This window comes from Schistocerca americana, chromosome 4, assembly GCF_021461395.2.
Source record: "Schistocerca americana isolate TAMUIC-IGC-003095 chromosome 4, iqSchAmer2.1, whole genome shotgun sequence".
Lineage (NCBI taxonomy): Eukaryota > Metazoa > Arthropoda > Insecta > Orthoptera > Acrididae > Schistocerca > Schistocerca americana.
This window is the reverse complement of record NC_060122.1, coordinates 600,788,315-600,860,403: the sequence shown is the minus strand read 5'-3', so window position 1 is coordinate 600,860,403 and position 72,089 is coordinate 600,788,315. Positions and strand designations below refer to the sequence as shown.

Sequence of the window (72,089 nt, the reverse complement as noted above, 5' to 3'; positions counted from 1 at the left end):
AAGACCGTCATGCAGGAAGAGACTACATCGTACACAGAAGCACCAAGTCCGCCGCTGTAATGGAATAGAAGGCAGCAGCCTCGCCGCCAGAAGACAGAAGTTAGAAGGTATTTGATTTTTATGTACCCGGGTGAGTCGTGAGGACGGGAAGGAGACAGCCTCACATCAGCAGTCACCTGTGAGCTGGTGATGAAGATCTGACAGCCGAAGACTGGCAAGCTGGAGTCCGTTGTTCGAGTCCGGGACACTGGCCTTCCCCCGCCACACCGTTCTGCTGGCCGACGCACAACACCGACGCACGCGACCGCATAGAGAAGAGAAACACTGGGACGCCACATCGAAGGTATCACCATCCGATTCACGACTTCGTTCTCAATAATTAAGCGGGCCCTCTCGCGATGCGCGTCTCCATTCAACTGGGCGACACAGCGACACGAGATATACACCGCCAGGCGTAATCAGACGCCGCCGCTCACGCAGCAGAGGCTTCGCAAGCGACACAGCTGCCACTCTCCCAGCCCGAACAATCCAGTAAGGAAACCATTGTACAAAACTTTCAATAAAAGTTATCTTATGTAAAAATGCTGTTTCATTCTACCCGATACCCGAGCCAAGGAAGAACCCACCCTGCCCACATGTTGTTAAAAGAGAAAAAGTAGTTTATTTAGTGTGTTTCACTCTGGCATAATGCTTTAAAATCAAATTCCCTTTGCAGTAATGCTCATCCTGACAATTGACCACCATCAAAAGAGAAAACCCAGTTACATATCTTAAAAACATCTTTGTTTTAATGCTTGCCACCTTAATTCGCTTATCGTACCTTTGACTCTCTCTTCCCTGTTTCTCCAAATATTCTCGCCAAGTTGAGACTAAAATCAAGGGTACAGGCGGTATTACACGATACTGGTGTGATGTCTCATGAGGGTTGTGGTGGTTGGGGAATAATTTATTGTCGGTTGTATTTAGTTGCATAACTGTAAATACGACCAACTATGGAAGGGAAAGAGTTTCCACAGACTTCTGAAGCAACTTAAAATTAGCTTGACTTACGCCCCAATGTAAATAACGACAGTTACCAGTCGATAAGCCTGCATCCGTGGGCAGCGACACGTGTATGATAGTAGTTCCAGGGAAAGCCAGCAGTAACGCAGGGCGCAGGCGTGACAAAGAACGGCTGGCGTGCAAGTGACAGCTTCCCTGCGGCTACCGCAGAATGCTTTTAGGGCGACGCAGTGGCCACATGCACATCTGTACGACGGGGCTCCAGAAGGCCGATCAGGCTCCTGTTTCAGCTGCTCTCAATTGCCCCTCATCCCACCAGAGCTAGGTGCAATGGCCGTCCATCAGGTCACTACGAAATCATTTGTAAAGCAGCTCTCTCTCTCTCTCTCTCTTTCTCTCACGTAGTCATATGTATTACGCAAGCTAGTAATCAGTTTAAGGTGCACTGTGGGAGGTACTTCGTATCAGTATTAGCAATCCTTTCCACCGTCCGACGACCAGCGGCTATAGGGCCGCATAAGGCCAGCAAAAGTATTCTGATCACTATTAAAATTGCAACACAGTAATGATGGCAAGCAAAAGTGTTACATGAGCATAAAATTTACGTGTTTGGATATGCAAATGATTAATATAATTGCAATATTTGTTGAAGACATAAAATCAAATACTTGAAAATCGCAAAAAAAGCCGAAACCTGGGTTGTATTTAAATAAACAATGAAACAGTAAAATGAAGGTGTTTTCCTTTAACAAATATTGTATGATTGTTGCCCGGCAACATTAAAAACTGTTCATTAACGTATCAGTTCAACCACTTAGAGTAGGTAGCTATAACAGCACCTAAACTACGAAAACAAAACTGCAGATTTCTTATTCAAAAACTGTGATTGAATGTTGGCTGTTTTTGAGAAATTCGTATTAGACCTCAGGAATCCCCGTGCGACTAGTCCCAGAGAGGACGCACATATCGTTCACTCGGACTTTCAGGTTCTTGTAGCCACATCACGAATCTTGGATCGTGTAAGTGGCTTTTTCCCAGTGAGACAAGCCTCCACATGGGCAGTGTTATGACTCCCGCAAGACCGTGGACTAATAACACGGCGACCATTGTTGTCACTTGTGGTGCGTCAAAATATTTTTCACCATTGTGTCATGGTTTCTCTGTTCGCCCTGCCTTACTACGAATTATAATTTTGGTTAGGTTTCTTTACTGTGTATGTTTATTGTGGTTTTTACTTATGTCATACAGATGTTCGTATGCAAACAATTATTATAGATGTACAGTGAGTAATCTGGGTGGCCGTTGCGACGTGTAGGCATTCTCCTTCCTATGCAGATACGGTGGCCTCAAAGAATATCGAATGAGAAACAGCTGGCCATCCTAGCAGCGACCAAGGGCTTCGATCAAACCTGCACTTATAAGGTCGGAAAGCAAAACTCTTTTTTTCGTTTAATGGTCGACTAATGAGTTCTACATTGGCGTAATAGAATGGCTATTCGTGCACGTCCACCGTTGTGTCTGTATTTTTGCCTGGGGGTTGCATCCTATATTTACCTGGTTAGAAGAATACCGATAGTACACCGAAAATCGAAAGTGAATGGAAAAATGCAGTGAGTCAAACTTTAGATCTGAACATAACAAATTCGTGAGATCGTTTTTAATGGCAAATGACCAAGTATACTGTGTTCAAAAACGTGTGGATACTTTTGTGAGTCCATGTGTAGATGTTGTCGAGTCTGGTTTAATTTTATTGAAGATCTGACATTTCAATGTTTGACGCTGATGACTGTGAGTGGCTAACACAATACTGAAGTTGCAGTTAACTTTCCTGGTATCACAGCATAAGCCGATTCATCACTACGATATTTTAGAAGGATCACGCTTAAGTACTTGAGTGCGTCCCGTTTTTATTTGAATTACTGTTGTTGTGAATAGGTGCACTGAGTACGAGCTGAGGTCTCAGTAGCATTAGTGATATTTTATGCAATATCCATTCCCTATTTGGTGGAATTTTGAGTGGTGCTCTTAGTGAATTCCAACCTATTTTCTACATGTCCTGTGACGGAAAGCATTCCTGAGAGAATTTATGATTATTGGCAATTAATGGAACAGACCAGCGTTTCCTGGACCTTCATCCGACTTTATCAGGAGTGTCCTTTCTTCAGTAGTAACAAAGGGATTTGAAATAGGATAGTTCTCAGCACCCGATGAAAGAAAATAAGTGTCACTGTTATAATTAACTTAAGCGTAAAAGAGGCGTTGGCACCAGTATTATGTTCTGAACAGGCGAGGTATGTGAGTAGGTTTGGGGATACTACGGTTTTTGACATTCTTATACAGCTACAGTTTCTGTAACCTACAATTAAATAAAGTAAGATATCAATAAATGGCTGAAAAGAAAGAAAGAAGGAAAGAAGTTGTAAGTGGAAGCCGAAAGAAAATTTGAGTTCCTATTTATTTACTTATTTTTGCATCAAAAGAGAATTGCCTATTTTACGGCGAACAGACACCTAATAAATGTCATCACAAAAAGTGTCCGTAATCCTCAGGTAGTACTTGAGGGAGTATTTCAAGAGGGATAGGATCAACTATTCAGTTATTAAAGAGTCAACTTCCATTAGCGAATTAATGTTGAATGAAGTGATCTCAAAAGTTCTGATATTGCTTCGAGAGGGAAAGAATATTGATAATTCACATTTTGCTAACTATCTTGAATTTTAAAAGAGAAACTATCAATACGTTTGTGTCACCTCAGTACGTAGTGACACATTAGTGAATTTTCGTAATATCTCTGAATCAACTGTTGCGACATAATCGCATCTGGGGTTGTCAGTAATTTGTCGAATAATAAAAGACATTCACGCGATGAATCAATGCGATTTAAGTATCAGAAACGCAGGACGATAACCTTCAAGCGCATATTAAAGTTACTATTTACTTATTATGAAACATCCCCTCAGAAAAATTAATGGACTACTGTGCTGGTAAACCCCTTACGTTATTTGATTTTCAAACAGCTGAGCAAAACTCAACGTACTCAGACATTTCTCTCATTACTTATTCTGGTCAACCCTAAACTGGCAAACAATATTTTTACCGCAACGCAATCTGACTTTCAAAAATCCCTAAAAAAGAATGGCCCTGACTAACAATAACCTATACCTTTCATGAATCACCTACCTCACAAAAATCTTCGTTACTCGAACTGCTGGAATACAGCGAGCGCCAATACTGCCAGCTAAATAAAAGATTCTAACTGCTGAAGGCAGTAGCTACTGATAGGCACACTTAGCAAATGAAATATTTTGATAGAGAACAAACAATGTATTTACCTTAATAGTGTTCAAAAGTCAGAATATATCAGTTCATAACATCCAGTCTTACAAATTTACTCTCTCTGATGGAGACACGTCCAGATCATCCGCTCTCAAAACTCCGCCATCTCACTCCCCACATCCATCACTGCTGGCGGCTCACCTCCAACTGCACAACGCTACGCGCTCTTCACATCCAACTGCCCAACACTACAATAGCGAATTTTACAACAACGCCAACCAGTCACAGACTGCATACAGCACAGCCAGTGATTTTCATATAGAGCGCTACGTGGCGTTACCAATATAAAAACCTAAACAGCCTACTTACAATTACCTTAACGTAATTACCTGAATATACTCCATTTATTTTGCAGTGAGTTAATAGTACCACACAGATATTCCGATTGAGTCTCACGCCTTTGCACCTAATTAGATTAAGATGAGTTTAAATTCAAGAAATAACGGCTGGCGGAGACAAAAACCTAAATAAATTACAATTTATTTTAGATTATTTTAGGATACGACTTAGTGGTAACTTACAATTAGTAAATAATTTCTTGAATTCAAACGAGACATTGGCTTAAAAAATCGAGCTCTTACATGTCTGATAGTGGTTCCTATACTGATTTAGTCAATTATCAGGTGAGTTATTTTCTCTTTGATTAATCCTTTTAAGATGCAGAATGGAAAATACACGTAGGGAAGTAATTAAAGGCAATAGCTATTGAAGTACTGAAAAGCATATGTAATATGTAATTATCTGGTTTTGTTTACATGTTCCTAATACAGTTAAAATCTTTATATAGCCACTCAGTTGGGTTACATAACCGTGTATGGCTCTGAACAATTCGTAGGAGGTCTTTTTTTTTTTTAAACAAAAAAAAAGTCTTGAACACCAATCTTTGAAGTTTTATGAGCCATTCTTTACGAAGCCAATATAGCAGCGCAAAAAATTGCTCATTATATAGGTAAAACCGAACAAAAATAAAATAGATAATGGGAAAAGAACAGCAATCGATCGCGAAATCCATCGTTTTATTACAGCCGATCTAGATTTCAACTATTGCATAGTCATCTGCAGTGCTAAAGATTATAAAACATTACAGTACTATTTTCAGCTATTTATGTTAAGATGATTTATGCGCAACTGGCTAGCTTCACACCTTTCCAATGCGCCACTGGAAAGCTTCATACCTTTCGACACTGAAATGCTACTGTTTATACTGTAAGTCCAGAGATGGTGCTAGTGTATTTTTACGAGTCGGACGATGTAGTTTATGCCCTGAAAGTGCATAGCTTGGTTTATTGCGCTATCTTAATTTCTTTTATATTCTAATTATATTGTTGCATTACTTTCACACTGTACTTTTGGTATTATACGTAACAGTAAATGAACCCTCTTCCATTACTTTGTAATGCAAAAATACGTGGTATTCTATCCTGCACTTAGTACCACTGAATGGGCTATACTTGACTCCTCATACGTGCTTTGCTTCCCATGTTTAACCCTTATTTGTCGTTTTATTGCTCAGCACATTAAAAAAAACTACATAGGTTTACTGTCAAGTAACTATTCATCGGTACCTCGACAGAGGCACCACAAGACTCTGTTCGTCACTTTTTCTTCCTGTTCGACCAGGTAAGCAACGGCTTCAGTTCATATAAGGCTCCTGCAACGTCTACACCAATTTCATTTAGTACATGACAATTTGGACTAATGTCGCCTGTTGTTGTATGGTATGTGACTGGGTGGTACTTATGTTTCCATTTATGATATGGTGTGGACTATCTTATATTTTTCTCTTGTTCTACGCTTTTGTAAATTTTGCTCTGAAGATGACTATGAAATAATTGAAACTTAAATGTGCTGTAATTGAACGAAGGGTTTCGCTATCGATTGCTATTCCTTCTCCATTTTCTATGTTCGACGATAGCTGCGCACAACGGGATCACATAGATTCCAAACTGACTGAAAAATAAAACAGTCTGTGGCAGAGTCAAGAAGGGTTTTATATACAGATTATACCTGGCAGATTGTTGTAAACAATGTTGAACAGAGTTATTTGCATGGCTGGTGAACTTTAAAACCCGGCCGGAGTGGCCGAGCGGTTCTAGGCGCTACAGTCTGGAACTGCGCGACCACTACGGTCGCAGGTTCGAATCCTGCCTCGGGCATGGATGTGTGTGATGTCCTTAGCTTAGTTAGGTTTAAGTAGTTCGAAGTTCTAGAGGACTGAAGACCTCAGAAGTTAAGTCCCCTAGTGCTCAGAGCCATTTGAACCATTTTTTCTTCATATGGGCGCAGCACTTTGCACCATATAAAGGGTGCCATCTGATACACGTTCACCTCTGATTGTCACAGCTGGTAGTATGGAGAGCAGGCGCTAGAGTCCTGACGTGCTAAGGCCGATGGCAGTGCCCTGCCATCGAGGTTTACGTAAAAGTATTATTCAACAAGATAAAGGAAGAACCCTTGTTGCCCGACACATGTTCACGTACGTCGACACAGACAGTGATTCGTTGTATCCCTGGTGAGAGCGTTACCCAGCTCTCTGACGTCTAGCATGAACTGCAGCAGCATGGAATGACGTAGCAGATCAGTCGTCCAAGTTCACTTCGACTCGATGCTAACACTGGATAGAGCCATTGTTGCCGTCAGAAACGGCAGCACTATGTATCGAATTTCGCACCCTGTTTGCTCCCAAATCACACACATATGTAATCATGTATTCTTTCTACCACACTGTAATATACAATAAATAAAATTTTGTTATTACTATCCATCCCGGCCCAGATACTTTAATGGTCAGCGGTCGAGTAGTCTGCAGAACCATCATCCTTTCAGTAATAGCTCATGGAAGAGAGCTACCAGATATTTTATACCCAGATGACAAAAGTCATGGAATATCTCCTAATAACATGTCGGACCTCCTTTTGCCCAGCGTAGTGGATCAACTTGAAGTCGCAAGGACCCAAAAGTCTAGAAGTACTCTGCAAAAATATTGAGCCATGCTGCCTCTACAGTCGTCCATAATAGCACAAGTGTTGCCGTTGCAGGATTTTATGCACGAACTGACCTCATAATTATGTCCCATAAATTTTCGATGGGCCAGCTGGGTAACCAAAATGATTTGCTCGAATTGTCCCGAATGTCCTTAAACAAATCGCGAGCAATTATGACCCATGACATGGCAAAGTGTCCTTCATAAAAATTCCATCGTTGTTTGGAAACATGAAGTCCATGAATGGCCGCAAATTGCCTCCAAGTAGCCGAATCTAGCCATTTTCAGTCAATTATCGGTTCCGTTCGACCATAGGACCCAGCCCATTCCATTTAAACACAGCCCACACCATTATGGAGTCACCATCAGCTTGCAGCGCCCTTCGGACTCCAACGTTTGGATGTGTAGCCGCGAACATCGATGCTTGGGAGGACAATCGACGCAGTATCCAACAATTGCTGAAGAAGTTGCGGTATAACCATCTACGACCTGCTGGATAACATCACTGGAATAACAACACCAAACAGGTGCCTACACTTGGTTGGAAATATCGATGACTGCTAGAAAAACACATCTGCAGTATGATGAACTCCGCCACTTCTAACAGTACCGATTCTTATTAAATAAGGAGTACATTTTTAATGTTACTCCTGTGAAAAGATTTGACAATGACCGTCACTGTGCTTAATAAATAAGGTATCGGAGTGAATTTCGTTCGTCGAAAAGATTTCTATTGAAAGAAATCAATAAGAGAACAAATGAGATCCGAAAGAAGGTTCTACTAATTTTTACGTACAGTGTAATTTCGTAAAGAAAACTAATGATAGCCTACTTAGGCAGATTTGTACTATGCACTCCTCATAAAAAAATTAACTATCGGTATTTACTTTACTTGATACTGAAATATTAGTTTTGCTTATGTGACCCCAGACAGTAGTAAAAGTTAGTAAGTGATAATTTATTGTAAGTTAGTGGTTTGACGTGAATTGCTCAGGAGTAGAATTGCATCGCTTTGTCAACAACTGGCTCACAATAGCACTTAATCTGTACAATGAATCAGCAAAGAATTGATACTTATGATTTACTTACGATGGAGCACTACTAACTTGGACATGAAGTTCTTTTATCATTTTAATTATTATTGGAAAATACTATCACCGAATTGGTTTTGAATGTTTGTACTGATTGTTATTTGTATTCTCAAGGAGCATTCAGTTCTTTATGATATTTCGTTCAAATGTAACACGTGATACCTGGATCTAGTTTAGTTTCAATAGTTTTAGTTATTTAATTATTATACGATGGTTGGAACTTTAACAGTGGCAACTATTAATTTACAGCTCGTACAAAATAGATACGTGTTTAAAAATTTTACTGACCTTCAAAGTAGTCACCAGCATTGTGTATAACCCGTTTCCAGCGATGTGGAAGTCGTAGGATACTCTTATTTGTGCCAGTTGTGTTGACAGTTCGGACGGCGCGGTCTATTGCCCCACGAATTTGTAGCAGTTCTGAAGCGAATGCCGTGAAGTGTTTCCTTTAGTTTAGAAATCGAGTTGAACTCACGAGGGCTTAAGTCAGGGGAGTGCAATAGGTGGTATAGCACTTAGCAGCCCCATCAGTCAAACAAATCAGTAACAGCTTGCACTGTACGTGCTTGAGCATTGTCCTGCAAAATGATGGTCAGGTCCTCCAGAAAGTGTCATCACCTCTGTCTCTAAACTGATCGTAGGTTGTGTTCCAAAAATGAACAGCATAGAGACATTCCTTCCACATCCGAGGCTAAATTATACAGTTTTGCTGTTTTCTTGTCTAGTTCATTTCACAAGATGTGAACACCTTGTCTGCTAGACACTAGGTATCTCTGGTCGCAAAGGAGCCTTTCAGTTCGACAGCTAGATTCCCATCAATCCAGTTTTGATTCGGAGAGAGTTTCCTCCAAGTTTTTCATGATTACAAACGTACTTTCCCTAAGCATAATCCAGCATAACAAGAAAAGTTTTAACATTTCCATTCTGTTACGAAACACTGTTTTTAAAATTACATCCAAGGATTAATTGCACTGACATAATTTGAAATAAACAATGAATAAAACATTTATATGGATTTTACAACAAAGAGTTCGATGATACAGATGTAACATAAGTAGAAATACACAAAGAAGTTAGATGAGACAAATATACGTAATATCGATAATAGTGTTACACACTGTATTGGCTGCACAATGCTGGTGGGGGACGGAACTTCTTGTGCGAGTACAGTCGCCACGTCGTGAATGGGAGACCCGCATGTCTTCTTAACATTATCTCAGCCCATCTCCCCAGGCGTGGTAGAGAAATTTGTGTTATTTAAACAATATGTAATCGTCTCCGAAGTGAACGGCCTAATAACTAGCACAAACAGTTATTCGTTCAGGGGACGGAGATCCCACTACAGCGAAACCTGTCGTGATTCGCCAACGGTTTTACAGCCAAACGTTGCTAACAGCTTAAGCTCTACTTGGGTAGAGTTAGGTAGAGGCCTGTGACTCGGATATAAAACGATTTGTGTTTGAACGACACTGTCGTAGACGGGGCGTTGTCACAGCTCTTACTGCTCTAATGATACAAAAACGACACACGAGCGACAATGGAGGAGGATTCGATGTAAATCATGACATTCAGCATTTGCAACAGGCTGATTTTATTGTGACAGAGGGAAACCAGGAGGAGCCGGAAGTCGAGCATGGTTATGTATGAAGACAGTTCACCTGTCGTCACAAATTATCTGACTCATACAAACACCTAAAAGAATTTCATGCACTCCCACTACATTACATTACTGGTAAATGAACCTGCGTAACACGCGTACGAGTGTACTATAATCCTGCAGTATCAGACGCCCTAATGCAACCTTATAGTGATGTAAATAACGCACTTATGGTGCTGGGACTAGATTGGTACGTATTTTTCAGAGTTTATTAATCGGTATAGTCTAGTATTTACGTACGCTTTTCTCAAATGATCATTTTCTCAAATGATTGCAAGAACTTGCAGAGAACGGTGGGAACAACGCGCTTGAACCTATGCAAGAACGTATATTGACAACAGCCACTCACGGAACTGCTTCTGACTAGATGTCTCCAACAGTTTTCTTTGGAAAACCAAGACACGTTTCCAATAGAAATACAAGCTTTATTGTCTGGCCCTTATGCGGACGACTTCTTAAGTGGATCAGCAACGAAAGCTGAATCTCAGAACATTCAGGCGCAAATGAATCAGCTACTTGCTTCCTGCAGGTGTCAATTGATGAAATCGTGTACCAGTAGGTGTAAGATTATGGAACAAATTTCCCGTGCAAGACACAGAAGTCTCATTGATTTGGCATCCCATTATCTATGAAAACGTTAGAAATCATATGTCATCCCAGCAGTGAGTCATTTGAGTGTCATGTCCAGACGAAGAGTAGTTAATTCTCAAACGATAGCAAGCGCAATGTGCTGTCTACAATAGCAACTGATTTTGACTAGTGCGACTTCTGGGCCCAGTTGTCATAATATACAAGCTGTTCTTACGGCGGTTGTGGTAACTAAGCCTTGGTTGGAATCAAACCCAACTGATGAATGGAATACTCTTGTCTTCCTTGTTTGGCAGGAAGATCATTTCTTGACCTCAATACGTTAAAATTGGAACTTACGGTTTTTGTGGTAATTTACAGTTGGCTTATGGTGCTTGTGTATATAACAGATGTGCCCTTTCTAATAAGAATATTGCAGACCCATTGGCTGCAGCAAAATCTCAAACCACAGTTTCTTCCGCGACTGAAATTATATGGTGGTGTGCTTCTTGTTAGACTCATTCAGAAGGTGACCAAGGCCGTAGACATCGTAAACAATAGCGATATCACACCATTGACGGACTCCACAACAGTTCTTCGCTTGGTGCAAAGTAATCGTGATCTTTGCAAAACCTTCTTGCCAACAGAATCTGTAATTCATGAAATGAAATAAAAAAAAAGGCTCTGAGCACTATGGGACTTAACATCTGTGGTCATCAGTCGCCTAGAACGTAGAACTACTTAAACCTAACTAACCTAAGGACATCACACACATCCATGCCCGAGGCAGGATTCGAACCTGCGACCGTAGCAGTCGCGCGGTTCCGGACTGAGCGCCTAGAACCGCTAGACCACCGCGGCCGGCGAAATGAAATCAGTTCCCAACCGGAGACACGTCAGATCAGATGGTAGTTCTTCTGATCGCCTTTTGCGTGATATTAAACTAGCATCTTTGAGCTCACTGGTTCAGTGGTGGTCTAGGAATTGATGGCTACCTAGTTACGACCTGGGTTGAAACACTTGTCCTGCACTTACTGTAGTGGATGCACAGGGACGAAGGTGCCTGCAAATATGTATTGTTAGTCATTGAACTTGATGTTGAACTGTTGTGTAAGTATTCTTCACTCAAGTAAACTTACAGTGTTTTGGCCTACACAAGGTGTTTCCGTAACAGCTTGGAAAAGTTTAACAGGACACTGAGGACGCTCCACTGAACAGTTTGAGGTAGGGAACCCGGGGACGAAGAAGCCAGCTTAAAGAGATAATAGGAATAAAATCACACTACTGTGTACTTTTTTATCTATGTTAGTTACAATTAAATGCAAATACCATCACTGACACAATGAACGTACCATTTGTACAGTATCTTACAAAATGTGCTGAAACTTACGGCCATCAACCTCATTGAACTTGATGTTGAACTGTCGTGTAAGTATTCTTCACTCAAGTAAACTTACAGTGTTTTGGCCTACACAATACAAGCATGATATCGGCGAACAGGATTCTGACGCATTATGACAAATATTCCTGGTGTGTTTCGAATAACATCAGGGACAGCTACAATTCTGGCAGCTAATACCATCTCGGTATCCACTGGGGTCTCGTACACAAGTGACTTTAGATGTACCCGTAGGAAATAATCCACGGGATTCAGGTCAGGTGACCTCGAAGGCCATGGAATAGGACTTCCCCTTCCAATCCAGCGACCACGAAATAAAGCATTGAAATGGTTGCGGACATCCGCACTGAAGTGAGGCGATGCACTATCATGTTGTATCCACATCGTCTCACGAACATGCAAGGGTATGCCCTTCAACAACTCAGGGAGAACTCTTCGCGCACAAGCCCCAAGTATAGGCGGCCATTCAGACAGCCAGGTAGAAGATATAGCCCAGTGAGATTGTTGTCTACAGTCCCGGCCCAGATGTTCGCAGTAAAACATACTTGATCGTGTGACTCTACTACAGCATGAGACTTTTCCTCGTCCCACACATGACTACTCCTGCTGTTCAAAATACTGTAACGACCAAATGAGGCCTCGTCAGTAAACTGGTCGATCGATTAATTATTGGAGCAACCACTGACACAATGCAATTCTTGGTGCAAGGTCAGCCACAAGCATTGCATGGACTCGTTGTGAATGATACTGGCGTAATTGTTGTTCGTGGAGTAATAGCCACATGCTAGTGTGAGCAACGTCCATTTCACGTGCAATACGGCAAGTACTTGTAGCGGTGACCGCTGCAACACGTTCCAGAACCTCCTCTCTAAAATGGTGTGTGCGAGTGGTCCTCATGTTGGCAGGTTCCTCATCACTTCTCACCCGTGGACCAGTCTCCGGCATTCCTCGATCGAGAGAAATAATCTCTCGTCGTGACGGATGATTCCCGTCAGGAAATCGTTCCCTGTACAGCCTTTGAGCAGCGAGAGCATTGCAAAGTACTTTCCCATACACAAGGTGCATGTCAGTGAATTCTGCGAAACTGTACCGGTACTGCTCCATCTTATTGTACTGTACGTCTCTGAAAAACCCTTAGTAATTAATAGGGTGGTCGTTGATTAATAATATATTATGTCACGAGACAATGTAAATACAACAGACGGCTGGTTCAAATGGCTCTGAGCACTATACGACTTAACTTTTGAGGTCATCAGTAGCCTAGAACTTAGAAATAATTAAACTTAACTAACCTAAGGGCATCACACACATCCACGCCCGAGGCAGGATTCGAACCTGCGACCGCAGCGGTCGCTCGGTTCCATACTGTAGCGCCTAGAACCGCACGGCCACTCCGGCCGGCGAAGCGATATAACAGAGCCACCTTATGGAGAAGTAAAGTAAACAAAATCTCCACATGAGTTCCTAGTAATCATGATCGTCCTCCTTGTTTTCTTGCGCGAAATAAAGAATCTACATGTAAGTAAACAGCACAGTGCGTGTAAACTTGTAGGCATGTGAGTTGTAAATAAGCTGGGAAGCAGTAATGGTAGACAAAGCTGTAGACAATTTTGCTTCCATACCTCCTTAAGCAGGCTTCTCCAACCCCAGGTTTCCTACCTCAAATTCTTCAGTGGAGCATTTTCTATGTCTTGTTACATTTTTGCACGCTCTTACGGAAACACCCTATATACTGAGATTTGTTAAGCTACGACTCACCCCATAAGAATGCAAGAAAGCTATCAAAAGGGTCTTTGGTACGGCTCAATATAGTGAGTATGTTAATGAGATCGCTTCATTAAAGACCAGTTCCTCTGTTTCACAAAATAATAAATTAAGGCAATTTGCACACGTTTGCAGACGTGGATTGTATTTTACGAAAGGGAAGTAGGTTAATCAATACTGAAGTACTGTATGATGAGCGATATCCTCTTATTAAACCACGAAAGCACATTAGAATAAAATTCTCATCACGTGTGAACAGGAAAATTTGTTGCAAGCTGAGACGCAGCTATTGCTGTGTTATGTAGGAAGTTTTGGATTCCGAACGAATGTAATACAGTTAAGGGAGATACCGGAAAACGTTTAAAAAGCTTTAGGCTGACGTTATAGACTACAATTCATGTGTCAACTTCGAGCATTTAGAGTAAACCAGTCTCGTCCTTTCCGATACTATGGAGAGGACTAAGCTGGCCTGGTTAAAGCATGGTGGAAGACGGTGTAAGATTACTGCCAAGGCTGAAATTGCTTTATTCATTTGCATGACAGCCAAGGCCATCTACGTAGAGTTAGTGACTTACTGGCATTCTCCTTTCTGGCTACCTTAAGCGATTCACTGCGAGAAGAGGAAAACCTACTCGCATGTACGGTGACAATAGCACTGCATTTGATGGCTCTGCTGTCACTTCAGACGGAGTTCCAATGTTATGTTGATGGTTGACCTCACTATCCAACCAGATTTATTTTCCATTATTATGAAATGAAACAGTGAGGCCTCTCGCAGTATACAATTAGAACTTGAGTGTAAGAATGCAGGAGCCGGTTGCCTCCAGGTGAAACTGCCAGCAAAGGATGTTTATTGCTTTTGATCTTGGCCTGCTTGAGGTTATGCTACTGGTGAAATAAAGATGTAACTTTCATCGACGGAGGCTGTTATTTACTATCTGAATCATCGTCGCTATATATCTTAACATCTGAAACTAGTTTATCTTAGCAGTTAACACTCTCTGAAATGATGTAAACACCTGAACGTAAAAATGTCAAGCTGTGATCGATTTGTTACTGTGTTCTGTGTGCCAGGCAAATAATTTTCCAACAAAAATGTAAATGCACTAATGAAATGATCTAAATAAAATATATGTATCTTTCTGTACATGATTGTATTCCGATTCACGAAGTCACTGCCTCACACAGAAAGTGAACTTAATCACACGTCAGATTAATGTAATAACATGTGAATGTAACGCACCTGATCATGGCAGCAAGCTCTGGAACCGCGATCTGCTTATTTAACATTAGTAAAGAGTGACCGAGGCAGTGGAAATTATTTCATAAATTTACAACATAGTCGCAGTCCTCAAAACATTCCATATGACATGTATAAGCTGAAATATTGCTACTGTGCTAGCGGCTCTATTCGTAACACTCTTTGCAGACAGTGTCCACATATACCGTTGAATGTACCTGCAAAGTTATGTAATTGTAGGACACAGAGTGCAGAGATATGACTTCATAACATTTAAGTGTGTGAAAAACTATTTTCTGGTTCAAAAGGCCAGACATCACGTTTTAATTTACGCTTCTTTATTACTAACTATATTCGCAAAGCACTTTTTAGACAGTATCTACATATATCGCCGCGTGTACCTGCAAAATTATATCAGTGTACGTCGCAGAGTTGAGGAGCTATGACGTCATAAACATTGATATGCATGAAAAGCTTTTGTTGAAAGTGGAGCGCAGAGTACCCATATTACATTAATCCAGTATTTTATAATGAGAGCACGTAGCGACTGCCAACAAACGTTAGGCGTAAGTTCTACCTGTTCCTAAGCTTTTTCGTGCTTACATGCTAAAAGGCAATATTTAACACGTTAACTTTTTCATAATCAGACGTTGGAAGCTGTATTATACAGATGACATCGGTTGTTGAAACAATGAAGGGTTTACTGGTTTTTTTCAGCACTTACTTACAAGTCGTTTGCGTGAAGACCGAATTACGATATCCTAATAGGTAATGGGTTCAGAAATTATTTTGGATGAAAAGCTTAATTGAGTAACCAACTTCATATACATATAATAATAGATACATCAATCTATGCTGTAACATATATATATATATATCTATCTATCTATATAAGAGGCTGTTTAGTACATTGTTCAACATAAGCATTTACATTAGCAAAATTATTAAATTAGTGTATACAATCCCATTGCAATATGGTATGGAGTTGGTGTGTAGTGGAAGGATGCTAGTCCACAAATTTATTGCCATATTTATTAAAAACACAAACCATTTTATTAAAATACAGAAAATGATGCAAGACAAGCCGAACAGCAACCTGCGGAATTAATTAATTTCCGCAGCAACAACTGTTATTAGTTATTACATAACTTTCAGGAACAACTAAATGAAGTTAAAAAATTATTTTTTGAGAATAACATGTAGATTAAAAAATTTAAAAGATTTTTGGTTCAGAGTTATAATCAGATTAGAAGAATGTTAAATTAACCTGCGTATTCCACATTATGAGTATTGACAATAGATAACAGGTCATTAATATTAGTTATCCACTATCACATGACAGTTTGCATACCACTGGTTCCAAGCCCGTGGAATAACCTGAGAACATTAAATTCAAAGTATGATACAAGTGGGAGTTGCAGAGCCAAATAATTTCTGTTTCTTCTTGTTAAGTATGCATAGCGATCGCCACTGGAGAGACAGACACTCTACGTAAATGCATTTATGTACCCAGGCCTCTTTAGCTCGACCCATAATATCAATAATAGATACATCAATCTATGCTGTAACATAGGAATCACTAACTAACAATTTGCATTTACAACACAAATAGACACTGTAATTACACTTCAAAAAAGACGAACGTTACGCACGAAGCACCTGATTCCAAAGTAAAAAACAAATTTTAATTATAGGTGCAGCCAAACAAAGCCAGCTCGAACACCACTAGTTTAGTCACACACATTCACGGAAACGTAACTTGAGTGAGATCATTTAAAGTACTCGTGAATGAAGGTGTTTACATGTCACAACGGATAACCAGGATAGCGAGTTACAACAGCCACTGTGTGACATAACATAATCATGCACACCGTAATCGGACGCTCACCTTAATTTCTTGCAAAGCGAAGCGTAAGTTGAGAATCGCTCGACTAAAGGCCGCCATCAAGTAGGTGTTACGACGAGTTTGCTAAGAATCAGGGACCAACGGATGCTATTTACCACATGCCCCTGCACCCGGTTCCTGAAACTGGCAGACAGGAACCCAACCTACATCACAATGGGCACAGGCTTCTTACAAACTCAAACGCCCAGAACAAGTCGGGTTCCTTTCACAGTGCAGAGATAGCATTTTCAAGATCAATCTTCACGTCACCATCCGACACTCACTCCCAGCGAAACCGCGGTTGAAACGTAGCTCTTTTTGCAGAAGGCCAAGGATACTGTCGGCCATGACGTCACAGCGTTATTTCTTTTTCCAGCCGCTGTCAAACAGCGTCTGCTGGCCACGACAAGGCTTAAATGACGGCGCACAGATCTGCCCTCTTCGGGCTACAGACCGCTCGAGAAGCTACTGAGGCCAGAGAGGCTAATAACGAGCGGGAACTAACGATATCAAAACGTGGCCGCACTGTACATTCATGTTATGCGCATATAAATACAACAATTCTCATCTTTATTATTACAGTTGTTTTAAGAAATTACCCAAGAAATTTATTTCCGTGTGGCGCTGCTGCTCGTATTATTTTTCACGGCAGACTAAAACTTGGTGAAGAGTTAAAATACTGTCGGTGGCTTTTACAAAAGTGTCACTCTCCTTTTAAATCAACATCTTCACTTCAGCCTGTCCTTTTAAAACATGATATCGAGATCCATGCATCATATTTATATAATGTGGAAGAGGATGTATTACGAATAATTACGTAACATACTTTCTCAGTAATCGAGCAAACCTTGTTAAGTTCACTGTACTCATTCCTACGTGAACATGAGTCCCTGACTTGACGCAGCATTCCTGTCTACTATACACACCATTATTCATTCTGGATGTAGAGATGACTTTGTACAATGATACATTATTCTGCAATGTTACTGCTTTTTTATTTAATGGGAAAAGTGCGCTCAGATTGTACGTTAATATTCATGTTTGTACAAATATTACAAGATTTTAATCTTAGACATAGTCTATTATAGTTTTCGTTCTCTTCGTACACGGTACATTATGGTATCTGTACATCTTAGTCCACCAAGCACTCACGTTTCCATTCTTCAGTCAGTTGGCGAAATTTGCTGTTGGTACATATTTAAGGACGTGTACTGTCAGGCTTTTTGTTCCTCATTTCTACACTTTCTGGCCCAGCTGTCATCCAGCATGGGTGGTGTGTTTCAGAGTTGTAGTTTTACCTCCTCCTTCCTCTGGTCCTTTATTGTAATCCTTTCCTGATGTGGCCCTACAGAAGCTATCCAGTTATCTGATGTTCTCCACGAAGTATGTCTCGTTCATGAGTTCCTACGTAAGTCAGGATGGCGCTGTTTTTCCTAGTATCCACTTCACAAATATCGCTTTGACTTTTTCTGTTCATTTCATTTGCAGATCTTCAGTTCATTTGTAACGTTATCGAACATCGATAGAAAATACGCCATTTTCAGCCTCCAATGCAGGTACTCTGCAGTGACACGCGTTCATACAGTGAGAAATACTAGGGGTGAGTAGCTCGCAGGTTGCTTAGTGTTGGCGCACAAAAACACGCAGCTGTCTCTCCGACATGTATAGTGGCACAACCAGACAGCAGCACAACCGGAAAATCTTGTCTGCATGCTGACAACTAATTTTACAATCAGAAATTTGCGAAGGTTGTCAGCAATTAGAGCATATGACATTTAAGGAAGTATCTAGTGCATTCTGTTCTCTGTAACAGCCAAGCTGATGAGAATATATTAAAGGAATATGGGTCATCCAAGCTACATGAGTAACAACACGAGATGGCGGAAGTGTCGTAGCGTTACACAAACAATTAAATCAAATTTGGTACTTATAAGGTATGTCCAACTTAAAAGCAGACCTTTTCCTTGGTGGGTTTGTAAGCCTATGTAATCCCAGTGGACGAATGTGTTTGTTGGAAGATATCGTGGCGGTTTTCTCATCTGCACAAGCAAAGTTAACTCCTTCGCAATAATTTCCGCACTTATCGAGAGTTGTTTGCGCAGTTCGTTGTAGTAGGAAATTGAGAAAAAATTGTTCACACGAGGGTATGTATACACTGGAAAGAACTTTTGGTACATTTTTTGTCACAACTACCGTTGGTACTTGCCGGTAACATGATTACAGAGGAAACACGCTTCCTTTGCTAGTTATTCTGTAATAATTATTTTTGCGACGTAGGTTTCGAATTACATTCGAAGCAGCATGCCCAATAATATCTTTCGCAGTGATGCCATATAGTGGGCAAATCAGTGTAAGTAGGCTGATTAGGTTTTTATGTTGGTAACGCCACGTAGCGCTCTGTATGAAAATCGCTGATTGTGCTGTGTGTAGTCTGTGGCTGGTTGGCATTGTTGAAATATCCTCTATTGTAGTGTTGGGCAGTTGAATGTGAACAGCGCATAGCTTTGCGGAGTTGGAGGTGAGCCGCCAGCAGTGGTGGATATGGGGAGTGAGATGGCGGAGTTTTGAGAGCGGATGATCTGGATGTGTGTCCGCCAGAAAGAGTAAATTTGTAAGACTGGGTGTCATGAACTGATATATATATATATATATATATATATATATATATATATATATATATATATATATATATATATATATAATAACTTTTGAACACTAGTAAGGTAAATACATTGTTTGTTCTCTATTAAATCTTTCATTTGCTAACTATGCCTATCAGTAGTTAGTGCCTTCAGTAGTTAGAATCTGCTGGTGGCTCACCTCCAACTGCGCAAGGCTATGCGCTGTTCACATCCAACTGCCCAACACTACAATAGAGAATATTGCAACAATGCCAACCAGCCACAGACTGCACACAGCACAGTCAGTGATTTTCATACAGAGCGCTACGTGGCGTTACCAACATAAAAACCTAAACAAAAATGGTTCCAATGGCTCTGAGCACTATGGGACTTAACATCTGAGGTCATCAGTCCCCTAGAACATAGAACTACTTAAACCTAACTAACCTAAGGACATCACACACATCCATGTCCGAGGCAGAATGCGAACCTGCGACCGTAGCGGCCGCGCGGTTCCAGACTGAAGCGCCTAGAACCGCTCGGCCACATTGGCCGGCAAAAACCTAAACAGCCTACTTACACCAGTCGTTGTAAGCTATCCCAAGATCAAGGGACCTGCATCCCAGTTCTGTGCTGCTTAGTGCCCCCAGTCTTGGGCTACCATGTGGGCGCACTTCTCGCCGATCATGATTGTCGGCACGTTGGTGTTGCAACGCACAATGAGCGGCATGACAGACGCGTCGGCGACACGCAGATTGCGCACGCCGTGGACTCTCAGCCTCGCGTCGACGACTGCGTCAACATCGCCCGAGGGGCCCATCTTGGCGGTGCCCACGGGATGGAAGGCCGGGCTGACCACGTAGGGCGCAGCGCAGCGCCAGTAATCCGGCGTCAGCCGCCTCCGGTGGCTGCACGCCTCCAGTGGGTAGTCCTCGACGGCGAAGCCTGCGCGCCGCATCGCATTCGTGGAGCCCATACGGTAGGCGAACGACACGCCGGACAGCAGGTTTTCGAGGTCGCGCGGGTCTTCCAGGTAGCCAGAGTCGATCAGCGGCGGCTGCATCGGGTCTGCGCTCCTCAGCCTTATGCGCCCCCGACTTCTCGGTGCCACGAGCGCCGTCATCGGTATAATTGCATCATTTCGCGCTATCAGTTTGACCAGAGGGTCCATCGCTTCTTCCTCGTAGTTGAATATTTTGGCCACTCTATCGCCAGTGCCGCTCGGCACCATTTCAAAGAATAACTGTATGTCTGGGTGGTTACTCCTATCGGCTTCAGCAATCCCAGGAGCTTCACGTGACGCTGCATCCGTCCGTATAAATCCTACGTATGAAGTGATTCCGGTAGTTGATAGAGGACCTGTCCTGTTCATTAGGTATTGAAATATGCCCTCTTCAGGCACCATTTTCAGCAGTGGCTTCCTTGTGAAATACATACCGACATATGTTACGTGATCCTGAAGATTGTAACCCACTTTGAGGTCCGCTACCACAGGTATACCAATTCCCTCCAAATGAGCTTTTGGTCCAATGCCGGAATGCATTAACAGTTGAGGTGTATTGACAGCCCCTGCTGAAAGAATTATTTCCTTTGTCGCTCTAACTTCGTGCATCTTCCCCTGCTTTAGGAACTGTACACCGTAAGCTATCTTTTTCGTGGATTCGATCAGCACTTTGGTTACGAGCGCAAACTTAACGACATGTAGGTCCGCTCTCTCCTTAGCTGGCATTAAGTATCCACGGGCTGTACTCCACCTCGACCCATTCTTGATGGATGCGTACGCCTGACCAAACCCAATGTTTGGCTCGGTGCTGAAATCTTCGACGAGCTTGTAGCCTAATTCCTCGGCTGCAGAGTCCAGTGCATCGACAGCAGGGTCCAGACGCTGAGTCCTTGACACCTGGATGGGCCCGTCGCACCCGTGCAGAGCTGCCGTCTGCGGTCTCCTCTGCAGTTCCTCCCCGTCGAAGGTCTCCAGCTTCTTGAAGAAGGGCAGCACCTCCCGGTAGGACCAGCCGCGGTTCCCTAGCGCCGCCCACGAGTCGTAATCCTGCGGGCTGCCCCTGAAGTAGGCCATGCCGTTGATGGAGCTGCTGCCCCCCAGGACCTTGCCGCGGGGGCAGGCACACCTCCCGCCAGGTTGCAGTTGGCAGACACGACTGTTTACTTCAGTCAGATACGACCAGTCCACCTGAAACAAGATCTTTTATCTCAATTTTTAGTTTGAAGAAAAAAAATTGAGGCTCAGGAACATAAGGCCTTAGAGCTAATAGATCGACAACTGCTGCCCACCAGAACCTTGCCGCGGGGGCAGGCGCACCTCCCGCCAGGTTGCAGTTGGCAGACACGACTGTTTACTTCAGTCAGACACGACCAGTCCACCTGAAACAAGATCTTTTATCTCAATTTTTAATTTGAAGAAAAAATATTGAGTTTCAGGAACATAAGGCCTTAGAGCTAACAGATCGACAACTCATCACGTTTTTTGGCTACAGCAAATAAGTCAACAGAAAATGCTTCAAGCACAGCCTCCTTGTCTGGTGCTTGTACTTACAGAAAATGTACTTTCATCAAATTTTTAGGCTTTAGAAAATCTAAAGATGAATAAAAATAAACACAGCTCAAACGTAACATCAAAAATCGAAACTGGCAAATCTTTAACGTTAAGATTTCGTTTTACAAAATTATTACGTCTAGGATGTTGTATTTTACATACATTACCGCCAGAATAAACTCTACAGCATTGAAAGAAAAAAATATGATATATATGGATGCCAATAAATGATTATATATTAGACTCACCGTGATTTGCATAAGCGTACTAACTTTGGACCAGTCCGGTGGAGATGTAGAGTACGTAACCAGAATATTTAACAATCTGGTTAAAATTCAATCGAGATACTTGGTGATCGGTGAAAAAACTGAAGATTCAATGGTAGAAGACGGGGTAACAATACTGGCAGCTACTGACACACAGGAAAATGTAATGGGAGACTATAAACAATGGGAAAGAAGACAAGGAAATCAGTAAAAAAATTTGGAAGATCACTATTCCTTCATTAAATTGAATGTTATGGTAAAGGCATGTTAATGACAGATGGAGATTTTGAAATTTGGTGCTACAGAAGGATGCTGAAAAGTAGATGGGTAGATCATGTTACTAATGAGGGGGTAAGCAAAAATTATGGTAAAATATGTAAATATTGTTAAACCAAAAATATGTAGTTTATACTTTGAAATGATGTCTCAAACATATTTACACAGATCTCATTCACTCTTAAATAGAACTTAGGAACAGGATAATAAAATAAGATTTTCCACTTGAATTATCTGCTGTGACGGGATGAAGAACTATCTATTTCTACTTCTACACGCATACTCTTCAAACCATTGCAAATCGCATGGCGGACAGTATTGTCACTTTACCAGTTATTAGCCTTACTCTCGTTCAAGTATGGCGAAAAGCGACTGTTAAAACGTCTCTTGTCATCGCCATCCCTAAGGGAGAGGTACTTAGCCGTAGATATAGTATCGTCCTAGATTCATTATATAAATCTGGTTCTTCAAACTTTCAAGTATGCCTTCTCGTAGTAGTTTGGATCTACCTTAAACGCCTGCGAGTTCAGTTTCTTCATCATCACTGTGAAACTCTCCCATGGATCAAACAAATCTGTGACCTTCTGTAGTGCACGTTCTGTATCTCTTGTAATGCGTATTTGGTGTGGGTCCCACATTCGTGAACAATATTCCAGGATGGATCTCACTGGTATTTTGTAAACAGTCTACTATGTTGGCTAATTGTATTTCCATACTCTCCTATCACTGACCTGCAGTTCTTCTATCGGCTTTACTTTAACTGCGCCTGTGTGATCGCATCATTTCGTACCCCTGTAATTTGTTACTGTTGCTGTTGTGATGTTGAATCTGAAGACTTAATTGACACAGCTCTCTGTGCTAGTCTATCCTGTGTAAGCCGCTTCATCTTTGCGTAAGTACCACAATTTACATCCTGTTGAATTTTCAAGCCTTTTTCTCGCATTACCATTTTTACCACCCACACTTACTTATATTAGCAAGTTCATAACTCCCTGATGCTTCAGCCACTGATGCTTTCTTTTAGTCAAGTTGTGCCATGAATTTCTTTTCTCTCCAGTTCTATTCAGCACCTGCTCATCTATTATACGATCCAGCCATCTATTCTTCAGCACTTTTCTTTAGTGCCAGATTTCAAAGCTTCTATTCTCTCCTTGTCAGAAACATTTACCATCCACACTTCACTTCCGTGTAAGGTTACACTCCAGGCAAATACCTTTAGAAAAATTTTGCTAACAGTTCGATTTATATTAGATGTTAATAAATTCCTCTAATTCAGAAATGCTTTTCCTGCTATCTCTTGTGTGCATGTATCCTCTCTACTTCGTAAGTTGTTTTCACTGCCCAAATAAAAAATTCATCTACTACTTTTGGTTTCTCGTTCCCTGATTAATACCCTCAGCATTGCTCTGATTAGATTCGATTATAGTCCATTACCATCCGTTTATATTCATCTTAGAATCTCTTTTCCATTCCGTTCAACTGTTCAACCGAATCCTTTGCCCTCTCTTTCAGAATTACAATGCTATCGGCAACGGTTAAATTTTTTTCTTAATGAACTTTAATTTCCGTTCCATATTTCTTGTTTACTGGTTGTTCAATACGCAGATTGAGTAATACTGGAAAAAGGCCACAGTCTCGTCCCAGTCCCTTCTTAACTACGACTTCCCTTTCGCGTCCTTCGACTCTTATGACTGCAGTCTAGTTTCTGAACAAGTTGCAGGTATCATTTCGTTTCCTGTGTTTTGTTCTTGCTACCTTCAGAATTTGCAATAATGCACTCCAGTGAATGTTCACAAAAGGATTCTCTAAATCTGCAACTTTTATATAAGTAGGTTTGTCTTTCTTAAAACTGTGTTCTAGGATCCGCTGTTAAAGTCAGTATTCCTCGCGTGTTTCTATATTTCTCTGGAATTCAAACTGATCTTCCCACAGGCTGGCTTGTACTAGTTATTCCATTCTTCTGTATATAATTCATGTCAATATACTACAACCATGACTTATTAAACCGATCGTGTGTTAGTATTCACACCCATCAGCAACTGCCTTCTTTAGAGTCGGAACTATTATTTTCTAAGATTATTTCGCCTGTCGCATACATAGTGCTACTCATATAGTGCATCCTCAGCAATTCTCTCACCATCCTGTATCAATGCCTTATTTCACACGGTTTGTCCTTACCAGTTGAATAATCGTATAAGTGCAGGTCTCGATGTAGAGAAATGTGGAAAGTGTGGTAATTATGACTTTGAAGAATACATAAAACACTTCCTTGGCTGATAACAAATACACTATATTTGATGCGGACCGGCGTGCGAATATATTTCAGCAGCAGGAAAACAGCTCTCCCTGTGGCTTCACTGTTAGCACTCTATATTGGCACATGCATTCTTGGGCGAAACTTCCAGCCTTAACGAAGGTGGGAGGAGTTGGGCAGCCCCTAGTTGACTGAATTTGTCTTTTTGAGATTAGGGAGGGAAAAACAGCATTGTTTCACTAAGATTTCAAAATTGTTGTCCAACTACCACTTTCGGTCTGTGGTGTCCTCCTTCGCCTACATCTACATCTACACAGATACTCCCCAAGCCACCGTACGGTGCGTGGTGGAGGGTACCCTGTCTCACTACTAGTCATTTCCTTTCCTGTTCCACTCGCAAATAGAGAGAGAGAAAAACGACTGTGTATATGGTTCTGTATGAGCCCAAATTTCTCGTATCTTATCTTCGTGGTCCTTAAGCGCGATGTATGTTGGTGGCAGTTAGAATCGTTTGGCAGTCGGCTTCAACATATCCTAATAGAAGAAAACCAGAGTGGCGTCGTCAAGAAATACAAACAAAATTAACTAGGCATCGTCGAACAGAATTAATAATATTGTGCCAACTAGACAACAGACTTTTCAGAATCCGAATGTAAACTTTGCTGGCAGTGTGCCTTCGCACCATATTGCAAGACTGCCATTCGTCATCACCGTATGGCCCCAACGCCTGGAGTAATGGTACTGGGTAGCACACGGCACACAACACGATCCCCTCTGGTTCTCTTTATTGGGAAGCTGGTTAGGTTCCACACATTTCTGGCGTGTGAAGACTGGCGGCTGTGTCTTATCTTTAAGGTCTCCGTCATGTTTCCATTCAACTACATAACGCCAGACCACATCTTGCCTGTGCTGTACTGACCTACCTCTATGCGGAGAATGTTGGACTGTTTCGTGACCAGGAAGCTCTCAAATCTCTCACTCAGTGAAAACACCTGTTCATGGGTTGCCAAGGGACTGGCATGCTACCAGTCACCAGCCACTAAAATTATTAAAATTGGCATAAAATCGAGGCAATATGCAGTCACATACCTGTATCATTAACCCAAGTTCAGTTTCACTGGATGTCAAGTCTGGTTACGAGCATTTGTGTTATTACGTATGGCAATTCTACATACTAAATTTTGCACTCTGTGTACCACCAAATCACATACAAATTTAACGATGCATTCTCGCTACTCCAATGTCTATATACGTATATCCTAACTTGGCGAACGCTGTTTCGCTCTATTTTACTGTATGACCTGCATAGATTTTTTTTTTATTTCATCGAATTTTTATGTTGTTCACAAACTGTAAAGATTTCTAAGCTTTCCATTCTAATTAAGGCCATGTAAACATGGTATTTTCTGAATACACGTCTGAACAAAAAACGATTCTGGTAGCTGGAGTCCAAAGTTTTCGTTAATCATGCCTTTTGCGTTCTTGTAGAGACATTTCCAAAGCAGCTTTAATCGGTTACCAAGTATTTCTTTACATCTAACAGAGAAGTGAAATACTAGTTTTCATTAATTTAGCTTTAAATTTTTTTTGATGAAACGAAATATTTTCTTAAAAATTTTCATCCCCTATTGCGCTGCCTTAGAGGCTGAATTTCCAAAAACACCGAAAGAAGTATTTTTTTTTATTTCTAACCGAGAAGTCAAATACGAGCTGTCATAGATGTAGCCTTACAAATCCTTTATTAGTTCATTATTTTCAAACAAAGTTTCACCGACTATTTTACCCCGTTAGTGGTTGAATCTCCAAAAATGCTGAAGCACGTATTTTTGTTTCTTACTGAGAAACCAAATACCAATTTTCGTAGATCTAGCTTCAAAATTACCTTAACAGCGGAGGACTTTCAGAAAGCCCTATTTCATCCCCTTAGGAGTGGAATTTTGGACAATCCCTTCCTTAACGGCGCCTACAGTATTAGGTCCACACGCGGTTCAAACTTCAAGTATCTATCCATAGTGGTTTGGGCTGGGCGATGATGAGTCAGGGAATCAAGGTTTCACCCCCTCAGGGATTGAATTTCCAAAAAAGTGAAACACTTTTTTTTCATTTCTAAACTAGATGCCCAACACCAGTTTTCAGATATTTAGAATTAAAAAAGCATTCGAAATGAAGTATATTCTAAAGACGTTTCACCCTCTTTTTCACCGCCTTAGGGGCTCAATTTTCAAAAACAGTGAAACGCACTTTTTTTTATTTCTAACTGAGAAGGCAAATTTAAATTTTCGTTGATTTAGCTTTAAAAATGCTTTCATAATAAAATATTTTCATGCAAAAATCTTATCTCCTATTTAACCCCCTTAGGGCTGGAATTTCAAAAAATCCATTCTTAAACGACGCCTACAGTATAACATCCACACCTTCTCCAATTTTCAATTTCTATCCTTAGGAATTTCGGCACGTCGGTAATTTTTTGTCTCGGAGGGGGACATCCAATGTTACCAACTCGGCCCCCACTCCACCACAAGCATGGGTGGCCGGAGTGGGGGGGACACAAATTTGAAACCTTCATTGAGGATCCCCTTTTTTGTTAAAGATCACGATTCTATGAAAAATCAACATACATTTTGTCTGAATCATTTTCTTGGTTTCACCACACATGGAGCTGTAGTCGGAGGAATAGAAACGGGTTCACAATCGTAGTTTAGGACATGCTACTCAATGGCCTTTGAATATCCAGTGGCATGTGGAACCCAACTCTATGTTGCGAGGGTAGGACAGGAAAGTATTTCATACCTTCTAATGTGGAACCCCACTCGCAACGTCGTATTCCTCCGACATATCGACTACCGAACGCGCCACGTCGGCCGGTGTGGCCGAGCGGTTCTAGGCGATATAGTGCGGAACCGCGCGACCGCTACGGTCGCAGGTTCGAATCCTGCGTCGGGCATGGATGTGTGTGATGTCCTTAGATTAGTTAGGTTTAAGTAGTTCTAAGTCTAGGGGACTGATGACCTCAGAAGTTAAGTCCCATAGTGCTCAGTGCTCAGAGCCATTTGAACCTCTTTTTTTTTTTTTTTTTTTTTTTTTTTTTTTTTTTTTTTTTTTTTTTTTAGCGCGCCACTGTGGCCATTGCTCGAGGCGAAGGCTATTTTACTTTTTCTGTTATAATAAGTCCTGAAACGTAGTACTGCCACAGATTTAGTGATCCGCTTTTCAAACGACCGTACACAGGACAGAAGCACACCTGCAGGACTGCCAGCACAGGCGTTTCTGATGCGGATGACCATGTCTTCACGACCTTTCGGCCCTTGCTGGTACATCTTATCTTTTAAACATCCCCGCAGGAAGAAATCCGGCGACGTCAAGTCCGGCGACGTCAAATCCGGTGACATAGCGGGTCGATCCACCGACCAGTGTAAAGACGGTTTAATACCAACTGCACCTACATTGTGTAAAACGCTCGGCTACCGTCATGCTGAAACCACATACGTTTTCGAACGTCCAGGGAAACATTCTGCAGTAGAACCGGTAGTTCCTATTGCAAGAACGATCTATATTTGCGTCCATTCAACATGCTGTCGATAAAATATGGACGAATGATTTTGTTCAGCATGCTGTCACGCCATACGTTAATCAACTAAAGATGTTGATGGGCAACGTGCCGTAACCAGCAGGGATTGTCTACACTCCAGTAATGCTTGTTGTGCCGGCTAATGCTACCATGGTGTGTGAATGTAGATACAGCGGAAAAAATGGTCCAAATGGCTCTGTGCACTATGGGACTTAACATCTGTGGTGATCAGTCCCCTAGAACTTAGAACTACTTAAACCTAACTAACCTAAGGACATCACACACATCCATGCCCGAGGCAGGATTCGAACCTGCGACCGTAGCAGTCGCGCGGTTCCGGACTGAGCGCCTAGAACCGCGAGACCACCGCGGCCGGCAAATACAGCGGAAAATAGTACCTCTGCAAAGAACGTGGAAGTCGTTTTCATTTGTTGACGTACCCAGTCACAAAACACTAATTTGTTATGGAAATCGTCGCCATGAAGTTCTTGATGCTACCACAAATAAAGGCACTCGCAACCTGGTAAAAGATCGAACGAGAGCGAGTTTTCTCCGAAAACGAGGGACATCAAGGCAACAGCAGCTTCAACATTTCGCCTACATTCTACGTAACTCTGGACCACTTCAATCTTTTCTTTTGTTGTTGCAACATTTATCGTCCACTTGCACGTCTTTTCTCAAATAATAGCTAGGTCTTCAGGCAATAAACACTGAGAAAGTATTGTAATGTTTAGAGCCGCTATCTGCTCCGGATCTGCACGATACGTGAACTCCAGTCACAGTTATGATACGCCGTAGATTGCAAATACATTGCCACAGTGCCACTTCGCATAGTCCCCTGTTCGATATTTCGGAGAAATACAACGTTGCGAATGGAGTTTCCAATTGTAAATTACGATGTACTGGTGTCTCACCATCGTGGTATGGAGGTGGGTTTCCGCATACCACTGGACATTCAAGGGCCATCGAGTAGTACATCGTAAATTACGATTATGTACCCATTTCTGTTCCTCCGATTACAGCGCCATCTGACGAAACGAAGAAAATGCTTCAGACAAAACATGTCGACTTTGCCATAGGATTATAATCTGCAGTAAAAAGTGGGGGTTACCATTGAAGATTTCAAAGTTGGCCTCCATCACCAACGCATGAGGTGGCGTGAAGGATCGAGTGTGGTATTGTGGAATGTCCCCTTCGGTGACAAACAAATTGGAATTATAGCATTTTTTGATCCGATGTGTAGTTTTCGAGATATTTCAAGATATTTCAAAGTTTTCACCCTGAGTACATAAAATCAATTAACAGTGCAGTACGAAGCATTTCAATCAAATTTGGGACAAAATTAGCACTGCAGGTTTTATTATGCCCTAGTTCCAATAGGACCGGAGCTTTGTGCAAAAAAGTGTTTTTCCTGCCTTTGGTATATAGGCTGCTCTGCATGACAGGCATGTTCTGATGGAACAGTATCAGCGTGCTAAGTAACCCTGCAGAGCAGCCTATGTGTCAGGGGCAGGAAATGGTTCTTTAAACTGGCTGGATGGAGATAAGCTACACATATTTTAAAATATCTATTGTGTATGAATATATATCTGACAACATATAAATGGGAAAGGTTGTTGCAGAAACCTCGAAAAATTCATGAGCAATTTGCTTCAAATTTTTATATGATATATCTGATAAATGTTCGGATGGTCAGAGGCTACATTTTCTAAAAATATATATGATAAACATAAATAAATGATCTACACTACTATATAATGGCGAGTAATTGATTAATGTTGTTACTAAGAATACTGGAAAGTTCTTGACTTGTTTTTCACAATACTATAACAAACATTTGGATGAACATAGGCTATAAATTTTTAACCTGTATGTGGTATGTGCTCTGGAAAAGCATATTATGTGTATGGAGTCTTTTAATCCAAACGTGATTGTAACAACAATATTGTGATAAAATGTAAAATATTTAAACAAAATTAATAACGACTTAGTGTGAAATCCATAGACATTGTTGAAATTAAAGCTTAATTTTTGTATGTTATAATCAAGTTATGCAGAAGATGTAATTATCTGTTAGCTATGTATGAAATATGAAAACATATACAGGATGTAATGGAGATAAGTTCAGATGCTTCTATTGATGACTCAGGATGGTGTGCTGAACAACATTACACCAGTATTTACGTAATTTTCAGACTAATAGCTGTAGCTATTACAAACTGTATGTTTGTAGGTTGTGTAATACCTCAAAGTACACGAGGCTCATGGACGCCATTAATGTTCATTTTTTCCCACAGTGGCAGGTCAGATACTGAGGTGTAGACACAAGAATGCAAAATGGGCTGCCTACACTGCCAGGTATCATTCACTGCTGGCCCAGTTACCGCCATGCAGAAAACATGAGGTCGAAAACATCAGGTTTGTTAGACACAGTAAAAACACCCAACGCACACATATTAAGCTACCACATACAAAAATATGTGCATTTATATCTGTTAATGGACTGTGTGTCTAGTCCCAGCAGAGGTTCAAGTGATTCCTCAGGCATGGGTGTGTGTGTTTGTCCTTAGGATAAAATGGTTCAAATGGCTCTGAGCACTATGGAACTCAACATCTGTGGTCATCAGTCCCCTAGAACTTAGAACTACTTAAAACTAACTAACCTAAGGACATAACACAAATCCATGCCCGACGCAGGATTCGAACCTGCGACCGTAGCAGTCGCGCGGTTCTGGACTGAAGCGCCTAGAACCTATCCTTAGGATAATTTAGGTAAGTAGTGTGTAAGCTTAGGGACTGATGACCTTAGCAGTTGAGTCCCATAACATTTCACACACATTTGAACATTTTTGTTACACACGGTGTATGTTTAGTTTGTTCACTTGCAAAAGGCATTCTAACACCAAAGTATTCGTTTACCACTCACTATGTAACCATATTATAATTAGTTAGTTATCGCTTACAAAGAAGTGTGTTACAAATCAATTTCTACTCGCTCTCCATCTCATATGATGACACCCATTACATAGCACAATCTGCATTGTTCTTTACAGACAACCTTGTAACACTCGTCACATTGTTCATTCACTCTCCTGTCCTTTGACCTTGGACAGAAATCAGATCTTTTTTCCTGGTTACCATGCAGCTTGCCTTTCACAACAAGTAAAATTGTATTACTCCTCGATGATGCAATTTCATTGCAAGCAGTGTATCTGCTGATGAAGTCCATACTGAATAGTCTGAGACACACAGCGCTGAGTGTTCAAGAATCTGTACATGTGAGTAGCTCTCTGGGACTCACGTACCTCCGTCCGTGCCAGCGAGGGGAAGAGTCCGGGGATGTCTGAGGTGGGCGGTGGGTCCCCGCCTGCCTCGAGCAGCAGCACCCTCCAGTCGGCGTTCTCCGAGAGGCGAGCTGCCACCGCGGACCCGGCGGACCCGGCGCCGACCACCACGAAATCGTACTCCGGCAGCGGGCTCAGTGTGTCAGGCGGGTAGGCCCCGCGGTCCGACAGCAGGCACTGCGCTTGCGCCAGGGTTGCCAACAGCTGCGCGAACAGTGCGCCGGCGCTGCCGCCCAGGTTGCACGTAGTCGCCTCCGCTGCCCACTGCGGGGCGGCTGCAGGGCCAGTGCACGCACTCATCAGAGGCGATGCTGCACCGAAAGCAAGAGTTCGTAAACTTTACAGACTAATCGCTTCACAGATGTAAACAACTAAAAAAACAACATTTTCACGAAACACGTTTTATTGAATTACGTAAATAGTATACACTGCTGATGTCTTACAAATGTATTGTGCTGGTGCACAGATTCGTTTCGTTTATCAGATGACAGAGAGTTCAGTCATCAGTAATATATTCTCCTTCAACAGTCTGCCGACATTGGGTTAACTTCTCGATTCCGCGACTGTAGAAATGACATGGTTTTGAGAACGAGAAATGGGTTGATCCTTATTCGGTCCGCATTTTCATCCGGATAGGAAGTTCCTTACAGGTAGAAAGCGGAGAAGATGAACATTTGAGCGCATAAGATCGGGGAAAAGAGACGGGTGCGGAATGATTTCCTAACCCATCTCCCGTATAGTGCTTCTTGTCAGTGTATCAGAATACGACCGGGCGTTACCGTGGTGTAGCATCACTTCAAGTAATCTTCCTGTTCGTCGCTCTTGTATTGCATCCGAAAGACATCTCAGTTGTTGGCTATAAATGTCAGCAGTGATGGTTACACCTCGAGGAAGTAATACGTAATATATCACACTGTCGCGGTTCCACCAGATGGGTAACATTACCTTTTCTGGATGCTCGATGGTCTTTTAGGGGGGAATTGCAGCTCTTCTCTTATCTTTACGTTAGCATAAAGACACCAATTGTCGTTACCAGTAACGATACGGGAAACGAGTGGTCGGTGTTATTCACGAACTAATTGATGACGAGGGAGCAGAAATGCACATATTGATACCCGCCGACTTTTGTGATTTGGACATACAGCATGCGGTGCTCATAAATCCGACTTTCGAACCTTCCCCAGTGCATGCAAATGTCGCAGGATGGCGCAATGATCACAGTTCATCACATTTGCCACTTCTCGGATACACTGATATGGACCATAGTGCATTAATGCGCGTAAACGATCTTCATCAAACCCCGAAGGCCTTCCTAAACTTGGAGAGTCACCAATGTCAAAATGATCCTCCTGAAGACGAGAAAACCATTTTCTTGCCGTGCTCTGTCCAATGGTATTGTCCCCATGCACGAGGCAAATGTTTCTGGCTGCCTCCGCTGCTGTCACCTCTCTATTGAACCCAAACAAAAGAATATGTCGTAAATGTTCCAATTTCTCCACTTGGCACTCCATTTTCTAGCGTCCACTGCTCCGTCCACTATCTCCAAATGACAAAATGACGGTATGTATACTCAAATACACTCCTGGAAATGGAAAAAAGAACACATTGACACCGGTGTGTCAGACCCACCATACTTGCTCCGGACACTGCGAGAGGGCTGTACAAGCAATGATCACACGCACGGCACAGCGGACACACCAGGAACCGCGGTGTTGGCCGTCGAATGGCGCTAGCTGCGCAGCATTTGTGCACCGCCGCCGTCAGTGTCAGCCAGTTTGCCGTGGCATACGGAGCTCCATCGCAGTCTTTAACACTGGTAGCATGCCGCGACAGCGTGGACGTGAACCGAATGTGCAGTTGACGGACTTTGAGCGAGGGCGTATAGTGGGCATGCGGGAGGCCGGGTGGATGTACTGCCGAATAGCTCAACACGTGGGGCGTGAGGTCTCCACAGTACATCGATGTTGTCGCCAGTGGTCGGCGGAAGGTGCACGTGCCCGTCGACCTGGGACCGGACCGCAGCGACGCACGGATGCACGCCAAGACCGTAGGATCCTACGCAGTGCCGTAGGGGACCACACCGCCACTTCCCAGCAAATTAGGGACACTGTTGCTCCTGGGGTATCGGCGAGGACCATTCGCAACCGTCTCCATGAAGCTGGGCTACGGTCCCGCACACCGTTAGGCCGTCTTCCGCTCACGCCCCAACGTCGTGCAACCCGCCTCCAGTGGTGTCGCGACAGGCGTGAACGGAGGGACGAATGGAGACGTGTCGTCTTCAGCGATGAGAGTCGCTTCTGCCTTGGTGCCAATGATGGTCGTATGCGTGTTTGGCGCCGTGCAGGTGAGCTCCACAATCAGGACTGCATACGACCGAAGCACACAGAGCCAACACCCGGCATCATGGTGTGGGGAGCGATCTCCTACACTGGCCGTACACCACTGGTGATCGTCGAGGGGACACTGAATAGTGCACGGTACATCCAAACCGTCATCGAACCCATCGTTCTACCATTCCTAGACCGGCAAGGGAACTTGCTGTTCCAACAGGACAATGCACGTCCGCATGTCTCCCGTGCCACCCAACGTACTCTAGAAGGTGTAAGTCAACTACCCTGGCCAGCAAGATCTCCGGATCTGTCCCCCATTGAGCATGTTTGGGACTGGATGAAGCGTCGTCTCACGCGGTCTGCACGTCCAGCACGAACGCTGGTCCAACTGAGGCGCCAGGTGGAAATGGCATGGCAAGCCGTTCCACAGGACTACATCCAGCATCTCTACGATCGTCTCCATGGGAGAATAGCAGCCTGCATTGCTGCGAAAGGTGGATATACACTGTACTAGTGCCGACATTGTGCATGCTCTGTTGCCTGTGTGTATGTGCCTGTGGTTCTGTCAGTGTGATCATGTGATGTATCTGACCCCAGGAATGTGTCAATAAAGTTTCCCCTTCCTGGGACAATGAATTCACGGTGTTCTTATTTCAATTTCCAGGAGTGCAGCAACAGTGAACCACACATACAAAATGACAATCGATAAATACACCCATAGCAAGTGAAATACCAATACGCAAAACAAAAACGCTACGAACTTACGCAGCAACCTAATACATTCGACAAATGAACATCACATATGTAATACGACGCTGGAAAAACATTTTTATCAGTTTTCAGTTGCAAATAAGAACATCTAAAAGTCATGAATCTTTCCCAAAGCTGAACATCTACAAATTAGTTATTTTATAGCAGTAATTTCCAGTTTATTTTAACCTACTGGACAAATAAGAATTTAATAAACTAGTTCAATCAGATACTGTGCTTGATTATTTTATTTCCCATGCTCATCAGAATGCTCCATGGCTTACCCATTGAACTCTCAGGCATCTTCTGATGATGAATCAAAATATGTCTTTAGTTTCATTACTTCAGTTTTTTTTATACAATCGCTTGCCTTCTAGGTTCTTTTTCAGGTGATCGATTATTGTCCTTGAAATTGTGTTAGTTTTCTTCTCTTCAACAATCATTGGAGTGCAAAATATCTTGTTTCGACCTTACAGATAAAATTATCTTTGTCTTTTTGCTTACAAATAATTCAGCTTCAGGGATTCTGAATGGTAGCTTCTTCTTCATTAATCAGCTTCTTCTTCATTAATCTAATAGCAGTGGTCTTGAAATCGGACATATTCCAGTTCTTGTTCGAACCATGTAGGTGCCACAGTGACTCCGAACCTCATAGTAATCTTATGGTATGGTTATGGTCTCAAGTTTTCTCAACTCCTTTCCAGTGGTATCAAATACCGTATCAGGGGGCATATAACCGTGACCCCCGAGTGGGAAGTAGTGAGCAACTTTGTCGAAAACATATTATAGATGTCTAGTACAGACAGTAGACGTTCGCCTTTGGGAAAGTTCGTTTTTTTCTCGATGTTGAGTTTAGAAAATTTCACCGTTTTACGTCCAAGATTAAACAGACACATAGTAAGTTTCGATAAAACCAGTATACTGAAAGAGATTTGTCCCAATTAGACGTACACGAATACAAATATAATTCATTTTTGCAAATTTTGTAGTTACTGAGTTTTATAAAAACGGTCCTTAACTAGTCTAATGAAGATATTCACTAAGGGCCTTACTTGTTCTTGCTTTATATTCTGTACTGCCCCAGAATTTGTTCTCGAAGCACAACTCCCGCCACTGCACCGGGTTAGACGCTGTATTCAAGTCACGTATTGTCGTAAAACAGTTATATAAATGGTAGTGAACTATTACTTCCAGTATACGCTTTATTTTCTCATCACATCCTCTCCTCTGCGTAATTTCTAATACTCAGCCATTGCAGCGATATGTAAAACGACTTAGAGAGTGGTGGTCGCATTACCTGTGTAGCAGGAGGCTCCCTTTCGGAGACTGATACTCCGGAGACCGCTGCATGTTCATCCAACTGGGATGGCCGTTAGTCCACCATATCAGTTTCATAGGCACTTTCTATCTTTTTATTGGAGCTTTAGTATGCCGTTTCGCTAATACAATCGTCATCTCACTTTCTGGAATTGGAGTTCTAGTTTGGAACTCTGCTTGTATGTATCAGTAGTGATTTACGCTCGCTTTACTTGCAGTTATAGATCTCACTCTTTATTGTGTTTTGCCTTTGGTGACATGAATTCGCGATAGCCGCTGCACTGTTAGATTGCCGGCAGGTGTGGCTGAGCGGTTCTAGGCGCTTCAGTCTGGAAACGCGCTACCGCTACGGTCGCAGGTTCGAATCCTTCCTCGGGCATGGATGTGTGTGATGTCCTTAGTTAGGTTTAAGTAGTTCTAGGTTCTAGGTGACTGATGACCTCGAATGTTAAGTCCCATAGTGCTCAGAGCCATTTGAACCATTTGAACCACTGTTAGATTCTTGATCGAAGTGTCCACAGGTGTACTGTCCGTTTATAGTGTCCAACGGGCGCAATGTTTCGGTGATCATACGTGTTGCCAACGTCAGGGCCGCTGACGAACTGAGCTCCAGATAATTTTTATTTTCTTTTTCTTTTTTTTTATTGTCGTGTCATATATTGGGGAACGGCCCATCAGTTTCGCCGATCCGCCATGTATGCCTGTGTGCGTAGGGTGTTTAGGTTTTTTGGATACTCTTTATTTGGCTTTAGGGGAACAGGATTATTAGTTTTGGATACAGATGTCCGCCAATCCGCCTGCGTAGACTGTGGTTTCTTCTTCCTTCTTGAAATGTGGAATTCTTCTTCTTCTTGCGCAGGTTGTTTCCATTTTTGCTAACATGTTGCAAGTTTCTCTTTCCGTTCCTGTCTTTGCTGGTCCACACGAGTGTACGATGATGTAAAAGCATGGGTGCCTATTGTAATATGCGCTCTATTTGTCTAACATATGAGGTTCATTTCTATCTAACATAAGAGTTTAACTGTCTATGTAGGTCTGCAATGTGCTATAATCCTAATACTACAGTCCTAATATTACAGTGTCTATCCTAATCGTGTAAGTCTAGAGAAGGCTAGTGGAACATTTATATATCATTAATAGCGCCACGGTCTTAATGTTGCAATCCTATCTATCCTAACGGTTCGAATATAGGGGGACATTTATATATCAGTGACCTATACTATTTGAGATGAGCCTATTCTACTGGGACTTCTTTCAAGCTACGTGGAACTCTTTGCTTGTGCCAGCGTGTATGTTTACTAGTTCCTTTGCTGACTATGTCTACAGTTCTTTCCAATGTTGTCTAATTTATTAAAGACTTTAGCTGCACGTTTTCTGATTATATCGTCTACTAAGACCAGCTCCAATATCTCGTCGAGGCCTCTGTTTCGTGCCCAAGGTGGAGCTCTTGGTATACGGTGTACTACTTTATTTTGCACTATTTGTAGCTGGTATCGCGTTGTTCTACTTGCTGTGCCCCAGGACGTGCAGCCGTAATTCCTTGTGGGCAGAACTGTCTTTTTGTACGGAATTTTTTTGGTCTCTTGTTTGACCTTGATCCTGCAGATAGGGAAGAGGGCTTTGGTGAGGTTTGGAGCTTTCACCTTACTTTCCTTGATGCCATGGTGGTAGAGGAGCTTCCTGTCCAGTATGTTGCCAAGGTACTTGACTTAGTCCCTCCAAGGCAGTTCCTTTGCATTGAGTCGAAGTCTTTCTCCGAAGATGTGTCTTTCTCCAGTGATGGGTAGACTGCTGCTAATTACTTTCCATGGATTTTCATGACGAAGTTCCTATTGGACAGGAAGCTGTCTATTAGTTTTGTGTACGTGGCAGGAATGGTTGTCTGAGTAATTTCCAGATTAGGTATCCAACCCATACCTTATCGAAGCCGTTTTGCCAACCGAGTAACATGGCAGATGTTGAATTTTCGAGATTCATGTTTTGGGATGCGTGTTCAGTTATCCGAAGCACTTGAAATTCTACTGAAACCTTCCGCTGAAAGCAGAACTATTCGTCTCTAAGGGCGTTCTCTTCATTTAGGGCCTTCTATATTCGGTTGAGTACAGCCATCTCCAGAATTTTTGCCATGGTTTCGAGGAGACTTTTAGGGCGGTTTTTGGCCAGGAGACTGGAGTCTTTCCCTAGTTTAGTAACAGTTATTATTTGGCTTTCTTCCAAGCTGCTGGATAGTAGCTTAGTGGCAGTCATTTGTTTATGATTCGGGTGAGAAATAGCAATGGTTTCCTTGGAACGTTTTTGAGGTGCATATATAGTTATTATCCAGGCCGCTCCGTTTATGTATTTATTTTCTGATTTCTGTGGGTGTGGCAAGTTCTGGAGGTATGTCTGGTGTATTTCTGAGTACTTCGATTTCCTGCAATAACCTGTCATTCTTTTCCTGGTCGTCTCGGCTGCGGACCTCGAATTTCGGGAGGCAGGTTTGCTCCTCGAACCTATCCGGGACGAGTTCGGTCTTCGATAGGGTGTGAAATACAGTGCCTTGATTGCCCACAAGAGCCGTCTTCCCTGCCTGCTGACCTTTCAGTTTTTGGACTACTCTCCAGTCATCTAGCGATTGAAGCTTGCATGATTCCATTCTGTCATCCCAAATTTCTGATTTTCATTCTAGAAGGCGTGTTTGTTACTCCCTTGTCCAAGTTGTTGATTTCTGTGCGGTCCCTTGGGTTGCGGGTGTGTTGCCATCGTTTTCTCGCTTTAGTCTTGGGGTAACGCAGGTCTAGTAGAAGAGGGACAAAATCATCTGTGGATTTTGTATGCATCGTCGTCTTGGTGACGTTTTTGGCTGCCTTTTGTATGTCTCTTGTAAGTTTCTGTATTGCTTCATATCTTCATATTGGTGGTGATGTCAGCGGTTGGTTGGGTTGAAGCAGTAAGCACCGATCTGTATTGCTCCCAGTTTATTTCTACGGGTTTGTTGCGTGAGTGAGGCGGCGGCACGACCTTTCGGTAGTGTGTGAGCACTAGGTGGTGGTCTGAGAATAGGTGGTGGCATGCTTCCATGACCATATGTCCATTTAGGCCTTTTGTTAGGACAATGTTCGCGACGTCTAGTCTGTGCTCAGGTAGAAGTGCCTCGGGACGTCAGGTCCTCGCACGATGAACTGTAATGTGCCTTCGACAGCCTGAAACATATTACTTTTGGACTGGGTACTCGAGAGTTCCAAAACGGATGTTTCACATTTAGAGCTGCCCCGAGAAACACCATCGGGTGTAGCCCCATTATTGTTTGTAGATCGTCTTCTAAAAGTTGGCGATTTGTGGATATGGCTCCGATCAATACCATCCCATAACTGGTATCTATTTTCGCGAGTATTAGTTTGGCGGTTTCTATTGCCGCGTGGATCATCGTGTTCTTCAAAAAGATCGCTGTGACACTGTCACGTTGGTTCCGGCGGTCGGACCTGTAGCAGGTGATATTTCCGTGTCGGAATGCGGACGCGCCACAAACCAGACATCATCATCACCTGAGTCGGAATCTGTCGGACGGCCGCAGATGTGTCTCCAGTCCTCCCGCCGGAGGTTCGAGTCCTCTCTCGGGCATTTGTGTGTGTATGTTGGTCTTAGCATAAGCTAATTTAAGTAGTGTGTAAGTCTAGGAACCGGTGATCTCTGTAGTTTGGTCCTTTAGGAATTCACACACATTTTGAACAGAATTTAATACATACAGACTTTCCTGCTAAGCGTGCGAATCGGCCGTGACGAGAGAGCTACCGCCGCTTAGTGCAAATATACAGAATGATACATTTTTGACACCTAATTTAATGTTTCGAATAGCGGCCAGTTCATGTAGACAGCTCGACTGTCCCAGATGTAATTGTTACAAAGGGGACTAGATGAGTAAAATAAAGGAGTTGTTTGATATTACATTACAGACGACTTCCATCAATCAGGACTTCAATTTGTTGAAATGAAATATTTCTTATACATACGTCATTTTATAACAAAACCCGTAGCATAGTCATTATCCTAATTCCTGAATATTTCGTGACCGTACACCTTTTTTTTTCGGTTGGGGCTCGACTGACCCTACCCAAAGTACTTTCTTCTATACTAGATTGAATGCCGTTACCTTCTCGTAATGAAATAAAAGTATTCGGTCCGAAACTCGATGAATGTGTCCATTCAATGCCTGATGAAGTAGAGAGTGAGTTCAGCTTCAACGGTGACGCAGATCTTGATCAAAATTATAGAAGCAAGCATGACAGTGATTCAGTTAGGCGAGTAAGAGGAAAATGAAAATGAGGTGGAAAAGGTGTTAGAAGCAATTAGATCAAAAAACAGGAAAACAAAAGTTTACTATTTTAGTTCAAATGGTTCACATGGCTCTGAGCACTATGGGAGTTAACTTTTGAGGTCTTCAGTCTCCTAGAACTTAGAATTACTTAAACCTAACTAACCTAAAGACATCACACACATCCATGCCCGAGGCAGGATGAGAACCTGCGACCCTAGTGGTCACGCGGCTCCAGACTGTAGCGCCTAGAACCGCTCGGCCACCCCAGCTGGCTTACTGTTTTAGTTGTAGCACACCAGTGAGCAGTGAATGTTGAAAGGAAGTTTGTAGGAACTGCGTATAAAACTCTTTGTTTTGTTTACTTCTTGACTGAAGAAGTTTACAATTTACATTATTTCATTGCTAAGTATCCTATTTTTATAATCCATTAATAATTTCTGACTCAACAATTTTGTGATGGTAAGAAACATTCCAATTCTTTGTACACAAAATTTTTTTTAGTTAAAGTGTTTATTCAAGAAGAAAGTAAAGAAAATTCGGACCCGGAAACACTGGAGCTTAGTTCGTCAGCACACCTGACGATGGCGACATGTCTGATCATAGAATTTTTGTGCCCGGTGGACACTATAAACCGGCAGTACACCCATGAATTGTTCCATCAACAGATACACTGGAGAAACTGAAAAATCACATCATACAGGTATACCTTGTTAGAGTCTTGGTCGATTTGCCTCTGACTTACGTTTTTTAGTCATATACGATGAATCTAACTATATCTTTAATTTACTCCGTGTATTGAGCAACCAGTCTCAATATTCAGGCACTGAATTTAGACATTGAATTTAGAATTCAATGCCTGAAAGTGAAAGCTGAAAGCGTTAGAGTTTTTCCACACACCTCGAAGGGGAATGAAGTGTTACTCCTGGGCAGCTGTAACTTTTTAGGTTTACATTAAATTACTTGTCCGACGGTGCACCTTAAGGGCGTAGAATGGTACCTTACAAAACAGAGATGTAGCTTAACCTAATACACACGCCCCATAATAATAGTCGGTTTGTCTGTGTTTCCAGGCGGTTCGTCGACATCGTGTGCGATGCGGGAAAAGCTGCCTGTGTTCCAAAGTGACATTGTAAATGTAGTTAAGAGCGAAACACGGGAAAAATATTAGGTAAATTGAAGGGGGAGAGGCATAAAGGAAAGAGAAGGAACTGATTTTGTAAGTTTCATCGGGAGTTCGTGCGGAACCAGCGGCGACGAATTAAAATGTATACTAGACTGGGACTCCAACCGGAGCTCTCCTGCCTACTACGCAGTTGTGTTAACAACTTTGTTACACAGGCGTTTACTGTAAATGCTCTCCAGCCACCTACCCACAGTTCTTGTCCATGTGCTTCGTGCTCGCTAATTTTAGATTCCTGCTGGAGATCCAACGTAATTGCGCATCTCACTGAAGCTTGTCGATTCATTGCTCATCGAGGTGAATCGGATATGTGAATGCGTGATGCCTTTTCTTTTCGACGTTTCCGAAAAGACAGACACCACGAACTCGTATAATTCATACACGGAAAAGTGTCTAGACGATTTACGTGCAGTCGCCAGAAGTCAAATTAAGGCTATATTTTGGGGTCGAGAAGGACGCCCTGGCTTCTGCGGAATTGCACCATTTGCATATACCAGATTCTGAATCTGACACACGCTGTTAGTAAGATTTGATTCTCTGCTGTTTTACGCCAAATAATAACTTTAAAATGTTGTATGCACACCCCAGGAGTTGGACCTGCTGTGCAGCAACATTTTCAAATGTGAGACACTGAAGTCTATTAGACGCCATTCACAGGATTTCAAAACAACAGGGTGCTTTTCGTACAATACAAGCATTTTGTCTAGGTTTGCTTGAATTGTTGAACGTTACGTCTCCGAATAAACCGTAACTTCTAGTTGGTACATGAATAATAAACTATACTGCAACCTTTCTCTCTGAGTACCAACAACTAAGCGAATGACCTATGTTTACTCCACACACGATAGTGCAAAGGAACACACCAGTGTGTCTGAGACAGTATAACGAGGTATTTTACACGCAGTAACTTGGAGTTGGACACTGCAGCGTTACCGGTAACCGCAGTCTGTATTCCTGGCAATAGTTCCTCGCCCAAATACAGACTCAGGAGTTGCGTCGGTCATGGAAGAGTCGTACAAAAACCATGAACCTCTTAACTGAAATGCAGGAAATTAATTCACTGACGAGTTGGATAAACACCAAATGCTTTGTATCTGTGAACGCATTAGATATATTTGGTTCTGTTATGGTGATGTAGTTTGCTAAATGCAGTTGAACAACGAAAGAGGAAATTAAGGCTATTTCTTAACCTAAGAAAGTACCAGCTTGTGAGCCTGATCTCTGTTCACATACTTTTTCCAAATCACACTTCTTATACCATTCTGAACTTGTTTTTTTTTTTAATGTTTTGCATTTTGAACTTTTCAAAATGAAAAAAAAAAACTGAACCTGGAGTGGTTTCCCAACTTATGGTCCAAATGGCTCTGAGCACTATGGGACTTAACATAAGAGGGCATCAATCCTCTAGAACTTAGAACTACTTAAACCTAACTAACCTAAGGACATCACATACATCCATGCCCGAGGCAGGATTCGAACCTGCCACCGTAGCAGTCACGCGGTTCCATACTGAAGCGCCTAGAATCGCTCCGCCACCGCGGCCGGTTTCCTATCTTAAAAGTCGTGTGTCGGTCTTAACATTGCAAATGGTGTACTTGCGGAAGCGCTAGCTAATGAAATGAGTCTGAAATTGTATAACTGTATTTGAACAGGCCTTTACCAATATCGTCAGAAAACTTAAAACTTTGCTACAGAAACAGTGCTGTGAAATTCTGTATTGTGCATTGTAGTAAGCAGTGCTGCAATGCGCGACCCCACAAGCCATGACCTGGAATTCCGATAAATAAAACTTAACAGAATGAGAAATGCTACATAAAATTACAAATAGAATTTTGAAATAATAAATAACCAAAGCCGTGTTGGTTAGCAGTGCAGTCTCAGGCGCCTTGGCACAGTTCGCGCGGCTCTCCCCGTCGGAGGTTGGAGTCCTCCCTCGGCCATGGGTGTGTGTGTTGTCCTTAGTGTAAGTTAGTTTAAGGTGGATTAAGTAGTATGTAAGCCTAGGGACCGATGACCTCAGCAGTTTGGTCCCATAGAACTTGCCACAAATTTACAAAATAACCAAATGTTGGTGTTAAAATGCCCTATGAATTTACGTTCGCCAGCTAATTGAAGAAAATTCCATACATTAGATAATACACAAGCACATTATGATTAACACTACTGTAAGAAAGACTATCTGACAAAGATATGTAATCTCGGCTGAATTTTATCTAAACTGAACCTGATAATTTTGATGTAAGATATTTAACTATGAATGATTTTATTATGTTCTCACTGTGTTGTAAAATTGACCCAAACAAATTTTCATGGACAACCTGTGGCAACTCCGTACTGCTTCAAAATGCTGCACATAAGAAATAGAGCAGCAGCAAAATAGGTAAAAGGAGAGAAAACCTTGTGCAGTGCAGTGCAAGGAGATGCAATTTTTCTAAGTAGATCACGATATTTAATTCCGCAGAGTGTAGTACATAGACACATATAAACGTAAAAATGAAATTTTTCGTGAGGAAACGGTGTTGGAATTTGAGCTTCCTAAATGTATGAAAAGAATCTCATTAAAAAACTATTGTGAAAACTAAAACTCATATTTTGACAGTCACAGTGATCTTTGCAAAAATTAACACTAGAACATTGCTGTGTGCTGACCATTGAAAGGAGAAAAATTAATAAACAAATATTAACAAAAAGAATGGGCAAGTGTACGATATCGCTAATTGCTGCATTTCATTGCCGAAAATTCCGTGTTTCGCGGGACATTTTCACCTTGGAGTACTAAGAGGCCACTGCGCAATTCCGCCGCAGCATAGTTTGTTAAACCAGATACTAAGCGATAAGATCAAGTGCTGTAAGGAACGTAAAAAATAGTGTTGGCTAATGACTACCCCTTCCTTTCCTGTAATGAAAACAAAGTAGAGGCACTTGTCTAATGCATCTCTATACATCTAAATGCTGATTCCTTAGATATACCTGATCTCTGCTCATAGGCAACACATATTACTCTGCCGTAAAATTAATTACTGCATTGGTAAAGGGGTGGTAAATCTGTAAGCTCTGAGAGCAAGCCACGTGAAGTGATAACTTTATCTAGTCTCGCCTGAACAAAGAAATTAAGTAACCCAAAACAATGAGGAAAAATGCTGCTGAAACATTTCATTATTCAACACAGCATAACTACGTCTAAGAAAGCAGTGTAGAAACGACATTACCTCAAATCTTCACTCGTCAAATTAATTTGGACCAAATCATATTTCTAACATTCATTATCCTCTGTATCTTTATCTCTGTGCTCTCAAGTTCTTTCCAGATCGTTCAGTAGAATGATCAACACCCGATTCCCTCGCAAGTTTCTCATAGAATGCTAAAATAACGACAATGCTGCTAGCAACCAAAGATCACATTACTTGAACTCAGAAACTCTGTGGCGTAACGTATCGACTATTGAAAATTTATGTTTGAAAAAATATCCGGTATCATATGGAGTACGCAACATCAAATGAAAATAGAGCTTACATCACTTTCCTTGAATACCAAACATTAACTAGAAACCTTATAATATGTTATGACGTACTCTGTGAACGGAAGAGAAAAGATTGTTACCTTTAAGATATCTCTCACACCACCGACGTTTAACTGGTTGTCACCGCGAGGAACTCTCTTCAAAGCAGTGAATCGGTTGCACGCAGACCGCCCATACCTTACGTCGGGCGTACACAGTTTGTCACAGAGCCGCTATCTCGGTTCTTGGTTCCGTCATGCACGTCGGCGACAGGTTTTCGTCTCGCTTCGTCGTTGTTCCTTGTCGCTTCTGCAAACGGTTACCTTATCACGTCTTGTTTTGTCTCACTATGTGCTGAGCACGCTCCAGCCAGGTGCAGCGGCAGCCAAAATCACCATGTGATTTTAGTGAACCCGCACACAACTTGAACAACTTGTGTTCCCAGAAAACTATTCAGAGCGTTATTACACTATTGTTTGTCCTGGCAGCATCAGAAGATTCTTTTACAAAAATAAAGTTAACACACAAAAATTTACTGAAGCTTTTCTTTTTAGTAACTTTTTATTTATTTCCTGATTTTACATCCGTTAGTACACAACTGAGAATGATTTATCAAATTCTGTATCATATTATCTTTCTAAATATTAATAGTTTTGACGTTATTAAAACTACCAGCTTCGAGCCTCTCATCCCAACAGAAAGACTAAAAAGTGAAGGAAAATTATCTTTATCCTTTTATTCATCTCTTTTTCCATGTAGAACCTACATCAAACTGCTTCGAAGACACCACAATGTGAAATATCTCTACTTTACCTTATTTCACTGTACATACAGTCATACATTTACGTTAGGATTGCGAAAAGACCAGCAATAAGTCCATCATATTTTATGTGAATTATTTATAGCGTTTCAAAAGCATTTAGAAAATGTTCCATGCTAGACATGTGTTTCGGAAGTGGGTATACGTTAGACTTCGTGTTCTTTAACGATTAAAAGACATTTTGAAGTTTTCTCCTCAGTTGTATTTTTGATAAATATTTACATTACGTGTCGCACAATTTGTCAATTACGGCCTTGCAGGTCATTTTCAAGCTCAGTAGGTGTCTGTGTGTTGTGTAACACATCAACTGTGCTTGCAAACCGCCTGTGATGCCGAAAAGCCGGCCGGGGTGGCCGAGCGGTTCTAGGCGCTACAGTCTGGAACCGCGCGACCGCTACGGTCGCAGGTTCGAATCCTGCCTCGGGCATGGATGTGTGTGACGTCCTTGGGTTAGTTAAGTTTAAGTAGTTCTAAGTTCTATGGGACTGATGACCTCAGCAGTTAAGTCCCATAGTGCTCAGAGCCATTTGAACCATTCTTTTTTATGCCGAAACGGAGAAATCGTGCAAGGTGTAGTAAACTGCCTATCTGTAAAACAGTAGAGGTGGAAAACTTCAAAATGTGTGAGCAAGCATACGGCATGTGAATGTGGTACCTCACATGAAGAAAGTGATTGTTAAGGGATGATCATCAAATGCTTCAAATGGCTCGAGCACTATGGGACTTAATAACTGAGGTCATCAGTCACCTAGACTTAGAGCTACTTAAACCTAACTAACCTAAGGACATCACACACATCCATGCCCGAGGCAGGAATCAAACCTGCGACCGTAGCAGCAGCGCGGTTCCGGACTGAAGCGCCTAGAACCGCTCGGCCACAACGGCCAGCTGGATTATCATCACTTATGACTATATAAATACGAGTACGGTATATTCGAGACAAGATTACTGTAGTGGTAGGGAACAGGTAGGCAGGTGCTGGCCGGAAATTAAATGTCATTTGGACAGAGAGTTTATTACATTCAGTTTCAAAACACAGTAAAGGAATCATGGAAACTGATAAGTTGATAGCTTTAAACGTTTGCATAAAATGATCACGGACTCTACTCTAAACCATTAACCTGAACACTCAAGCTGTTTTGTTTACAAAGATAAACTTTGACAGTCTACTATGAAATAAGTTAAGGAAGTAAATTTAAACAATGTAATGTGGCCAAACACAGAGTGGAGCTTAAGGCCACAGCAGCAATACAAGCTCAAATTCACTTAAAATTTAAACATGTTTCTACAAAGCCAATCTTTATTAACTGTAACGATAGTTACGTAAGTTTTCTAGGTTTCCCAATTTTTGATAAAAGCCTGAACTGGTAACAATACAAAAACGTTCTGTTCATTTGTACCAAATTTAAATATCTACACTTCACATAAAACTCAGTAATTTATCATGGGAGTAACTCATAGTAGTTTATACAGCCCTTAACAAAAGGCTGCTTCCCGAAGCAGAATCTTAATGCTTAAAGACAATATCAAGACTCAGGCTTGCAACAAACAGAAAATAGTTAATGATTAGATTTACGTAAATAAATGAGGCGACTCTCAAGAGTATAAATAAAGTTAATAACAAAATACTCAATTTATGCAGAAGGTGCCTTATTCAGCCTTTAATAATACGCGGGACACACTCTGTCAGCGTGGCCAACGTCATGTGAGGTAGTCACATCCTGGAGTTCAGGATGAACTTTCAAGATTTTCAACTGAGCACGTCAACTACACAACAAATACACTCCTGGAAATGGAAAAAAGAACACATTGCCACCGGTGTGTCAGACCCACCATACTTGCTCCGGACACTGCGAGAGGGCTGTACAAGCAATGATCACACGCACGGCACAGCGGACACACCAGGAACAGCGGTGTTGGCCGTCGAATGGCGCTAGCTGCGCAGCATTTGTGCAGCGCCGCCGTCGGTGTCAGCCAGTTTGCCGTGGCATACGGAGCTCCAGCGCAGTCATTAACACTGGTAGCATGCCGCGACAGCGTGGACGTGAACCGTATGTGCAGCTGACGGACTTTGAGCGAGGGCGTATAGTGGGCATGCGGGAGGCCGGGTGGACGTACCGCCGAATTGCTCAACACGTGGGGCGTGAGGTCTCCACAGTACATCGATGTTGTCGCCAGTGGTCGGCGGAAGGTGCACGTGCCCGTCGACCTGGGACCGGACCGCAGCGACGCACGGATGCACGCCAAGACCGTAGGATCCTACGCAGTGCCGTAGGGGACCGCACCGCCACTTCCCAGCAAATTAGGGACACTGTTACTCCTGGGGTATCGGCGAGTACCATTCGCAACCGTCTCCATGAAGCTGGGCTACGGTCCCGCACACCGTTAGGCCGTCTTCCGCTCACGCCCCAACATCGTTCAGCCCGCCTCCAGTGGTGTCGCGACAGGCGTGAATGGAGGGACGAATGGAGACGTGTCGTCTTCAGCGATGAGAGTCGCTTCTGCCTTGGTGCCAATGATGGTCGTATGCGTGTTTGGCGCCGTGCAGGTGAGCGCCACAATCAGGACTGCATACGACCGAGGCACACAGGGCCAACACCCGGCATCATGGTGTGGGGAGCGATCTCCTACACTGGCCGTACACCACTGGTGATCGTCGAGGGGACACTGAATAGTGCACGGTACATCCAAACCGTCATCGAACCCATCGTTCTACCATTCCTAGACCGGCAAGGGAACTTGCTGTTCCAACAGGACAATGCACGTCCGCATGTCTCCCGTGCCACCCAACGTACTCTAGAAGGTGTAAGTCAACTACCCTGGCCAGCAAGATCTCCGGATCTGTCCCCCATTGAGCATGTTTGGGACTGGATGAAGCGTCGTCTCACGCGGTCTGCACGTCCAGCACGAACGCTGGTCCAACTGAGGCGCCAGGTGGAAATGGCATGGCAAGCCGTTCCACAGGACTACATCCAGCATCTCTACGATCGTCTCCATGGGAGAATAGCAGCCTGCATTGCTGCGAAAGGTGGATATACACTGTACTAGTGCCGACATTGTGCATGCTCTGTTGCCTGTGTCTATGTGCCTGTGGTTCTGTCAGTGTGATCATGTGATGTATCTGACCCCAGGAATGTGTCAATAAAGTTTCCCCTTCCTGGGACAATGAATTCACGGTGTTCTTATTTCAATTTCCAGGAGTGTATTTGTAACATAAAGCGGTTACTACAAGCAGCTAACCGCACACAAAAACGCGCAAGGTATATCATTCACAGGTTTAAAACGGAATCTTTAGATATCCGTACTACTGCATTTACAACAATTCAATTTCTACATGAACAAAAAAATACGTGACCAGCTGCGAGGTCACTGTAAAGTTAAGCACTACTTAGAACGCTGCAGGTTACTTAAGTACGTAGCAAATCGTTCTGAGTCTTCACATAAATAAACACTCTGTAACCAGGACGCAATGCACTGATCTACCAACATAGGACAGTCCCTCAGCGCTTTTTAGTGGATCTGAATACTTTGGAACACTACATTTTTTACTGACTGTAACGATAGCATAAAGGCGACAGACTACCGGAACCAGGAAGTGCGACTACCATTCACATGATCAGCGTATCACAATGCTAAGAACGTGGCATAGTACTGATCAGATTTCAGCTCTGAACTACACTACTGGCCATTAAAATTGCTACACCAAGAAGAAATGCAGATGATAGACGGGTATTCATTCGACAGGTATAGTATAGCAGAACTGACATATTACATTTTCACGCAATTTGGGTGCATAGATCCTGAGAAATCAGTACCCAGAGCAACCACCTCTGGCCGTAATAACTGCCTTGATACACCTGGGCACTGAGTCAAACAGAGCTTGGATGGCGTTTACAGGTACAGGTGCCCATGCAGCTTCAACACGATAACACAGTTCATCAAGAGTAGCGACTGGCGTATTGTGACGAGCCAGTTGCTCGGCCACCATTGACCAGACATTTTCAATTGGTGAGAGACCTGGAGAATGTGCTGGCCAGGGCAGCAGCTAAACATTTTCTGTATCCAGACCTGCAACCTGCGACCGTGCATTGTCCTGCTGAAATGTAGGGTTTCGCAGGGATCGAATGAAGGGTAGAGCCACGGGTAGTAACACATCTGAAATGTAACGTCCACTGTTCAAAGTGCCGTCAATGCGAACAAGAGGTGACCGAGACGTGTAACCAATGGCACCCCGTACCATCACGCCGGGTGATACGCCAGTATGGCGATAACGAATACACGCTTCCAATGTGCGTTCACCGCGATGTCGCCAAACACGGATGCGACCATCACGATGCTGTAAACAGAACCTTGATTCATCCGAAAAAATGAAGTTTTGCCATTCGTGCACCCATGTTCGTCGTTGAGTACACCATCGCAGGCGCTCCTGTCTGTGATGCAGCGTCAAAGGTAACCGCAGCCATGGTCTCCGAGCTGATAGTCCATGCTGCTGCAAATGTCGTCGAACTGTTCGTGCAGATGGTTGCTGTCTTGCAAAAGTCCCCATCTGTTGACTCAGAGATCGAAACGTGGCTGCACGATCCGTTACAGCCATGCGGATACGATGCCTGTCATCTCGACTGCTAGTGATACGGTGCCGTTGGGATCCAGCACGGCGTTCCATATTATCCTCCTAAACCCACCGGTTCGATATTCTGCTAACAGTCATTGGATCTCTACCACCGCGATCAGCAACGTCGCTATACGATAAACCGCAATCGCGATAGGCTACAATCCGACCTTTATCAAAGTCGCAAACGTGATGGTACGCGTTTCTCCTCCTCACACGAGGCATCACAACAAAGCTTCACCAGGCAACGCCGGTCAACTGCTGTTTGTGTATGAGAAATCGACTGGAAACTTTCCTCATGTCAGCACGTTGTACGTGTCGCCACCGGCGCCAACCTTGTGTAAGTGCTATGAAAAGCTAATCATTTGCATATCACAGCAGCTTCTTCCTGTCAGTCAAATTTCGCGTCTGTAGCACGCCATCGTCGTGGTGTAGCAATTTAAATGGCCAGTAGTGTACATTCCAGAGTGATGGGTGAACCGCACAAATGCAGCTCCCTGCATTAACAGGGTACCACCAAGACACGCCCACCACTCGAACAGTTGTAGACTGCCCCCGCTACCACAACTGATACCCGCAGGCACCGCCCTTTACTTCACACACAAACGGCGAGCCGGCTGTCCCGACACCTGTAGCAAACATGAGACCTCAGCCACCGGAAACACGACGTCGTGCCTCTGGTCTGGTGATTGCCTACAACTCGGCTAATCTCCGGCGTCATCGTGCACGCACGTAAATAGCAGATCTCTCTGTCCCCGATACCCTCTGGAGGCAAAACTAAAAACCACAACTTAACAAACCGTAGAAGGAGCGAGGCAAGGCAAGTGCGACAAGGACGAATGGATGTCAAAATTGCTGGCGCACGGCTCGCTTGCTATCTGGCCTCTGTCCACTCATACATCCTTCGTTAATTTCTCGCTCTTACGGCTCAAAAATCAAGCATTTGTAACTTAAATAAAGTTTGCAATGTTGTCTGATGCCACCTTTACTTTAGCAGCCTTAGTAAAATTTTTAGCTGAAAACGAGTGCAGAGTGCTGTAGCGACTTGCAACACGTTTTGTTTTACTTGTTAACATATTCTCTTTTCCTGAATACCCTAGGCTATGTTAAGACAAGTGCTGGTACGTCGAACATCAAGGTTAATTACGGTCCTTGACAAAATCGTCGTCGGCCGGGGTGGCCTAGCGGTTCTAGGCGCTACAGTCTGGAACCGCGCGACCGCTGCGGTCACAGGTTCGAATCCTGCCTCGGGCATGGATGTGTGTGATGTCCTTAGGTTTGTTAGGTTTAAGTAGTTCTAAGTTCTAGAGGACTGATGACCTTAGAAGTTAAGTCCCATAGTGCTCAGAGCCCAGCCACAAAATCGTCAAAAAAGAAAACAATTAAATGTTTGTAACTTAATAACTACGTTCGATGGTAACTCAGTTGAAAAAATCACCCACTCTATCTTTTACAGTCACGTACCCAGACAGAGATGGAAATATGACCGTCCTTAAAATATGACAAAAATGTCCAGGTCAACAATGCAAACTACTCATTTGCTACCTTCGTTACAGTACATTGGGTCAACAGTGACGAGATGGCATTGACATTGATGAAATCTCTGTTTTTGCGTCGTTGGTAGATATTAGGCAACAGCTAGACGTTAAGGTTCTCGTTTATCGATGAGCAGAAATCAGGTATATCTATGGAATCAGCATTTACATGTGTAGAGATGCATTAGACAAGTGCCGCTACTTTGTTATCATTAAAGGAAAGGAAGGGGTAGTCATTAGCAAACACTATTTTTTACGTTTCTTACAGCACTTGATCTTATCGCTTAGTATCTGCTTTAACAAACTATGCTGCGGCGGAATTGTGCAGTGACCTCGTAGTACTCCAAAGTGAAAATGCCCCGCGAAACACGGAATTTTCGACAATGAAGTGCACCAGTTAGCGATACCGTACACTTGCCCATTCATTTTGTTAATATTTGTTTATTAATTTTTCTCTTTTCAATGGGCAGCCCACAACAATGTTTTAGTGGTTTTATCTGGCGCATTCTATGTATAAGTGTGCACTACATTACAGAATAAATGTTACCTGGTAAAAAGGGAACTAAAAATTCAACTAGATGCTAGATACTAGAAGTACTGCCTCGTTTGGGCACTACTTTAAGACAGCCACAGTAGTTTGCAAATTGATGTAATGCGGAGGAAATATCTGAGCCTGTCATTTATAATTCTTACCTGCAAATTAACATTGCTCGAAGCGAGCAATTATTCGACGCATTAACTGGCAGTAAACTCGCATGTTACCGACTTTACACATCGCTTCTCTCATATATATATTATATGACAGTACATTCATGTAAATTAGTCTTTTGGTATGAACGATTTATTGAAATGTGTCAGTCAACTGTGTTAGCTTCAGAGATAGTCTTTTGTATGTTTGCGAGAAGTCTCGCTTAAACGGCTTTTTAAACAATCCTCGTTTTGCGTTTACCGTCCAGTGGATAAATTGCAATACCGACACAGCAATAAAATTCTTTGCTTTGTCCAGTTTTTCAAACACAGAAAATTTTCTAAAGTTCAGAGAGATTTATAAAGCGTCTACTCGTTCACTTTTGATGGTTCACATATTGTCAACCCAGTTGAATACACTAGCGTCATTTCTGTCCGCTCCATTATATTCTGTACACGGTAGCAGTTTTTCCTATTTATGGTACAAGTCAGATCGAACTGTGTTACTTTGAAGTGATTCATCATGCGAAAGATACTTTCGTCCTTAAATTGTACGCGCCAGTGTATGAACGCACTCCAGAGGAAGCTTAACCAGGTGGGGGAAAAGTTGATAATGTTAACAACTAGCGATACAGATGTGATCTGCTTTGGGAACGATCTAGCTAGATCTTTAATCGAACAATAGTGAGCATTGCCTCATTTTTTAAATGTAGTAAAGTGATACTTTTATCGTTCAAAAATGGATCTGAGCACTACGGGACTTAACAGCTGTGGTCATCAGTCCCCTAGAACTTAGAACTACTTAAACCTAACTAACCTAAGGACATCACACACATCCATGCCCGAGGCAGGATTCGAACCTGCGACCGTAGCAGTCGCACGGTTCCGGACTGCGCGCCTAGAACCGCGAGACCACCGCGGCCAGCACTTTTGTCGTTCGCAGTTGCTGTGGTTGTATTGCAGCACAGCGCAGTACCCTCGCTGAGAAGGTTGCAGGTCCAATCTCGGGTAGGAGCAGCGATTTTTCCTCGTTTCAGTCCCTCCAGTACGGCCCCAGGTACACTGAACCTGCTATCAGGCTGATTACCGGCTGTCTTTTCCCTTGAGTAATAGGCGTCCAGGGCGACGGGCTCGTCCGTCTCCCTCTGCTAGTGCTGGGGTGGGCGATACGTGCACCTTACCAGCTATCAGACCAACAGCCACGTCACGCTTTCAGTGCCACAGACTTTCCTCCTACTTTCTTTCTCTTTCACGTCTTTTGTTAACTGCCGAGCATATATCTCTTGTGCTTTATCATATGTGTATACATCGACTCATCTCTCGAGTTTGCTCTCTATTTTTGCTGCAATACCAGTCTCAACTGGGTACACAAATTTACTCATTTAGATGTGACCGGAAAACATCACACGCTGTAGAGTTGGATGTGTTTACAGACTTGTGAGTAAGACGCGTGACTTTCTACTACTCTGTGCTCTGACCGACAGCCACAGCCACAGGTCAGAGCGGACATGTCCGCTGAAACACAGCGAACTACTTAGGTTGAAATGTCAGACTCTGATAAGTACTGTTGAGCTGCCTCCTGGTACAAATTCTGACTCGAACCAGCGACGAGAGCATGTGTCCACTTTGCGAATCGAAGCGAAACCGTAATGCAAGTACAGCGTAATCGTGTTCGAAGCGAAATCTGTACAATCAGTAACCCACAGAAAGCCAGCCCTATTGTCATTGTCAAAAAAATAAAGCAAGTCATTCTCAGCTTTGTACAAGTGAACTAACGAAGTACCCGCTGCAAATGGAAATTCATCAACCCCTGGTGAGGGAGAATTTTGAATCCTGCCGTAACGCCTTTTCCTTATGTTCCGACGCCATATTTCTTTCATTTCTTATTTGGTTCCTACAATCTCCCTCCATATTAAATCTCTAGTCCCACATTTTTCTATCTTACCGCTTAATTTAGTGTCATGCGCTGGGAGTTACATTTGAGAAATACGGATAGTGGTGACCTAAATCTTCCCGAGAAATAAATAAACAGGTACCTCTGGCAACGAGGCTGGGGGCTATCGTACGCCTTACTGGTGAATCCTCCGTGTGCGAGTGCCTGTAAAGCTCAAGTACTGGCGTTAGCATTCCTTCTACAACAAGAAATCTTCAAAATCGTTGCTTTGTTAACTAACCATAGAGTGACACTTGCTTCTCATACTCAACTGCACATTGACTGGAGCAGTTCTCAGTAGTTAAACAATAAACAACACTATACAGAGAGCGTGAACTGCCATGACTGTGTTGTCCGGACCATCTCTCAACACAGACTGCGCTTTTCAGTTAAACTTGTTAGTAGTTCAGACTTCGAACAGTATTCGTATAACTTCATACTTGTTTGGGGATTGCGTTTACTAAATTCAATTGTTTTCGTTATCAGTGGTGTGCTAATGTTCACATTTCATTGTGGAATGACAAACAAACAGTTTCTGAAGGATCGAAATGTTTAACTATCATACACCTTTGGTAATAACAAATACTTAGTCTCGCCGTTTTGGCACCTAAATCCTTGGTAACTTCCCACCACAGTGTCCTGTCAATCGTACACCTTCAACTGTGACCATCCCCCCTGCCACTACTCCTGATTCAACCGAGGATGACCAGCTGACACGGTTCAGCGTGTGGACAAGATATGAGGCCTAGGTGTTAGCGAACCGACCTACTGCGAATCTTTGATGACTCTGTATTCCCTGTGTCTGAGGCGCAAAATATTACGAAAACAAAGTATATTTCATAAAAGCTCATCATGGAGGACAAACCTTACCTGAAATCTAATAACAGATTTACATTATGATGATTCGAAAAATCATCAAGACCAATTGGGCCATCACCAGGTACAGATGATATCTAGATGTTGTAGCAGTCTCAAACTCTGGTCCATCACCGGGTTTGGGTGAAGTCAAGGTGACCCCATCACCAGGTATGGGTGATGCCTAGATATCGTGGGAGCTTGGGGCTCACATTTGTTACCACATACCCAGTGATGGGATGGCGAACTGCTCTGGAGTACAAGTCGATGCCGTCCTGGCTCCATGTCAAGCACTTTACCAGTGTCTCACTTATGTAGCACGCAGTATTTGGCCATGGGTCTTCAATGTGAATCTGCTGCAAGTTCTCAACGATGCGAAAGCACGTGAGAATGCTCATCATCTCAGCACTATTACAGTTGAGCCACCATTTGTCATCCTGGAGGATGGTGTAAGAACCTAATAGTGGGTGAATGCCCAAAACGCAGGTGACGACCGCGTACAGTGCCTGCTGGACCCAGTTTCCAGCTAGTGCCAATGGCTGTCTGCACGGATCGACAGCAGGTCTCTTGCATCTGATCGTCCAGCGTCCGACAGGCCAGGTAGGTTGCTCCCAGGGTCAATGGCAGCTTCTACCCCAGGAGCTGGCATCACGTAGTACGCCATAGCTTTACAGACAGTCCATTGCACTACAAATATCAAGGTCCCAACAGGGAGGGGTTGGGTCCTGTCAGGTTCTCAACTCAGAAGCACTGGGGAACGACAGCAGATGGATTTTACGTTCCTACACTTGCCTTAGTGGATAGCACCTTGGGCCATAAGATATACAGAACGGACACATGCATTGATTGATAGCTATACAATGAATCAAACCATCATACTAGACAAGGGGAAGTGTCATTAAAACCTTGGTGGCCCGAGCTAACAAAATCTGCTTGCCAGTTTATTTGCAGGATCAATTAAAACACTTATGGTTGAGCTTCAAGAGAAATGGATATGCTATTAAGGAGATTGACTGAGCACTCACTCCATCAAAGAAGAAAAGAAGCTGGGACTACGGAGCAACAACGACCGCCATCTGGAAACGTTTTTCTCCCGTTCATTAATTAAATTACGGACCGCTTGGGGCAAGTTTTTGCCAAGTATGGAATCGAAACAAATTTCAGACCCAATAATAAGATATATTTAATAATGGAAAAAGATGCACAGCAAGCCCTAGCAACTAGTGGGGTACATAAAATTCTGTGCAGTTGGAGACAAGAGTATGCTGAAACCACGAAAAAAAGTGTCAACACCCGCTCAGCCGAACACAAAATGCGTGTTATTGTGATTTTATTTGGGCAGGCAGCGCTGAGTCGGAAGAGGCCGTTTGCAAGTTGTTTCTATCAGATAAGCTGTTAAATCTTCTGCCACTCAGATGAAGGAGCTTTTAATAGGGGATTGGTATTGACAATGGCGACATTCCTATATCTTGAGAGAGCGATCTGCATTTTTTGAGTGATTATGACAATCGCGTCACTCCTCTTTTTTTTATTCTGCTCGACGATAGGAGGTAAGGTGTTACTGTTTACCTTACTGTTTGATGTGTTATGTGGAGACACTGTGATTAGATTTTCCTGCGAGCCGTGTAGCAGAGTGAAGATTAGACTGAGATCAATATATAGCATTTTGATTACGTTCGCGTCCCATGTTTAGCCCGCGATGAGCAGTTAGTATGTCGACATCTTGGGTTGTCGGGTGTTCTGCCGGATATCAGCGTCGTACTTGCACGATATTTCGGTCACGTAGCTCGTAACCTTCATCAGGTGCGACCTGAGACTGCTCCTCGAGTGGACCTGGTCCAGTATTTATGCCTATGGCCTTCCCCCTCCACCAACGGCTGCAGGCGCTTCCTCTGTGGTCCGCGCCTATTCCCTGCGACCTGCTGGAGCGTTGCTGCTCCGTTTTCCGTCCGCTGCGGTTCTATGTGTCCCCTCTGCGGTCCGCGCCCACCAAACCAGTGGACCAGGTCCACTCGAGGAGCAGTCTCAGGTCGCACCTGATGAAGGTTACGAGCTACGTGACCGAAATATCGTGCAAGTACGACGCTGATATCCGGCAGAACACCCTACAACCCAAGATGTCATTAGATCGCCGGGAAAGCCTGAAGTGTCACAGTTAGTATGTTGTTATTTCATTCTACAGACTGGTAATATTTCTACATTTTCTTCAATATTGCCGATTCAAAATTTCACTTCATCAAGAGTAGCAGATAGTTCGAATTGTATTAACCTGTGTGAGGGTCCGTCATAGTAATTATCCTTTTGAATTTTCATTTTCATTATGTTTGTCAGACTTATGTTCACATCTCATGCGTTTCTGAAGTAACAGCATATAAACATTTTGTGATTAATGCTAGTTTGGATTTTAACTTATTTCTCCCTAAACAAGTTGTCTATGAGAAGTCACTCTTATGCAGTAGGGCCAATTTTTTAAGTGTGTGATAAATCACGCCACAGAACGACGTAACTGCGCTTGCCGAGTCCTTATGTCATTCTTTTCAGATGGCGTTGCACTGTCAGTCCGTCTTTGATCAAAGTGATGATAGGATGTACCATTGCGCAATATTTGTACCAGTATCTTTTTCAACGTGATTGTATAACAGATATATATCACTACGATTACTAGACTAGTACACTTGACTGTTAACAGACGCCATACATGCTACGATTTTGTTTTCCACGATTGAATTGAGCATTACTATGAATCTTCTTGAAGCTTCGTGCAGTGATCTGATGCAAATTTTTCAACAGGGAGTAATAATAATAGTTTGCAGAGCTGAAAATTGGCTTTTTCAAGTTCATATATTTAAAAACTTTTTAAGTTATGGTTTATGAGATAATTTTGAGAGTATGGCTTTTTTGCTTTTTGTTGAAGTTTTTCATCAGTTTAACATAGAAAATGAATAACTGATCTGAATGAGACAAGGAGAACCCACTGTGAAGAAGATGGAGGAAGACGTTCGAAGTCTACATATCTTTCTGATTCAGAAGATTTTTCAATTGATTTGATTAGTCGAATCAACGATCAGTTAGAATGCATTACAGCTAGTGATCTTGCTACTGATAGTCAGGGTATCAGTAGGACAGAAAAAGTAGTAATGATGTGGTTCAACAGTTGGAAAGTAACAAAAAACATGAAGCAAACGGAGATGATTCTCAAGCTTGACAGTTTGTTTTCACTACAGAGTAAACAACGGAGTGTTAGTATAGATAAAGAACTATCATAGTTAATCTACATGTGAATTACTACTAGGCTTCAGGAAGGATCCCAGAGCAACCACCAGAATAATGGAGTGTTATGACAACCAGTTTTAAAAATAGGGGAATATCATAGGGAACAAATAAAGGTAATTGAAGCTATTAGCAAAAGTAGTAGTGCAGATTTAGCGAAGTATCTGTCACAAAAAACAGAAACTAGTACAAAGAAGTTTGATGAGAAATTAAAAGACAAAGTTAAGGCCATTGGAAGACACTTGACTGAAAAAGTAAGGACTTTCTAAGGACAGATAAGTAGTCATGAACAAAGGTATGAGTCCATGAGGGAAAACATCATACAAAGATTTACTGAAATGAATGTGCTTTCAGGGGAAGAGCTCGAAAGAGAGTTCGACAGTAGAATGTCTAGTGCTGAGAATAAGTCTGCCACTATTGAAAAATGCAAAAACAATACCAGTTAGGTTTTAAGGAAGAGGTTAAACATCTGCAAAATAATTTTCAAGATGTAAGAAAGGAAAGTGAGGAAGCAAAGTTAGAGGTATCACAAAGAACAGAGATTATGCCAGGTCAACTGGCTGTCATTCAAATAAGAGGATAAGTTTTGGATCTTATCATGTTTACACAAGGATTGTAAGAGAATTTGAAGGAATTGAATCTTGCTGAAAAGGAGATGTGAACAAACGGGGAAAATGTAGATCATCAAGGTCATTTATTTCCTCACTTCGGGAAAAATTCAAATCAGTCTTCGTAATATGCTCACATTCAGGAATGATGAACTGGAGAAAATAAAATCATTATTGATATTTAAGGTTAGGCAAATGTAAATCAGTAGGAGGAGTGGGGATTAGTGAAAGAACGAAACGTCAGACTATCAGAAACTGAAACGAAGACTGGAAAATGTGTTGGTGAAGAGCTGTAAAGTATTTCAGGTCAAGTATCTGATGAAGGTATGAATTCATACAACGTAAGTGTGCCTAATTCTAGACGTCATTCTGAAAGGAATAGACTACAATATACTAATGGAAATTCTTATAGAAACGAGGTACATAGTGAAAAAATACCTAGTTTTCATTATAATCACTTTTCAATAATAAAGAAGTTTCAAGTGTTTAGAAATTCGCCCAGTGTCATTCATTATCATCTTGGTTGGAACAATTTGATTATTCCCTTTCATCTTCTTGGTTGGAGTAATAAGGTTGAATTAATGTGTGGCTACCTAGAGAGTGAAATCACGGTATAAATCCATACATTAATATGAAGATGTGAATTATTTGTAGATCTTACAAAAAATATTTATCTGCATACTGGTCTGAAACAGCACAGACAGAATTAAATATAGGATCCTGATGATAAAAAATTTTAACAGTTCTGGTTTCAGCATATGTTGCAGAAGAATTAGTTTTTACATAATCCTATTAGTCCTGCTTCTGTTGATTCACGTCTGTCTTACGAAATTGCCACGATGCTTACACCACTGTGAATGACGATATACACAATTTTAAGAGTTTATTACAGGAATTGGAATATGACATCATGGAGCAATATTTTCAGAATAGCTGTATCAATAAATCTGAATTCTCAGATTCAGGGTTTCATCATGGAAGAAGTTGTGATAACAGGGGGCATAATTCACGACATGTCAAATATTGGAATGACAAATGGAGGTGAGGAAATCATGGATACATGATGAATAAGAATGATTAAAGAGGAAGTAGGAACAACTGATGTGGCACGTACATCAGCAATCAAGGTAATGGAGGTGGCATTGGAGCCAAGCACCGCAGTGATAAAAATTCTGGTCCAGAGATAGTGGATGTCATATAATCTGCTCCCAGGAATAATGTACGAACAGAGACTATGCCGTCACATGGTTGTCAACTGGATTCTGCAGCTGCACTGGGTTCTGCCAGCCATACGAATCATGACTGTAAATTGGTGAAAATTTTGAACTGTGGGGATATGAGGGATACATTATTTGACGAGGTAAATGACTAGGTGAAAAGACTAGCGAGTTCACTATTTCAGTAAAATGGCAATGGAACGGTTCCCACATATGCACTCAACACTGGTAGCCAAGTTTCTGTGTTGAGTGAAGCTGAATTTCGAAAGTGTAGCAGGGTAAGTTCCTTGCTGATGCTTTCTTTGCAGTGAATTAAGGTCAAAGGGTCGATTCACAGAACAAAACAGATGTGTGTAAGAGAAAATGTTTTTTTTCTTTTTTTTTTGCAAAGTTCATGACTTTGCTAAACCCAGTAATTGATTCTACAGTAGGTATCGACTTCTTGTCCATGTACAAATCACTAATGGACTTCAATCTTGGTAAAGTGTTGCCGGGCTATAATGGATTGACACTGATGATATGCTTTGATAATTTTTCTATTAGAGAAAATAGACTAACTGATAAATTTTAATGAAGTCAAGATTATCATTTGAATGGAGATTTGGTGCGAAAGAGAACATGTCTAATGCTAATCTATTACTGTATAGCAACAAATATCTTAATGCTGAATAAGGGATTCTAAAGAGAGTTGAACATGCATAAGAGGCTGATTAAGTAGCGAAAAGAAATTTGTATAAACTTCCATACCATCACTCTTCTTCAGAGAATATCCATGCTGTTACGGGTTTTTCATATCAAATCAAGTCAGATAATATAAGAGAGGTTTCGTTAAACCATATTCAATATCAATAATTTACAAAAAGAAAGTTGAAGCTTGAATTGAGAAACTGTTACAGCAAGGGGTGATTTAGCCAGAAGTTTGCTCTTACAATAATCCACTACTAGTATTGGACAAGAGAGAAGGTAAAATCAGACTAGTATTAGAGTCGAGACCAGTTAATACAATAACAGTGCAAGTAACCGATAAACTGTTGACATTAGAAATTTCATGATGTTAAGGAATTGTCTGCAGCTGATCTACAACTAGCTACTGGCAGGTAGAATCGCATCCGTCATACGGGGTATATACACGATTCTTATGTTGTGGTTGCTGTTACCATTTCCATGCAATACCATTCAGCTTGTATGTTAATTCAGCTGCATTTATTAGAAGTTGTAATACTATTCTTCCACTGGATCTAAAGAAAAGATTTGCAACATATGTTGATGACATGTTAATTACAGAAGGAAGAGAATCATAATAGGGTGTTGTAAAGGCTGCTAGGTGTTTTAAAGAGTGAATATTAACTTAAGAATTTTGACGGAATCAAGTAAGGTTTCTTATTCATGTTGTAATATTAGAAAGGTTACCTAATCCAGAAGAAGTAGAAGCCATTAGTGACTTGCCAGTAATTAAGAAAAGGGAACATGTTCATGATTTCTTGCAGTTAATCAAATTCCATAAAAGTCACAAATTTGACTTTTTGCCACAACATGGTAGTGCACACTGACAAGTAAGAAAACCACTTGGGATTGCGATACACATTCACACATAGAATTTGAAAGTATAAACCAGATTCTTATCATGGCGCATCTTCTGACACGTCCAGACTTGGCTAAAGATTTTCGCTTAAGCCAGACAGTTCCAAGGTAGATCTTCGTGTTGATATGTAGCACTAGATGCCTTAGCTAATTTGTGCACTTTCCTGGGTATCGTGATACATTAGTGTGATTATAATCTCTGATCTCTATGACCTGTTTAATTCTCATGACTTGTTGGCTGCGATACCCATAACACAGCACAGAATTTTGACTGGAGAAACATTCATCTATTACGTGATGTCAACGTCCTGTAAATAATAACATGGAAACGAGATTTTATAATACACCTGTCTGTCACCTCTAAAACTCCGCTCTGCACACTTATGGATTATATCTGATCCTATGTGGTACTCAGCTAACAGGGATATATCATTTGGATGACTGCTGTAGGCGTTGGTATGTGGGCACTGAATCTTTTTTACATTAATATTGTCACTTTGCACAATATGCTGTTACATCTTCGATTTTTGCTATTTTTTAACACAGCCAAGATGGGACTACATTGTAATAGTAATAATAGGCTCTGACTGCAGCTGGGAAGAGAGAGTGATGTGTAATGAATTTATGTTTTTCTTTAGATAAGTACCAATTTGAAAAACTCCACTTAACACGGAAAGACTGCTGCCTACACCTTCTGTAGCTTCACACAGGTATAAATGCTGCTCAAATAAGACTGTCAAAACGATTGTTTCGATTGTGCTTGGAGCTCGTAAAATTCACCGACTACTTCTTCCACCAAAAGCGTGTTATGCATTCTCTTCAATATCTGGTGTTTCTGACATGAAAAGACCCAGCTACTGTCCGTAAGTGATCATCACAGTATAGCTTTGTTATGTGTAGCTATACAGTCGCGTTCAGAACCTGCATCTGGAAAACTTTTCTTTAAGCGAGTTATATATCACTAGTGTGGAAATTAGCAGGAGAAAGGATGAAAAGAAGAGTAAATGAATGTACCCGAAACGAAAGCAGCTTCTAATATGTATTATTATTAAAGTCCATTACTTGCTTATTATGTAGTAAATGGTGCCGCACTGACAGAAGCAGCAAGGGGTATCTAGCATCAAGCTACATGGCTTAAGCAGTTGACATCTGTTTTCTTACGAATCTTGCTCCTCCCACCACCATGTGCCGCCATCATGGTGCTTACAACCCGAAGATGATCTAAATTATAGACCAAAACCGGTTACCACTCAAAATAGACATATGTTGCGATCGAGACTGTTTCGCTGAATTTCAGTACTTTACAGTAATCGCTGTTTTCATCTCAATTGAAAGAATGCTTCTTAAAATTTTAAATAGACGAAGGTTTCAGCGTCTTTTGGCGGGATGAAGTTAAACATCACATGCTTTATAGTACTAGAGACTTCATGAGTGACAAAGAAGAATGAGTAGATAGTGTACCTCATTCTGCTGCAACCACATAATTTTGTCTCTGTATTTAGAAAGCAAAACACACCTACCTTTTTTAAAATGTAGCCTCCAGATGACAGATCTCGTATTATTGTCCAGATCATGCATAGTTTATGCAGTTTACTCGAAAGCAGTTTGTTAAATAGTATTTTGCACAATGTGATCATTGCACAGTGCCTGTGTAAATATGGCAGCGCGTTATTAAGCAAGCACAATTTGCATGGAATGACTATTTTCACACTGGCACAAAGCACTGTAGGTTCCAGGTGAGAGAGCTGATGACTTCTGCCTGTGCAACTCAGATATCATCAGCAGCTGTACACTTCCAGCCAAGTACACCACAGCTGTGGGGACGAGCTCACAGTGCGTCTCGTCTCGGAGGCTTACTGGTGGGTGAAGTCGAAATCACAGCGCGCCTTACGTCCATGTGATATTGCGAAGTGACATCACTATGTGTTAAATTGTAACGATCTGTAGCACTTTTACATAAAAACAATAATGCTAAGTCTGCCACCCATGTGTGGTTATCAGATAGACGTACACACTTTGTATATAGTCTGGCTGGAGAAGTGCTCACAACTCCAGCTGCTGTTGCCTAAGTAAATTAACCGTAGTTATCCTCCCTACACCCAATGACTACTCAAATAGACTGGCTAGGGGACACGATAGTGATTGTTTAATAGCAGTTGTACTCCCAACTCCTATGCTTTGCAGGCAGAGAAAAATTTATTTATTAGTTAGGCATATACTCGCTTGGTGGCTGTCTTGCCTCAGGAGAGGAGGTGGTGGTAAGTAGATTTTCAGTTTTGATGCCTCACGACACATTGACGACCATTCGTCTAGAAAAGGTAATATATACCGCCATTTTGGAGAACATGCCATGATGTCATTATTGTATAACGCCAAAATGCCTTATTTTGTTATATATCATTGTTATAATTTACAAAAGAATCCAGGCCTTCAGTTGCTTAAAAGGAGGAGTTACAGCTAACGTGTTTTCTTTATGTCAGGCAGCTAATTATTTATAATTTCTACAAGAGTGGAAGCAATTACCCACATTTCCATTTTGGTCTGTTCTACGGATTTCCTGCCAATTTTTACGACCACTTTGCCAATTTACCCATTTTCTGGCCAATTTTATAACCTTCTACTGATTTTAGGGTAAATTTGACAATTTTACAGCGAATTTATCAATTTTACAGAAAATTTGCCTGTTTCCTGCCCATTATTATGGCCAAATTGACAAATCGGTCGTAAAAATTTGCAGGGAATTTCGCCATACAATTGGTAATTTTTTCGTAAATTTGATAAATTAGCTGTAAAACTGACAGACTACCATAAAGTTTACAGCCAATTTATCAATTTTATGACCAGTTATACCAGTTTCAAGCAAATTTTTAAGACCAATTTGCCAGTTTTACTATAGTCCTTGTTGGTCGTCCCGATCCTCCGATTGTGAGGAGACTCATACACTTCCTCTAAAGGAATAGATATCAACAAATTATTGTTAACAAACAATACGTATTATTATTTATAAACAAATACATAAAAAAGCTTATCCTTCCAGTACAGACCTGTAGGTTTTTCACAACAGAGCATAGACTTCAAATGATCCCCACTGGCCCAGAGCGGTGTAGGGAACCTTGATGATTGGCTGAGAGTATTACGGCGACGACGTAATGCGATTGGTGGACCACGTCTCCCTTTCCTACGCTTCCCTTCCCCTGCACAGAGAGTGACCTTAAATATGACGCGCACAATTCGCCGGAAGAAAAGTGTTAACATATTCTAGCGTCAGTGATTTGCGCCGGAATGCCCACCAATTACGTACTGCTTGTGTCGTTAGCTGTAAAATGTTCCACAGTGCTATGACAGCATTGTTTTAGCAGATCAATGAATGCTCGTCATTCAAAAACCGAGCGTTTATCATGCAAAAAGCTTACAGACAGTCCCTTTCTGGAGAGAAGATGCCCCGTAACGCAAATTGCAGCTGTAACCGTCCTGGCAGCTTCCTGTTAGAAAGCTGTGAATCACATTGATGGGTAACCATTTGTCAAGGAACGCGCTCCGCAGCAGAGTCGTTATCGCGAGTAAGAGCGTTCAGGCTTGGCCGGAATCCTACCGATCCAAGAAAGTTCGACAAGATCGACACAAGGAAGAGAAGTGGCGACGCTACAGTGTCTCTTCTCTTTGTCGGTCAAATTATGATGATGAAAATTCCAAGTACCACTACTTTTTGAAGTAACTAGCTTAGTTTCGTGCATCAGTTCACGATCACTAAACAGTGCACCAAAGCACTCTGCAGAAACAAGTGTATTAGTGGCTTGGTTCACTCACTGCACATCTCCAGGTGATCGGTCTTTAATTTCCCGTATGGTGCAAGTAAATAAATATCAGACAGGTATACATACACTAACTGTGCTGTGTGAGTATACACGGCGTTCGACGTAGGGGTAGCACGTGCGGGTGGGTGAGTAACGAGTGAGATAAAGCGATGGGTCGCCAAAATCAAAAATGTTTTATTTGCAACGTTTAGCTACATCCTCCAGTTACTTCTCTACAGAGCCGCCGCTGGGACACACACATATTTAGTAACATGGTAGCAACAAAAAAAAATTTCAAATGTGTGTGAAATCTTATGGGACTTAACTGCTAAGGTCATCAGTCCCTAAGCTTACACACTGTTGTTGTTGTTGTGGTCTTCAGTCCTGAGACTGGTTTGATGCAGCTCTCCATGCTACTCTATCCTGTGCAAGCTTCTTCATCTCCCAGTACCTACTGCAACCTACATCCTTCTGAATCTGCTTAGTGTATTCATCTCTTGGTCTCCCTCTACGATTTTTACCCTCCACGCTGCCCTCCAATGTTAAATTTGTGATCCCTTGATGCCTCAAAAGCTTACACACTACTTAACCTAAATTATCCTAAGGACAAACATTCGCACCCATGCCCAAAGGAGGACTCGAACCTCCGCCGGGACCAGCCGCGCAGTCCATGACTGCAGCGCCTTAGACCCATGGTACCATTATTCCGACTCCTTCGTCATAGAAGGCAACCGCCTGTCTCTGGTGTACATCTCATTGTCTGTGTCTCAATGCTGTCCTCCTAATTAGAGTGTCATTTGATCAAAGAGACGAAAATCGGAGGGAGCCATGTCCGGGCTGTATGGTATGTAATCAGTCATTTCCCACTGAAAACGCTGCATGAACGTTTTTGTTGCAGCTGCAGCGTGCGACTGAGTGTTTCCATGAAGAAGTACATAATATCTGATGAAAACACTCCTCTTTGCTTGTTCTGAACCGCCTTAGTAGATATTGAAAAATCAGGCTGCAGGGAAGACCGTGAACGTTCCATGAATTCCACTAACGAACTCTTTTCCGGTGGCAGAATGGGTTAGCCATATGATGTCTGGTGGAGATGGTTCGCTTGCACTTCTTTGATTTACTCAGGGAATAAGACTGCATCAACTGTTTGGATTTCTCTTTCGTTTCTTTATTTTTGAAATGGACCCATGTCTCATCCCCTGAGACTACTTTATTCAGAAATCTTCTTCATCGTGATAGCGCTGGAGAAACGTTAAGCCAGCGAACATTCACGGTATTTTTTGATGGTCGGACATCAGCGAACCCGTCTTGCACAGAGTTTTCGGTGCTGAATACTCTCACTTGCGGTGGCATAGAGAGCTGACACTTTCGGGAAACGAATCACTCAAAACAGTACTTGTGTAGCCGAAAATTTTCTCGGATAGCATTTTTCTCTCACTGAACTAGATCATCGGTTGATGCTCCCTTCCCTGACCGCCTGCATCATGAACGCCTGTACATCCCGCATCCAAGTTCCTGTACTGCCGTCAAACTTTGCTGTCACTCATAAACGTTTCACTATAAACATTATTCATTCGTCGGTGTATTTCAGCAGCACTGCATCGAGACCTGAAGAAATCGAAAAGGGCCACGTGTTTCACAAGTGACGAGGGAGACTATTGGTGTATGCATGTTTACGTGCGCAGTCGGAACTGCCAAGTGTGACGTGGTACGATCGATGGACACACTAGAGACACTTCGCAACATGTGTAAATGCAGCCATCAGCTGCTTTTTCATTTTTTATTTCAAACCAAAATATCGACCGGTTTCAGTCACAGACCATCTTCACGGATCAGGGTTAAAATAGTTAAAGGCACAACATCACATCTGTCATTACTTAAATAATGGTCAGTCTCATAAGTAGAGCATGCCATGAATTTTGCCGTTAAAAGTCCTGTATGATACACTGGAATTCATGACATGCTCTACGTCTGAGACATGGTCATCATTTGAATAATAATATATGTGATGCTGTGCCTTAAACTGTTTTAACCCTAATCCATGAAGATGGTCTGTGACTGAAACCGGTCGATATTTGGGTTTTAAATAAAAAAAGCAGCTGATGGTCAGACATGCATTTTATACATTACTTGACTGCTGTTAATAACCACCTTCCAAAAATGTTCAAAACTTCGCAACGTGACTGCGCAAAAGTTCTTCAGATTTATTTTCGCGACCGATCGGACCTTGAAAAAAAATATCCCTAGTAGTTTAATAACTGAATCCACTAGCTTTGCAAGAGTTTTGATTACACATTGAAGCGCCAAAGAAACTGGTATAGGCAAACGTATTCAAATACAGAGATTCGTAAACAGGCAGAACACGGCGCTGCGGTCGACAATGCCTATATAAGACAACAAGTGCTTGGCGCAGTTGTTAAATCGTTTACAGATGCTTCAACGGCAGGTTATCAAGATTTGAGTGAGTTTGGACATGGTGTTATAGTCACCAAAAGAGCGATGGGACACATCACCTCTGATGTAGGGATGAAGTGGGGATCTTCCCGTACGGCCATTTCACGAGTGTACCTTGAGTATCAGGAATCCCGTAAAACATCAAACCTCCGATATCGCTGCGGCCGGAAAAAGATCCTGCAAGAACGAGACCAACTGCGACTGAAGAGAATCGTTCAGCGTGACAGTCAGTAGTGCAACCCCTCCGCAAACTGCTGCAGATTTCAATGCTGGGCCATCAAGCGTGTGAACCATTCAACGAAACATCATCGACATGGACTTTCGGAGCCGAAGGCCCACTCCTGTACCCTTGATGACTGCACGACACGTCTCGCCTGGGCCCGTCGACACCGACATTGGACTGTTGGAAACTGGAAACACGTTGCCTGGACGAACGAGTCTCGTTTCAAATTGTATTGGACATTTATGGGTATAGAGACAACGTCATGAATGGACAGGCCCTGCATGTCAGCAGGGTACTGTTCAAGCTGGTGGAGACTCTGTAACGGTGTGGGGCATGTGCAGTCGGAGTGATATTAAACCACTGATACGTCTAGATACGACTGACAGGTGACACGTACATAAGCATCCTGTTTGATCGCCTGCATCCATTCATGTCCATTGAGCATTGGCCAATTCCAGCAGGACAATTCGACAACCTACACGTCCAGGATTGCTACAGAGCGGCCCCAGGAACACTCTTCTGAGTTTAAACACTTCCGCTGGCCACGAAACTCCCCAGACACGAACTTTATTGAGGATATCTGAGATGCTTTGCAACGTGCTGTTCAGAAGAGATCTCCACCTCCTCGTTCTCTTACGCATTTATGGAGAGCCCTGCAGGATTCAGGGTGTCATTTCCCTTTAGCACTACTTCAGACATTAGTCTAGCTCATGACACGTCGTGTTGCGGCATTTCTGCGTGCTCGCAGGGGCCCTACATGATATTGGGTAGGTGTACCAGTTACTTTGGCCCTTCAGTGTGGATGAAAGTCAGCACCAATATTTTACTTATCAACACCTGGATATATTTCATGATGAACCCAGTCATAACTGGAACGGTGCGCAATTATTGAAGTGTGTCAATTAGAATCGCTGCATACTATGAGCATTATCCGCAGCTTTGTACGCGACATACTGTCTTTATCTAATGGTAAGATGCCTCTGGAAGTGAGTGGAGCTTTTACGTTCCTCTAGTACGTACAATTTTTTTACATTTGTACCTCTCTCGCCAGCTTCCGGGACTCTATCAACTGCTCATCATCTTGTAAGAAAGTATTGGAAACATCAGTAGGGTTTGTGGTAAATGCAGTATGTGACACGTAGCAGTGGTGCTGTAAGATGGGTATCCGAATGACACCAAGAGACATCGCCTAGGTGATGCAGCGTTTTGCGATTACTAACACTGTCAGCCATGATCTAGCTTTCCATCGCTACCGTGCGACAACGGAAAGGAGTGAGCTGACTTCAGATACAACAAATCTCAGTAATACAGCTGCCGTTTTTCCTTGTGGGAGCTGGGTTCGTCACTGTCTGAGGCTCGGGGTACTGTGCCCTGTCACGACCAAGTACAATACAGCATGCTGCGGAAATTCCAAACAGTGTCAGAAGAAATCTTCATAGAATCATTTAATTCGAAATGGCGGGAAGGACACTTTCCCAATTCACCTGGAGGGAGGCAATTTCGATACCATTTCGATACCTCTCTTCAAATCAGGAAAGGACCGATCATGTGCCGGTGGTTATTGGAGCGTCATATTAAGGAACTGTGTAGGAAAGACTTTGGAGCGAATGATTAACGTGAAACGTATTCGCATTTGCGAACATGGATAACCATCGACTGTATAATGGAAGGATGACAATGAAATTTGTGCCGAACCAAGACCAGAACCCGGATATCACGCTTATCGCGAGCATTCGCCTAACCATTAGGCTATCCGAGCACGCTCCACAGCCAGACCCAAACTTCCCTATGTCGTCAAATCTACATCTACATCTATCTACATCTACATTTATACTCCGCAAGCCACCCAACGGTGTGTGGCGGAGGGCACTTTGCGTAACACTGTCATTACCTCCCCTTCCTGTTCCAGTCGCGTATGGTTCGCGGGAATAACGACTGCCGGAAAGCCTCTCTGCACATTCGTGATCTCCTCGGGAGGTATAAGTAGGGGAAAGCAATATATTCGATACCTCATCGAGAAATGCACCCTCTCGAAACCTGGACAGCAAGCTACACCGCGATGCAGAGCGCCTCTCTTGCACAGTCTGTCACTTGAGTTTGCTAAAGATCTCCGTGACGCTATCACGCTTACCAAATAACCCTGTGACGAAACGCGCCGCTCTTCTTTGGATCTTCTGTGTCTCCTCTGTCAACACGACCTGGTACGAATCCCACACTTATGAGCAGTACTCAAGTATAGGTCGAACGAGTGTTTTTTAAGCCACCTCCTTTGTTGATGGACTGAATTTTCTAAGGACTCTCCCAACGAATCTCAACCTGGCAACCGCCTTACCAACAATTAATTTTATGTGTTTACAATCTGCACTCGTACATTCATTACGTATATTCCCGTACGGGGGAGTTATTTTAATGGAAAATCGCTTGCCCGGTGTCGGCGAGTAAATACCACAACAGTGCCTATGTTGTTCAGAACTACGGTGCAATGTCGCTTTGGACACCCATTCGTGCACGAAGCAGCATTGCATCATACTTATAAACAATACGAGCACTGCAGTACCATACGAATGGTTAATAGTCGTCTGGTCTAAGTGTTAGACCATGCAGGTCCGTAACTGCTTCATTGTGGATTAAGGAGATGTCGACGCACTGTCGACAACCCGACCCTTCTAGAGGTGGCTATTCAGTTGGCTTTTCTGCGTAGACAGCAAGTATAACAATATGTTTTGACAATTATAACGTATACTGCAGTACTTGGAGGCACAATATTCTCGCACTGCTCAACCAATGCAGCTTTCATATACTCATTCACTTCTTCTTATCGAAACGCATTTTTCGGTAGCGAGGTGGAGACTCGCTGTCAGATGGCTTAGAGCAGGAGAATGGCGATCTCCAGGGAAGTGTTTTAAGGGTCACCGTATTTGCAATCGCAATAAACAGTATAATGGCTAAGGTAAGAAGCGATATGCAGTGCTTCATAATTATGGACTTTTTTTCCAATACTGCAAAAGTGATTTGTCAGTTACAGCTTATAGTGAGGAGGTTGATAATTAGGCTGCAGACAGGTTTTGTATTTACTGCAGATAAACGTGAGTTAATTTTAATCGTCGACGACGTATTTTTAATTTACCTGACTTGAATAAGGGTCAGTCAAAAGAAAATGAGTCGAATGGAAAAATGTAACTAAACTGGATATTATTTCAAAAGCAATCACCGTAACTGTTAATATCCTACTACGAGACAAGACGGTCAATGCCTTCATAGAAAAATGTTTACGGCTGCCTATAGAGACACGATTGTACGCAGGCGTACACCTCTTCGTCCGAAGC

The 72,089-nt window shown here is 42.4% G+C and overlaps 1 protein-coding gene across 1 annotated transcript; it reads right to left on the bottom strand.

Moving 5' to 3' along the window:
- Nucleotides 1–20,182: 20,182 nt before the first annotated feature.
- On the bottom strand, nt 20,183–56,280 carry LOC124613643 (glucose dehydrogenase [FAD, quinone]-like). Its single transcript, XM_047142359.1, has 4 exons — nt 56,166–56,280; nt 31,769–32,118; nt 21,838–21,927; nt 20,183–21,736 (listed from the first exon to the last, which is right to left on the bottom strand). The coding sequence occupies exons 1-4, from the start codon at nt 56,278–56,280 to the stop codon at nt 20,183–20,185; spliced, it is 2,109 nt and encodes a 702-aa protein (XP_046998315.1).
- Between the last annotated feature and the right edge of the window lie 15,809 nt (nt 56,281–72,089).

Coding starts and splice junctions, on each gene's coding strand:
- LOC124613643 (XM_047142359.1), bottom strand. CDS start 56,280: ATGGCGTACTACGTGATGCCAGCTCCTGGGGTAGAAGCTGCCATTGAC. Junction 21,928..31,768: donor CCTCGCTGGCACGGACGGAG/GTACGTGAGTCC, acceptor ATCTTGTTTCAG/GTGGACTGGTCGTGTCTGAC. Junction 21,737..21,837: donor GCCCCCGCGGCAAGGTTCTG/GTGGGCAGCAGT, acceptor ATCTTGTTTCAG/GTGGACTGGTCGTATCTGAC.